Raw genomic sequence first — 70903 nt, 5'->3', positions numbered from 1 at the left:
ATAAATTAAAACAAACTGGAAGGATTTAATTTTATTACCAAAATGACAGAATTCACTAATCTCATATCTCAACAACAGGATATTTTTCTTGATTCCATTTGATATTGCTTCATTACTGTTGGAGAATATTTTTTATGTACATTTTGTGTAAAACAGGAAGGGTGTCGCGCCAGTAAATCCAGTCCTGATGGGTGCGTCAGTTCCAAAATTAGTATATTCAGCAGCAGTCAGGAGGAACGGAACTCGCACACCACTGTAGCCGATGCAAAAAGTCGATTTTATTGCATTTCAAAAAAGTGCTACCCAAAAAAGTGCGCACTTTTTTGGGTAGCACTTTTTTGAAATGCAATAAAATCGACTTTTTGCATCGGCTACAGTGGTGTGCGAGTTCCGTTCCTCCTGACTGCTGCTTTATGTACATTTTGTGGCATTAACTGTTCTAGCTGTTCAAAGCTGACATTCTTTATGTCAAAGCACTAGTGTTTTGCTTCCACAAACTAAGCGTACAACTGTAGATATGATCAATATGTGTGTGCCCAGGTCAAAGTGAAACAAAAATGCGGAAGATATTGACAAAAATATGAATACAGCTCAATAAATGCTGATTTTCTCTTGAGGTTATCAAGTATACAAAAATGCCTGTTATTGAAAACATAAACCTATTTGTAAAATGTTGTACATATATGATTTATAGAGTGGGCTTCAGTGCAGTCCATTTGAACCATCTAATTTGTGAGTGGGAGCCCAAAAGAAAAAGGCCTGTGGCCTTGTTGGCCAACACAAAAAAGCACAAACTCACATGAGGGGGAGTGTTAGGGGCAGAGCACAGAGGGCTTGTAGGCAGGAGGGGGGGTTTGGGGGTGGGGGGGTGTAGTTTAAGAAATGAGTCCGAGAACTTGGCACACAGTTTGTCATGCTAACCATGTTGTGGCTATTGAATTCGTGCACAGGGAGCAGAGGGTTCACAGGACCCCTGCCTTTCTCATGCAAAGTTGGCCGGTCACAGCAGGCCCCCGCTAAAATACACGTATATCATCAGCTCGCTCCCTCAAATACATGCATGCTTATAAATGACCTGTTTTCTCAGTGGTGATGGGCCTCTCACACGCCTCATAGAGCTAGGCTGGTGTGTCTGTGGTATTGAAATAGAGAAGTGAAACTATGTGTGAAAAACTAGATCATTATATTTTACTGTGTATAGCCAAAGCAACAAATGCCAATGCATCAGCTCACAAAAAAACTTTGATTCGCCTTTTCATGGTCAAGTTCTTTTACAATTTATCCTTTGTTTATGTATTGCATAGATATTGCGTAAATATTTGTGTGTGTTTGTATTTCTAATGGCTGAATAAGGACTTTTAAAAACACAATTGAATATATATTTAGGATATCTCGTTGAACACAAAAAAGGATTATTAAAGGATTTTTCTTTGTCTCATATACAATCATAACATAAAAAATACAATATGTAGTACAACAAGTAAAGCAATTTCAGTGTGTAATATATATGTGTAGCAAAAATACAACTCTAACCGTTAATGTCGCATTCTGCATCTATTCACCAGAGACACTTTTCAAGTGGATTGCCACCCACAGCATGGCAAAATACAGTACAATTTTAGTGAGAAATGTAGTTTTACACTGTAATTAAGTGACTGAAAATGTCTGTATTTTTGCGCTTGAAAGGATACTTCCACGGGACCAGGCCAGATGGTATTACCTGTGGTTAATTTACAATAAAAGAGGGCCATTTCATAAGAATATGGAGCAACCATACCTAAAGGCTCTGCTTGATTGGTGCAAGGGGATGCAGGAAGCATTTGAATAGGCCTGAGGTATACTGAGCAGAGGGTTTGATTGGCGTAAGAGGATGAGCTACATTTAAACCAGAGGGAATGACTGCATTTTACTGGATCACTGGGACAAAGGGTATAATTCAGATTGTTCAATTGCCGTGGTTTAATTGGAACAGCTTAGTGGAGGCAGTGTTTGTAAAACGAAGGCTATGTTTGATTTGGTCGGCTCAAAAGAGACTGTGTTTTATTAGAGTGGGGAGATACAGGATGTGTTTCATTGGATCATATGAAAGGATGCTGTGTTGGATTGGAGCAGACGAACAGAAGCTTTGTTTGATTGGATCAGCCCGAAGGAAGTTGCACACGATTGGAAGCAAACAGCAGAGGTTGTCTTTGACTGGGGGGGACAGCTCAGCCGGAACAGCCTCTCTAATGGAGCCAGTTCAGTAATGCAGTGACCCCAGTCCTTTTACAGCACTGCCAGTCGATAAGTGGCAATATGCTGTATCTTATAAAATGAACAAGAAAGGCAGAGCGGTGCCAGGTATGAAAGAGGGGGAGAAGGAAAGAGAGAGAGAGAGAGAGAGAGAGAGAGAGAGAGAGAGAGAGAGCTGGGGATGGCATGGTGTCCAAGTGATTGAAAATGTCACTTTAATAAATGAAAGCCTTTTTCTCAAGAAAAAAAAACACATTGTTGTCTTGTGTGCATTATTCTTTTATTTTTCCGGTGGTTTGAGTTTTGCCAACCTTTTTACTTGCCAGTTATGCCAGCTTTACAAGGCTATTTATGTTCCCCATAATGTCTTTCAGGGCATTTTAATGTGGCAAAAATTTATGATGGACTAGTAGGTGCTTGTGAAGCTAGAGCCTACCCTAAATAACTCAGTAATGTCATAGAGGTGATAGCAGTTTACTCTCACTGCTAAGCCATCTCTAGCAAAGGTTGTAAGTTGTGAACAGTGATTACGTTTACTAAAAGAGACCTATAAATACCCATTTCGTTATCATCCCTAATGCATTTCCTGAATAATCCCATGACAAAGCGCAGAACTATAACTTTGGAACAACGTAGACATGCCTTCTTCTTGTGGGGCAATTCAAATCAGGATCCATTTTGTGGGTGCTTTTATTCTCCTGTCCATCGACTGTAACCCGCCTCACCTTTCCCACACAACCAGCGGATGGGAGAGCTGGGAGAATGATGCAAATGTATGTGTGAATAGCCGTTGTTTATTGGTTTCCAGGACCGGGTAGTAAATTATTCATGCTTCATTTGAATACATGCAAATGAGCTATTATTTTGCTGGCACATTTCCAGGTACCTATGGCAACCGTACCTCGGAGAGGCGCTCAGTGGCCTCAAGCCTCTGACCGTTCCTCCTCGTCTCCAAAAGCGAAGGCTGCATCACCTCCTGGCACTTTTGTGTCGATTGTACTGGGTCTTAAGGTGGCTCCCGGCCATGGGGCTGGCAGAGAAGCGGAAAGAGCACTGTCAAAGTCAAGGGTAGACACTGGGATACAGGAGGTGTTCTCTGCTTTCTGGCATTCCCACCCACTCCCGGCTCCCACTGAGGAGGGATATGGAGCAGAATTATTATGCTATCCTCAATAAAAATCTCACCAGAAATATTGCAGTGATCGAAATATGAGTTTCAAATAAATAAATAAATTAATTTCAAATAAATAGACAGTTGTACACACACACACACACACACACACACACACACACACACACACATGTACAAACACAGTCATAAAAACACAGTCATAAAATCAAAAGTAAAAGAGGAAGCATTGTATGAAAAACAATAACTAGTGCAGATAGAAAACTGTGTTGTCTAGACATTGAATTTGGCATTTGTATTTAACAATAGGCCTATTTACTGCTCACATCATCATTAGGCTATTTATTGCCACTGCATCTAGTCTTGGTTTAGGCTACACAGCCTAGCCTACTATAGCCTACACCATTATTAGGCTAGGCTACTATGATGAAAAATAAAATAAAAGTACGATAATAGCTTTAGGAGTGTTGGAAGGCAGAGTGCAAATGTAGTGTTGAAAAGACCACGGGGGCCACTTTGTCAAGGTCAAGTTCGGGGCAAGACGTGATTAGAACCTATCATGGCAACTGTACAATCCTGCCATCTAGTGACGATTGTTTTGATAAATCTACAGGCTATGCCTCACTTTCAGCCCATAGCCCACTGAATGTCTGTTTCTTTCCTTTTTGTTTGTTTGTTTCTTTCTCTCTTTGTCTAATTGGTTTGTTTTGTTTTCAGTTCCATTATTAAACCATGTTTCATGGATAGCTTACAAATGAGCAAATGCATTTTTCTTTAGGCTACTGTCTCACTCAACATTCATTTAGGCTAGGTTTTGGCTCCATCTTCTGGTTATGTTCTTTTGTGCTCTGTTTAATGTTAGTGCTCTGTGTTAAAGTCAAACATATTTGCCAATTTGATGATAATGGTATAGCCTACATTAATTCTTTGAATACAACTTTTAAAAAATAATGTCATTAAAGGTTGTAACACTAACATTGATTACCAAAAACGACGTCTAAGAAAACGTAGCCCTAGAAAACACAGACTGATCCGGCCTGTGTGGGATAGGCTATGCTGCACATTTAGTTTCTGCTGTAGCCTACAGACTGGGGGGGGGGGGGGGGATCCCATTTTCCGAAAACAATATTCGCTTCACGGCCTAATCATCTAGCCTACATTTACAACTTATCAAAGATCAAGAACCGTCTCTGCTTAGGCCTACATGGACTACAACTCCCGAAATGGCTTTCGAACAAATCTCGTTCTCGATGTAGTACTGGACATCACGCGAGAATTAAGTAAGGTTCTTGTTTTTATTGACATCAAAATGGCGACTGGTGGCGAATCCCCGGAACCGTGGTATCTCGCACTTCTCGGTTTTGCGGAGCATTTCCGTACATCGAGTCCACCAAAAATAAGACTTTGTGTACACTGTCTACAAGCTGTTTTCCAATTTAAACCCACTCCAAGGATTGAAGCAAGAACACATCTTCAGCTCGGTTCCGTTCTCTACCATCATACGAAGAACACTGAGCTTGCTCGGAGTCACCTGGAGAAAGCGGTAGCTATTTGGCTTATGGAAAAAGTTAGCTAAGGGGTACATAGAGTGTAGCTAACTTGGCCAGAAAAGAATTTAATTGACAGAGTTACTTTTGAAACAGTAATTATTCGAGTTTAATTCTGGTAGAGTTACCTTTGGAGTAGGATAGAGCATGCCTACGCGCTAGTGTCGCTAGCTTGCAGCTAGATGGCTATCGTTGATTCAATTAGCGATTGATTTTATCGTTACCCATGCAAAGTTAATAACATCTAGAGGTTTGGTGGTATCAGTAGTGAGATATGCACATGCATGTCCATCGATAGTCACCCGCGCAAGTAATGCAAAAAAAATGTACTGTTTAAATTAGCCCACGACGATGGAGTTTGATGAAATGCAAAACTGGTCATGTTTGTCGGCTAATGAGGCTAACAACGCAAGTCTGACTTTCCCTTTTCCTTTTCTCCACAGTGGTACATATCACAACCAGTATCCTTTTCCTGATTTTTGCTATTTTATTCTAACTACTTGAAACTTGCATCTTCCTGAAAAACGGGTTAGTCTAGCTGCCATAGCATTGACGAGTTAATAGATAGAGATAGATATAGATAGTTTCTCCATCTTGTAAGAAATGTTTTATAGATATTCAATGTAATGTTATACTAAACAAAGGAACTACACATCATTCATAACAATTAAAAACAATAATTTTGAAATGTACAGCCAGGGAAATGATCTTTCCCTAGCAATGCATAGGGAACTGACCAAACTGAAGGAGTATGTGCCAGTGGAGGCAATGCAGTGAAATGCTATGGTATACATGTCCATAGAGATGATCCACAGTGATAGGGTGCTAAATACAGTGCATAATATTAGATATACAAAATGATGCAGAAGATTGCAGATGGCAATACATAACAACTAAACCATATAACTTGTTGATATTCATATGAACAAATACTTAAAATAAGTGGTGCATTTTGTTTTTAGTCAATTGTTACAAATGTTAATTTTGGTTAATATCCCTGTCTTTTTTCATAGATTTTATAAATGTTGTACTCCATATGGTAGATTTCCCTAACAGTTTTCTAGGTTGCACAATTTGAAGATGTCAAATTTGAAGCAGCAAGTCTTCTCTCAGAACTGTACTGCCAACAGGTAACACATTTTATGATTGATTGACAATTCTAGACTCTAGACATTTTCAGTCTTTGCGGAATATATTATTAATGATCATTTATAATGGGTTTCATACTTTTATTGATTGCACAATATCTGAATGAACTCTATGTGAATGTAGAGGCTCATTCAAAAAGATTTCGATGTGAAAGTCTTGCATAATGGTCTGTTGTTTGATCTTTTCAGAATCTGGTGGATTCTGCAAAGCCCCTCCTGCGAAAAGCCATCCAGATCTCACAGCAGACCCCATACTGGCACTGCCGTTTGCTGTTTCAACTGGCTGTGAGTGTCCCGCCAATACAGATCCTCATCAGAATGTCAATAGAGGTGTGTAGAATGTGCACGTTGTAATCACATTATTTTCTTTCCCTCCAGCAACTCCACACACTAGAGAAAGACCTTGTTTCAGCATGCGACCTGCTGGGCGTTGGGGCAGAATATGCACGAGTGGTTGGATCAGAATACACCAGGTAGGAAAGGATGTGTTAAGACTATATAGGCCCATGCTAGACGTTAGATATTTGAGATTTCGTACCAACATAGTTTTCCACTTAAAATGATTTATTTGCCTTTTGCTTTTGACAGAGCCCTCTTTCTGCTGAGCAAAGGAATGGTAAGTGGATGATTATTTTGCCCCCAAGTGAAATTTGTGTGTCTGTGCGTGCGCGCGCATGCCTACCTGCACACGTGTGTGTGTGTGTGTGTGTGTGTGTGTGTGTGTGTGTGTCTGTGCGTACATTTTTTGTCACATGTTCATTTGCCAGTCCTAGGTTACTGTGTGTTTGTGTTTGCCTGTCAAAATGATTGCAATTTGCTGAATAAAAGTTGTGTGTGTTGGCCCTAGCTCTTACTGATGGAGCGCAAGCTGCAAGAGGTGCACCCTCTGCTCACTCTGTGTGGGCAGATCGTTGAGAACTGGCAGGGAAACCCCATACAGAAAGAGTCTCTGCGCGTGTTCTTCCTGGTGCTGCAGGTCACACATTACCTAGATGCCGGACAGGTAAGGGTCCAACAGAATGCCTGACCTTTATCTGATTTTGATCTATTCTCTGCACGAGGTAAGCCTGTAATCGGTGACTGACTATGTGCATTTGCAGGTGAAGAGTGTGAAGCCATGTCTGAAACAGCTGCAGCAGTGTATTCAGACCATCTCCACACTTCACGATGATGAGATCCTACCCAGCAACCCTGCTGACCTTTTCCACTGGTTGCCCAAGGAGCACATGTGTGTGCTGGTCTACCTGGTATGCACTACTGAACCTATTCTGCCTGTAGGCCACTGATGTGTGCTCATCAAGAAACAAAAGAGTGTTCTACTAAATCATCAGCAGTCACCTGATTCCTTACGCTTCTACTCAGTTTTTAGATGTTTATCGCAGTTCTCAGAATGTCCACTAGGTGGCACATGGAGAGCAATTTTGATCAGAATCACTGAGAAACTCTGAACGAATCAGTCAGGAGGTCATGCAGATCGCCTGCTACTGGTGTAAATATCACGTTGACCGCATTACTGGATGGAAAATGATCTTCTCACCATCTCTTGTACAGTGTTATTATTTAGTTATTACTCTATTACTATACTCACCTAGCCTAAGAATGTATTATTTATGACCTCTGTTTTCACTTCTCTTCAAAACACTCATTGCTCATTTTTGATTCTACTATCTGTTCATGTTGTGATTTTTTTTTTTACTTTCATATATCTTGCACATAATGTTCAACTACTATCTACCCATGCACAGACCAACTTTTTCTGTTTTCTGGGCTGTCCTGATTTGTGCTGTGGATATTTTCATCGTTATCGGTATGTTCACTGTATTTGAGCACACTCCTAAAAGTACAATCTTTTGTTTTTTAGGTTACCGTCATGCATTCCATGCAGGCTGGGTATCTGGAGAAAGCACAGAAATACACAGACAAAGCCCTCATGCAGCTGGAGAAACTGAAGAGTGAGTATTACTGCAAACTCTGCATTATCCTCTGTCCCCAGACTGCCCCCCTCTGTTTGTGCTATGAACAACTTTTCTTTCTTTTTTTCTTGTCTTTGGCTCTTCCAGTGCTTGACTCCAGTCCCATCCTCTCCTCCTTCCAAGTGATACTCCTGGAGCACATCATCATGTGCCGACTGGTCACTGGACACAAAGCAACGGCACTCCAAGAGGTCTGAACGTTGTCTTTGCACTTGTACTCTGCAATGACAATAAAGTTGAATCTAATCTAATCTGAACTCTAGAGTGCTGGCAGGACACTAGAATATATCTCACATGGCCTCATATTCACATTCGACTGTAATTATGATCAATATGTTTTTGTTCTGTAGATCTCCCAGGTTTGCCAGCTGTGCCAACAGTCCCCACGGTTATTTACCAACCATGCTGCCCAGCTTCACACTCTACTTGTGAGTAATTGTAACTTATTTCAAGAGCACTTTACATTTGGGGAGACCAGTTTGTGATAACATTTTGTTGGGATCTATTGGTATCTATTAGCATTAGAAAGGTGTGGTGGTGGTGGTGGTGGTGGTTGTTGTTAATTCTGTCTTGTTTCTTGCCACTTCAGGGTCTGTACTGCATCTCTGTGAATTGCATGGACAATGCTGAGGCCCAGTTCAGTGCTGCTCTTCGGGTGAGTTTGGGCCACAGCTAGGCACCTGCTCATTTAACCCCATTAATAGTCTTGGAGTTCCACACTGAGTGATTCTAAGCTCGTTTTTTGTGTGTACCCTTTTAGCTCACCACCCACCAGGAGCTGTGGACTTTCATCGTGACTAATTTGGCCAGTGTCTATATCCGGGAGGGGAACAGGCACCAGGAGGTGCATAACCCATTTCAAAGTCTAAACATGGGCTATTAGTATACCGTCTATTTGGACTATTGAGTCCATGCATGTGTTGAAATGTATGAGTTATTTTTAAAGTGTTGTTTTGTATTGTGTTTTATTGCAGCTCTACAGTCTCCTGGAAAGGATCAATCCAGACCACAACTTCCCTGTGAGGTATGGTGATTATTGCAGAAATGCAATGTAATTTTAAAATGGTGAAGCTCGTGTTCATTAACTGTTTGGTGATTAATTTTTCAATTTGACTGGTACAGCACAAACCTAGTTGTTCTAATGGCCAGCCGAGTGAGTTATGGCACTCTCTCGTCTTGAGTGATTGCTAAAGTCCTGACTTTTTGCATTAATAAGATGTCTGGTTATTTTACAGCTCGCACTGTCTTCGAGCTGCCGCCTTTTACATTCGAGGCCTCCTGTCCTTCTTCCAAGGCCGTTACAATGAAGCCAAGTAAGTTTGTATATGCTTTGTGCAAGCTGCTGTGAAAAGCTGTTGTAAATGTCTTACTCGGCATGGCTACCATAGGAGTTCATCATGTCTCAACAGTTTGCTTTGCATGAATACTTGTTAGACAGAGATACTCACATCTGGTTCATTGCTTAGTTTTTTCCCACTTGCTAAACCACATTTTCTGAAACACCATTTTTGCAAGCAACACTGTAACACACGCAAACATAAAATTTACTTTTTACCACCGCAAACAAAATAACTAATTACCACATGTATTAATCATATTTCATATTTCATTTCATATGTATGTTTCTGCACATAATAATTCTTACTTTTGTGGGAGGTTTAAAAAAAAAAAGAAAAAAACATAGAATGACAGTAGATTTGTGATGTATTACATCTCTTATCAGTTGTAAGAGTATATCCAGCAATGGACAGATATAAAATGGACAGAATTTCAAGTTAGAAATTCATTCATTTGTGGGAATTGAATGAAATAACTTTGTACCCTCCTATACATGTAATAAGTGCCTGGATATGTTTATTACGTTATTCTAATAATTAAATCAGTATATCATATTATGTTTGCGGTTGGTAAGAGCTAATACTTTTGTGGGTGTTTACTACCCACATGGATGTAACTATGTAACTTGTCTTTCAAAATCAAATGTTGTTCTCAAATGACACGATAAATATAAAATGTAAAAAGTGAGTATCATAACAACATAAAAAATGCATTTCTACAAAACTAAAAAAAGAGTAGACATGAGGTGCATGAAGTACAGGCCTTTACAATTGTAATCTGTTTTGTTGGTATTGTACCATCTTTTAACGAAATAGAGTTGGCCTACGTAGCTTTTGTATTTTATAAAACCACTGACAAATGATTATCGGGGGAGTGCATTCCAGGAATCCTTGGCTTTCCAATGTTTACACCAGACTTATACTTAATAATGTCATAATGCAACAGTAGAAATGATTGATTTCCTTTTGTGGTTTCAGGCGGTTCCTGCGGGAGACTTTGAAGATGTCAAATGCAGAGGACCTGAACAGATTGACTGCTTGTTCCCTGGTACTGCTGGGCCATATATTTTATGTACTTGGAAACCATCGGGTAAGAACATTTGAGAAGATTTGATATAATACTATCATTTTCTTTGCACATGAAAAGTTTGCTGTGTGGAAAGGAAATGTTAAAGTGACTGCTATTTGTTAATGTGTATGTGTGTGGGTTAACTGTGAACAGGAAAGCAACAATATGGTGGTGCCTGCCATGCAGTTGGCAAGTAAGATCCCAGACATGTCTGTTCAACTGTGGTCTTCAGCGCTCCTCAAAGGTAAGTTGAAGATGCCTACAGCTAACAAAGTGTAAAAGTGTATAAGATCTTGGAGCTGGTCAGTGCATGCTGCGCTCATCTCCAGGGTCCCATGTCTCACTTGGTTCCATGTCTTTGTAGATTTGAACAAGGCTTGTGGAAACACGATAGATGCACACGAGGCTGCTCAGATGCACCAGAACTTCTCACAGCAGCTGCTGCAAGATCACATTGCTGCCTGCAGCCTCCCTGAGCACAACCTCATCAGTGTGAGTGTTTAACCAAACTCTGTATTTCCCTTAAGGCAACACTCTATTTTACGCTGGTCCTTGTTTCATCTACATAATGAAGTACAGTGTAACAACCAGTGTAACAATATGTAATCCATACGAGTATTTTTGTTCACCTAAGCCTATTCAGTGTTAACGCAAAAACTCCAATAATTAATGTAATTTTGCTGTCAATGAAATGTTTGAACTTGTTATCTACCGTAAATAGACAGGTTGTTTTTACTCCAGAGTTATACTTTAATGTCAGGGTATCAAGAGTCCTAAACCTCACCCCATGGCCACTTTTTTTCCTTCCTCAAAGAGAGAGGTCACTTTGGCGAAGTATTGTGACAAGCGCTTCTCATTACACCTGTACTAATGATCTGTAGATACACCAAAGAACATTATGTATGAACAACATAAGAATGTGATATTGGTATGTAGGTTGTTACATTGTACTTCATTATGTTGATCCACTGGAACAAGGACCCCATAAATAAAGTGTTGCCTTACTCGATGCCTAGTCGATCAGCTATACAGTATGAATGCATTGATGCTCTCCTTTTCCTGAGTCCAAGCCCCTGATTGACAGAGAGGTCATTCATCTGATAGGTTGGGCAGTGTCTTGTACTGAGTGTTTGTTATTTTGGGGAGCCTCATGATTTGTTTCCCTTCTGATGAGAGTCAGGCTCACTCTGAGAATCAGGGTTTTTCCTTAGTTGCATGCACGATAAAAATAGGTCTGAAAGTGATGAGGATGTTGGCAGTAGGAACAAGAATTGTTCTGAGTGACAATCTGACCTTAAGTGTCTTTAATTTACTCTGTCTTTGTAACAGTGGACTGATGGACCACCCCCTGTGCAGTTCCAAGCCCAGAATGGACCCACCACCAGCCTTGCCAGCCTGCTGTAGTGAGTGTAAAGGTGATTCTATGGAAGCACCATGAGAAGCTCAACAGCCTCTGTTGGACTTCATCTCCTCTTCCCGTGGACTCTGTTCAGTCTATCCTCCTGTAGGACGTGGCCTCTCCATGGACAGAAAATGAACAGGGCTTCTGTCCTCTTAAATAATTTATTTATTCATTCATTCATGTGTATTTTTATAAGTGTGAATACTCTACATCACCGATTTCTTTCTGTCAGTAACCTATTTTAATGCATGGATACAGTGGCGTTTGGCTCTCACTTCATTTAGAAGGTTTAGTATCTCAATTTTCCACTTTACCACAGATTAACAAATGATCATAATACGACTAGAGCAGATGAAATGACTCTATTGTAATTATTTCTTTTAGGGGATATTGTACCTTGAAGTGAAGTGGCAAGGTTTTCTACATAAGTGGGTGTCAATTATGGGAAGTGGATAGCAATACCGTTGTAGCGCTTTTTGATGCACCTTTAGTTTCTACAGTTTCGGGGCATGTGTACCTGTACACATTGCCTGGCCACTGCAAATTAGATCATCTAATCAGGATTCTTAACCTCCTACCTATTAAAAAGTTTTTTTTTCCTTTTCCCATTCAAACTTTTCAAAATGCCAGCTTAATCTATTACAGAAATGCATGCATTATGCTGTATTCCCCCCCCCCCCCCCCCCCCCCCCCCCCCCCCCCGAATACTGTCCACGGGACATTTGAATTTGTCTACCTCAATTTTTACTCACTCTTTGTTAATACAGTTCTTATGTTTAAAAAAATTGAGGATTACCCCCAGACTGGCTGTGTGACTTCATTAGACACAGTTCGACCCCTTACATGTAATAACTACATTGATTGTTTCAGCCAATATCCATATCATGAGCGATGGGCTTTTCAAAAATGTGACATTTTAAATACTAAAGCAGAATGGGACTTTTGTGTTGTTTCAAAATAAATTTTTAAACACGCCACTTTAAATGATCTTTGTGTGTTTTTGTGCGTTTTCCCTTTTTTTTCTTTCTGGAACTGAAGAGACCTGAAATGGTGTATTGCACAATTGAGGACAGTGATGCTATGTGTACATAGTATCATACGACTTTAGGCAGGCTTAGGTTTAAGTGCTTAATTTTAATTGCCTCCATGTAGGAGGTTACATTTTCATCAGAGTGTTGTGCTGAACAGGATCACACAAAATAACATCAATGGACTGATTCTCATGAAAATGAGTGGATAAGTCCAGCATGGGCCAAAGAAGGAGGGCATTTTGAATATAATGTCAAGGAACAGAACCGGCTTTTTTCCCACTTTCTTTAATATTGTGACATTGGAGGTAATTTGCTCTTCAAGTGCAAGTACTTATAGTAAATAGTTTGACCGTTTTTTGCTTAAATGGAGGACATCAGAATTCCTTGGGCCAGCTCAGGAACGTCAGTAGGCCTATGCAATTGTTCCCTTTACCAACCGAAAAATAAATAAATAACCATTATCTGATTATTACATTAATTAATGCACCTTATCTGCAGTGGAATACAATAACTGTATTTGGAAGATTATATTTGTGTAAACTAGGGAAAGGTTTTAGAACTTTTGAGAAAGGGGCAATTAAGCTGCACTGACAATTTCATGTGATTGGAAGTGGACTAGCATTGGGACCATGGTCAGAGAGTATATTGGAAATGACATTTCACCTGCTATGCTCATTTTATGGTAAAAGTAGTGAAATAGTGGATGGGTCAAGCATAGAGGTAGACCGACCAGTTCTATCTGCATATGTTAATGGCCTGGACTGGATAGGGAAGCTGCAGATGAGCATCCTCCTCATAATGGTCAATCACAGCACAGGCTTTAAAGTTTCTATTTGTATATCCATCTGTTGGTGAGATACCCTAATGGCAAGGTCACAAACTCATCTTTTTCATCTCAGAATTGATTATCACTGTCCCAACCGGCCGCCCGGTGTGGCTAAACGCGCATGCTTAGTGCTGTGACGCCGTGTCTCCATGTGTAAACGGCTCATTATTTGGCAACCAGAGAAGCAACGGGCAGGGCTGAAAGGGGATCCCCGGGATTTTTTTTACACCGAACTAAGGGGTAAATAGTTATTTGGAACGCGTGGGAAAGTCTCGAGGGAAGCTACGGCATCATCACTCCTTCTCCGTAAGTTCAGCTGTATAAAATGCTGAAGTGAAAACAATTTGGGTATCAATTAAATGACCTCGAAGATTATAAGTTTTCCTAGTCCTCAGCCTAACGTTACTTGGCAAGCTAGCTAGCAACACCTAGCTAGCCAGCTAACGGGCTAGCTACATAGCTAACACATCGATGGAAATGCTAGGTAGCCAATGGTTTGTCTGGCACACTGGTGTAATTAGCCATACACCTAACGTTAGCTATTGATGGCTAAGAACAACCCGACGTTTCTTTCCTAAGAGTCTTCAAAAACGTAATAGTCTGCACTACTTTACAAGTCAGTTTGGTTTATAAACACCCTGAGCTTGTGGAAATTTGTCAAGTTTATTTAAAGTGACTTGAGTCTCTTGTAAGCTATCGAGTTTACGTTACCCAATTAGCCATGAATCCCACGATTGTTTGTTACAGAGTGTCTGTCCGTCTGTCTGTCTGGCAAGCCGACCGATTGTCCGAAGACGGGACTTCTGGTTAACGTTGGCTAGCTGGCTAAGAATTCTGCTAATAAGTTAACTGTTTCAATACTTTAGGCATCATATGTCTAAACATTCAGTCAAGTGAAAACTTGAATGATTACTACGACTAAACAAGTTGTGCAGGTAAATGATTAAAGTTTATGACTATCCGACAGATCATGAACAGAGGTTGTGATGGCTAAATAAAAGTAGCCAACTGGCTTTCTAACGTTAGCCAAGGCAGCTAATGTTAGCGCTTTTGGTTGTTGACTATCATCCGCTAACTTACCAATCTTGATCTTGTTGTGGTATTAAAGTTGCTATTAAATGACGGTTCGCTTTTCAGATTGACAGTGTTTGGTTATTGACCAAAGTTACATGCCTGATAAGTTAGCCGGGTAGCTATCTAGATGCCGCTAGCTAATGTTATCCCTACTTTCTATGGGGAAGTGTTTGAGTGTCAGTCACTGCCACCAATCAAAACTCTCTTTACCTTTATTTTTAATAGCGATGTGTCGGTTTATGTTTTATGTTGCTATTGTTGTATGTATATAAATGTATTTATCTATTTCCGTGATATATATTGGTCCTCTTAGAATGTGTTGTTAAATGAAGGTGAAGTTGTTGATTCCTTGCTAGAGAGTCTTAGCTGCTAACTGTGTCCTCGTTATTGATTATCATAATAAGTTGTTTTATTTACTCTGCATGTCTGTATCGGTGCGTACTGTCTTCTTATACGTAGAGTAGCTTAAGTGAAAGCGTTAGTTTATCTCAAGCTTACCCTGTGTTTGCTCTGTGCTGTGCAACGACATTTTTTACTTTTTGTACTGTATGAGGTACTTTGCCGGGTCAACACACTGTATTACGATGCGTATATCGTTCTTCTTGTTTACGTGCCGAGCATTTGGAAGGGGCATTACAATTGTGGCCAACCCAGTTCCCTGTGTCCATTTTCTGTACCAAGTGCCCGTTGCCGGTAGATATCAATGTGAAGAATTGATCTAGTCTCTGAAGTAATGTGAGCTTTATAAGAGCTATTGTGTGTTAATCATCCAGGAGAGTGACTTGGCACTCCCCAGTGATTGAAGGGGATGCCTCGGTTTGAATGTCATGGAGAAATGCATCTGGAGTGGTCACCCTGTGAGAGCCATTTAAGAGTAATGCAGTCAGACAAGCATAACTCTGCTTACTTCGGCCCAGGCCCAGTTCCCATGTTCCGTAGTCTGGCTCGATTACTCCAGCCTCTACAGGGCACCGTAGCCATTATCAAGACAGTACTTTAATTTAAAGCCATATCCACTTTCAGATAGTCTGACATGAAATGCTGACCCTGATGAAAGTCTGGCTATCCCCTTCAATATTGTACTCTGTTCTTCAATGTCGTACTGCCTTTGAGTATCAGTATAGCTGGCATCTTGCAGCACGGTGTCTCAAGGAATGTGGAAGGAGAAGGTTGTTGTAATATTTGATTATCACAGGCTACATTAGTGATCTAGTGTTTGGCTATAGTCTATTATTTTTGGATTGATCATGTCGTAGTGCAACAGGAATAGAGGAAGTAAATGCAGCGCTTTACATAAGGATGGCTTGATTGTGAGGAGGTGAGTCTACGCCTATGTGTGGTGTGAGTGAGTAGGTTGAGTGATAAACAGGAAATGCAGACAACCGACACGGAGGCATGGCTAGCCAGTCGGATGCTTTAGTCAAGTCTCTCAGCCCAACTTCCTGACTTCAAACAGAGACATCAGGCAGAGTCTCTGCCAAGATCTCTGTCGATCATAGCGGTAAAACTGCTCTATGTGCCCTAGGCCAAAGGCCTACTCGATAGAGACAGTGAGGACAGCTTTAGGATGACCTTCACAACTAGCCAAATGCTCTGGAAGGCTTCGTGAAAAGACCTTTGCCCCATTGGCTCAGCATGCCAAGGGCCAAAACCTTGTAACTGACTGGTCAGACGAATAGAGGCCCTCATCTCAGGAAATGATGGCAGCCAAATGTCTTAAAAATAGGTCAGCACTGCTCGGTCAGAGGGAGTTGTTTAGAAATGCACAGTAAAACGCCATTGGGTTAAGATCCACTGGCATTCGATTTTAAGAAAGCCGGTGAATGAATCGAAAACAAAGGCATGTTTTTCTAGTGTGTCTCTCAACAATAGTTTGTCACTCTCTGTTTTGGAGGGATAGCGCTGACATGACAACTCTGGAACTCTCAGTGCTACTGCAACATGAATGCAACATCAAGGCATTCATCCAGGGGGGACCACATGAACAACCTGTGTCAGGGAGCGACGTCACCCTTGCAGGAGCTTGGTCATGATTTGTGTTCATATGTGACCCAATAATGGCAGGTGTTCATATAGGTTGAGGAGAGGTCACCAGGTTAGTTTGTTAGTAGTGGTGCGCTTTCTGAGACTGTTGATGTTTATGTCCATGGCAAATGAGCCAGGAAGTTGCTTGGTGCTTTGGTGAGCGTTTTGATGTTCTTGATGGGTCTTGTTTAGAATGCAAAGATTAGTGCTATCCGCTTGTTAGTATGGTTGCATATGTTTAGGATGATGGACTTGGTGGAAAAAATGATCAGATGTCGGTGAAGAAACGTGCTAAACCAGTTTACATTCAGCCTTTCCTTGCCCTCTTCGGCCCCTGCAGGCAAACAGGGTTGAGTGCTTGTCTGGATCTGGAGTCAGCCACTCATTAGCCCCAGAGCATCTGCCACAGCTACTAATTAATGGAAAAGCCATCGAGCGCTTAGTCAGTCTACATTTTGATAGTATTACAAACATCCTCTTATTGAGGATTTCGGACAATCCAAACTCGATGTCTTGGCTAAATCAGGGACCCCAATAAACGGCCCTGCGCTCACATCTCCAATGTTGTTGTTGTTTTTCTTTAATGTGCGATTTGTCATTCGGCTAAGGGTTCATGTAGATTAGACCGAATGTGGCGATCTAGTCAGAGATAGGAATTGGGCACGTGCAGTCCTGTTATGAGGTGTGTATGTGTGTCTGTGTGTGCATGTAGAGGTGGGGGAGGGGTGTCTTTGCTGTAAGTGTTTGCTTCTTCGTGTGTGTGTGTGTGTGTGTGTGGGAGAGAGAGAGAGAGAGAGAGAGAGAGAGAAAGAGCATTCTTTTATGCTCACGTGTGGCAGATTGGCTCCACTTCCTGGCCTCGTGCTCGCTGTCATGTTTGTTGCTAGGGAGGCCAGGCTACCAGGTGGAGCCCCCAGCAGCCGCAGGGTTAAAGACGTCCATTTTGTTAGGTAACACCCTAATGGCCAGATCGGTGGCGTCAAAATGGCAGGGGCTTAACCCTTGATATGCAATGCTGCACCATTAGGGGCACTCATCCTCTAGTCAGCCAGGGGCAGCTGTGAGGGGGAACAAAGGAGCGAGATGGGTATTTAGTACAGTAGGTCTGGTAGCAGGGGGCCACGGCCCTTGTAAGGATCTCTGTGCTTTAACCTGTTCCCTGTGTGTGTGTGTGTGTGTGTGTGTGTGTGTGTGTGGCGCGTTACGTTGCGTAATCAAAAGTAGACGCTCAGGTAAAGATGAGGCGCTGTCACAAGGACGGGAGTTCTCTCCGATCAAAGAGTACTATGGGTCAGCGTCATCTTCAGGAAGATTCCCAACTGGAATTCTTTTGAGGCTGTTCTTCGTGTTATCCGTCTGACTTGGAAGGAGGGGGGAAAAGTACAGCGTGTATCATGAATGGGCCTCATCTCTGTAGCGCTGCTTTCCAAGTGACACATAATGAATAGTTCCTGCAAGCTCGATGTCCATTCCCCTGAGGAAGCTGTTGCATCAGAGCCGAGGGCCTCGGGAGGGGAAAAAGAGCTCCTTCACATCCAGTGCGGTCCCTGTCTTCAGCACACGTACAGTCAGTTGCTACCATAGACTGTTAAAAAAAGGGCCATGTGTATATAATAAGCTTCTCTTCATGTTATTTGGTCTCATTCATGTGTATATTAAAAAATACATGGCCACTGAATGAACAAATTAGTGTGTTCGCACGTTTGACTGTTTGAGACCAGGGATAAGTCAGTCCTTAGATATCCTCAGCAGGAAGCTTGTTGTCAGTTCTCTATTCAAGGGACATCAGTACACAGGGACACTGTTTTCCACCGACAGAGAACCGGTTCCGTTCCAGCTCGCGAACATTTGAACTGTTTGTGAGCATTTCAGCCAAACAAAAAACAGTTTGGAACTTGCCGTCTTGTGGTTGGTTTTTCCTCTGAACTAGAATGGGCATGTCATTCTACTGTTCAGAGGGGCGAAGACCGTCCATATCAACTGTTGCTATAAGGAAACTATACGTTTTATGGGACAACTGTTCATAGCATTCTCCCATGTATGCATATAATTAACTTTTGTTTTACATGCAACACCCACTGTTGCTATGACTGATGATGCACCCTTGGTTTGGTTCAAAACTGATGGAAACGTAGGCTGGTTCACTCGATAGCACCAAGGCTCAAATAATTCTGAACGGAACCGGTTCAAGAACTCGTTCTCTTTCGGTCGAAAAATTCCCTCTCTTAGGTCATGTGGGTCAAACTGGGTCAAAAGTAAAATATTCCTTGAAATGTCCATAATGTATGACCAATCCACATAGAATATGTAATATCTGTGTAATTAGGCAAACAGTTGTGGTCAAAGGGCACACTTTTGATGTAACATATAAGTTTGGCCAAGCTCTTTGAAAAGGGACATAAGAGATGAAGTCTGAGTGAAGCCTGCTCCTACCACACAATATCACAAAGAGTTAGGAACCATATGTCTCTATTGATTTATTTAGATTTTATACATAGTTATTTTTATTTGGTAATGAGGGTCAGCAACATATTACAAATCTTCCCCCCTTCCTCTTGAGAGACGCAATGCAAGACCAGGAAGTACTCGCTTTATTTGAAATGATGGAATGTTTGCTTAAGTGTCAAGAGGATTGTTATGTGCAGAGAGTTATTTGTAAAGAGGCTTACAGGAGGTAAAATGGAGCATACTGGTGCATGTTTGTTAAAAGTCCATAAAGATTCCTCATGTTTGTAGCCTAGTTGATATTGATGGTCTGCATAGTTGTAGTGAGACAGCTCCCCAGATCCACTTTACAACTCATCTGATTGGGCAAAACAGGCCTGTGGGTAGTGACCCGTCGTGTTTGCTCTCGTCACCCCCACCTGTGAAAGAGCACCTGTGTTGAGATGGGCACTGACCACAGCTTGCAGAAATTCTGTCGTTTGTATGCAAATATGTAATGCTGCTGTGATCCAAGCCCCGCTATGCAAAGTGTAATGAAAGTCCGTACAGTAGAGAGGCAGTTGAAAACTCGCCTCTAGAAGGGCCGTGTGAGCTCTGGTCTTAAAGAAGAGCCGGAGGGCACCAATGGGCTGTTTTTCCAGAGCTTGACATCTGATTACTTCCATTTATGGACATATGACACCGGCTTCCACCAAGACTGAGTGATGCCTGCACCTCTAATGAGTTCTCTACTCATCATCCTGCTCTTAGAAGCTGCTGAGACCCTATCCCCTTGGTCCCCCTCTGCAATCCTGTCTTGTTAGGCGTTGATCCTATTTCAGTAATCTGCCCAGTTCTGATACGCATTTGTGATGGGCATTTGAGAGTTGGATGTCCAGGCTCTCCATAGAGATTTAGAAGTAAAGCCTGGCCACTCGTGACTCGACTCATCTCGACTCTTGTTCTTTCTCTTGTTTCCTGGTGGTTCCTGTGCCACCTCTTGTAAATATGTTTACGTTAAGCTGTTCAACACCGCTTCCATAGCTCATGCCATGCATTTCCTTTTTCTTTTTTGTTGCTTAGCAGCAGGATATACAGACCATCCTTCTCCCTAGAGGACACCACAGTGATTGCCTTCTACCACTAACAGCCCTCTCTGCTCTATTGCAGCAAGAGACACCCCCCCCCCCCCCCCCCCCCATTTAGACTGTAAGCAACTGGACAGAGCAGTATCATATGGACAGAGAGCCCAGGCTAGCTACCATGTCTCTACCTCTCTATATCCCACATAGTAGCCACAGTCACCAGGATCTCCCCACCTTCTGAGTGCTTCTGCTTTCAGCACAGACTTTGGTCTTTTAGCCGCTCATAGAAAGTTCTAGCAGCAGGTTTATTGTCAATGCTGCTGTCACATATGCTATTCCTAGAAAGGGTTTTTTTGGGAAAAGTGTGTCACTAAGTCACCATCACGTTGGATATCATCAGCAAGAATAGACACATGATCTAGACAATAGGAGTTGCTGGATTAGAGGAGGGGAGATCAGTATGTTTCTCAGCCCTTCTACAGCTTTTCAAGCAAAAGAATTAAGCCTGAACAAAGGACAGCCCAGTGTACATTTAGTAGCATTTAGAGCAGCTCAGCTGCTCTCCTCTGATTTATAGACCTCTTATTGCAGACTTGTCTACTCTTGAACACGTCTCTGAAGATTAAAATGTCATGTTAAAGAAGTGGTTTATTTGAAAGTAGGAAAATACGTCTGATGTGATCTCACTTGGATCAGTTCCATAGTGCCACTCTTCAGCAACTGTGTGCATATGTCAAGTCCTTTTGTCCTCCTGTCAGTTTGCCTAAAGTTCACATTGTTGGATTCACCCGCAACTTGAATTGTTTGCTGTCTTTAAGTATGACAATGACCAGAGAGAAAATGGCGTCGGGGGAACAAATTACAAGCTCTCTGAGGCTCGATGTAGGCTTAACACAGACGTGTGTGTGTGTGTGTGTGTGTGTGTGTGTGTGTGTGTGTGTGTGTGTGTGCGCGTGCGTGCGCGTGTCTGTCTGTGCGCCCCCGTGTGTGTACGTGTGCACTGCAGTGGCCTCTACGTTTCCTGTTGTTGCTTCGGAGTGGCCGACGTCGGCCATCTCAGGCTGACTTTTGTTTTGGAATGCTAAGGCCCCACCTCCCTAGCAGACACAGACCTGTGTGTGTGTGGGGGGGGGGGGAGAGTGTGTGTGTGTGTGTGTGTGTGTGTGTGTGTGTGTGTGTGTGTGTGTGTGCGCGCATGGTCGTGTGCAAGCATATGTGTGTGGGGGCACTCATGCGTTTGCTGCCAGCCCCGTCTCTCCAGGGGTTAAAAACCTGCCTGAGCTTCTCTCGCCCACAGACCAGTTCAAACCGGTTCTCAGGGAAGTGCTTTGTGTGTCCCATGGAATCTTGGGAAGGGTCATGTGGATCCCTGATGATGTCACGGGAGATGAGAAAGTCCTTGAGTCAGCTTTCTTTATCAGACGGAAGATGTAGTGTGTGTGTGTGTGTGTGTGTTGTGTGATGTGTGACATGGCTGCGAACCTATGTAGAATAAGAGGCGATTGACATGATAAAAAGTGTAAATGTTAGTGTGACAACTGAGGGGGGAGGGGCGGAGGGATTAAGAGCGTTGAATCATAGGGCGTCTGCCCAAAAAGCTGCGGAGCACTCTACAGTTGGTTAAACTGCCATGACCGAGGAGTTAACTCTGTAGGCTTAAATGGGCCTAAAACATGCTCCGCTCGTGCCCCACGTGAGCTCGGCCCATGGAGCTCATATCTGCCTGTCAAGATTATGTATTCCACGCATGAAACGTTAGCCTAATCATTTGATTGCATGAAATTCCAAGGACATGAGAATGATAAATGACTTGAAGCAGGCACTGTTTTAGAAGTCCCGTTTCCTTCTTCAGTGCCTGTTAAAGACTTCTAATGCATTGTTTTATTATCTCTCTCTCTATATATATATTGTTTTATGTAACATCTAGCTGTAAGCAGTGTGTGAAAATGACCCTTGAGTGTGCATTGCTTTGTAGCAGGAGGTGTAGAGTGCTGACAGGCTTGATGTGAGGAGTGTGACCTGGATGCTGTTGGAGGGTTCATGTGGAAGTACAGAAGTGCAGCCTTTAAGACGTTGTGGGAGGCGTAGCGTTGTCATGCAGGCCCCATTCTGTCCATCAGAAGGAAAAGCCAGTACTGAGATGACAAAAGCAACATCAGACACACAGGTTGTTCCAGAAAGGACTTTTTTTTCTCTCTCTCTCCCAGCGCTAAAACAGGCTGAGGCTGTATTATTTAAATTATTTAAACCGTTATACTTTACACTGTGGCAAATGATTGAATTATATTTTGAATGGCATTACTTGAATATCAAAACCCTTTCATCCAAATCTAGCTCTCAACCTCTTCGATGAGCCTGTGCAATGAGGAGGAGAATTGGCCAAAAAGCGTGACTGACATCCCCCTGCATCCAGGCAAGGCTGAACTCTGTGTGTGGAAATATATCCAGCAAGGCTAGGTCATTCATATTCAGCATGTGGATTTTCTTGCATCTGGAAAGGGCTTAGTCACTCTGGGGTGTAAATTCAAGACTCAGTACTTTCATTATCAGCGTGGAAAATTGGGATTTGGGAGATCACAAGCACAGAGAACAGAAAGACAACAAACCCACTGATTCGTAAAATACTCAATGCATGAAACAAGCCAGATGTTAAAAACTATCCCATAGACATACAGTATGTGATAAAAAGTCAAGCAAATTAGAGAAGAAGACACAATAATAAGTCCTGATTAGAGCGCAATAAAATGAGTCACTTACACCAGTAGGATGTTGGCAGTGCCCCACTGGATAATTTCACCCACCCACACCGATTATTGCTTTAACTGCTTGTAAACAACGAGACTCTGTAACACTGAGATGTCTTATAGGTGCATATGGCTTTCCAAAGCTGCAGAAAGAAACCAAAACCATCGGCAGATGATATCAGTGGACTTTGTTCGATATGTACATTCGTGTGTGTGTGTGTGTGTGAGACACGTGCCTGTGCATGGAAAGCTCATCTCGTGTGCCCTGCGTGTGTCTGTATCTAGGCGAGAAGATGTCAGCGGAGGAGGTGGTGCGACAGACGCGCAGCCAGAAGCGAGCGCTGGAGAAGGATGCCCCGCCCTCGGAGGCCGAGCTCAAGCGACTCAAGCTGGAGCACCCGGAGCTGGCGGCCGGCGGCGGCGACGACGGCCTGCGGCTCGGCAGTAACGCGGCGCTGCCCAACGCCGCCAAGGTCAGCAGCCTGCTGAAGTCCGGCGAGGTCAAGGCCACCATCAAGGTGGAGCTACAGACCGGTGACGAGCCAGTGGACATGAGCACAACCAAGAGGTGAGTCCAGATCCCACCACCCATGCACTTCTCCAGATCCCACCACCCATGCACCTCTAGGCATAGAAAGCAGTGTTAGACTCGTCCTCAAACACACACTTTTCCTGCACTTTTACTGCTATCTGAGAGGGCTACCGATGTGTAAGCACCTAAATGACGTAATCCAACCATTCAGAGCTTCCTGCACAATGTGCCGCATAATTGTGCAGCTTGTTCAGTAAAACTTCCTCAATTTTACCTGCAGCAAGTCTCCACTCACGGAAGTTTGCTTTTATCCCGTAAGCTCAGGACTTGCTACATCCGCAGTAATCCGCTTTCATTTGAATCGGAAACACTTTTGTTGTATTTGCGCCTCTCATCTACAGTACACTGCTCCGGTGTTTTCAAGCTCCTGAAGCAGAATGATTTAAAATGCTGTCAGCCCTGCACTCATGAGGAAAACTAGGGCCTTTATACCTTCTGCTGAGGACTTTACAAGGTTTTAGTCATAATGTTAGACTACTGTTACAAAACTGAATTCCGATGGATGTCTGATGGAGACGAGCCTATGAATACAATAAAGAGGCAAGGAAAGTTTCTACTGAAAAACAAGCTGAAATCTGCCAAGACACGTAGACATCTTGAAGCGTATTAAAAGTTTATCATGGATTCTACCAAAGAACCCTCTTCTCCTAAGTTGCACTACATAAGTGAGACGTTTACCTTTTGATGTAATTTACAGTTAAGTTCCTGTACCTCCCCAGCCTGGCACTAGACCCACAATGTAGATAACCAACAAGATAATCTGTAGTGTGAGCCTTTTGATCTCTGACTATTAGAGCTTCTGTACAGCTCCTCTTTCGAGACACTGCTATTAATAAATCCAGTGTCGTTTGTGCTAAGGAGGGTGCTTTTGTTGCAGCTATTTTTGGCCCTGTGGTAACGGCATGTGCAGATGTTCAGTGTTGTCGCGAGCGACTCTTGAGGGCCCTGACAGCAGAGCGTTGTGTTGGGGACTCGGTGTGCGCTCCGTCTTCAGGACGCCGCCGCTCTGGCCTGGTGCTCCACTTTCAGCCCTGCAGACTCGTAGGCCTCAGCAGCAACAGTGGCAGCAGCAGCAACAACAACAGCAACAGCTGTCTGCTCCATTTTCTGCTGCTGCACCTGAGCTACGCCTCACTTCACAAAATGAAGACTGGTCGTCACAAACTGGTTCCAACCGGCCGTTGCCATGGTTTCCATGAGAGGGATCAGTTAAAGAGGGGGAGAGGGGAAAAAAGGGAGGGAGAGGGCCATGTGATCGTGGAGGGAAATAGTTGGGTCATGTGATCTCTTTTTGTTGTGAGTAATGCACACAGGAAGTGATAGCAGGCCTGTGAAGATGAAACAAAAGTTCACGCTCGACCCCCCTGCTATGTTGCCTTGTCCCGTTGCCCCACCCCCACCCAGGCACCATATACTCACTCACTCACTCACTCACTCACTCACTCACTCACACACTCACACACTCGAGCAGCCACCGTCAAACCGCTGCTACACTTTTTGTGAATTGCGTAATGTTGTTTTATTGATTTGACTCATTCTGCCACTGGTATGGCGGATGGCTTCTGCTGTGGTCTTGTGCGCAGATGTGTGATGGCCATGTGTACGCTAACACTTGTTCAGTGTGCCGTTCCAAGTGTGTGTGTGTGTGTGTGTGTGAGTGTTGCGCTCTGCTGGGTTCTGGAATGGAGCCATGCGCCGTGCCGAGTTTGTCATGGCGGTAGTCTCGTCCGAGACGCTCCCAGAGATGGTGTGTGCGTCCCTCTTGATGGGCATGTGCTCTGCCTCACAGCCAGAGCCGAGGACATTGTCTTTGTGTGTCTGTGTTCTGTGGTTTGGCATTAGGCCATTCACACCCACCGACCCCCACCGATCCCTCCCTCCTCTAGCAGGCCTTGGAGGCCGCTGTCTCTGGGCGGAGACTTTGCTGCGGCCAGCGAACAACTGTCCTGATGAGAGTCAACAACCCCCCCCCACACACACACACACACACACACACACACACACACACACACACACACACCCCCCCCCCCCCCCCCCCTCCACGCACACACCACAAACCGCTTCCCATCAGATACGGCAAAGCCTGATGTGAGGCGGGTGGGATTGGGGGAGGGGTGGCGTTATCTCCTCCATCATCCATGCAGGCCCTGCCAGTCCTTTTGTCCCTCCAGAGACGTGCGCAGGGCTGCGGCAGGCACACACTCCAGTGTGGGGGAACTTTGGCCCACACAGCAACTTGTTTTTGTAAAGGTAAATAATAAATGCCGTGGCCGTAGCACAGGTTTGCATTTGATGATTGTACTGGGGGCAAGCTAACGCTGTTGTTGGCCTATGATTGGTATTGATTTTTTTTTTCAGAGCTGTAGTATAGTTCTGGAAAGTGTTTTTCTTGTCATTTTTGCCACCTGCCGTTTTGTTGAGCTGACCATTCTCATGTCCTTCTGGAGGCTCTACAACAGGCACCTTCTACCTAGAGAACAACAGGCACCTTCTACTTTTGATTATTATTATTTTTGTTTTATTTTTATAATATGCATGAGCTGTGTTCACACTGGGAGACAATTTGGGAGAATAATTTTAGTTTTAGTGGTATGAATCCACAGTTGTGGAGGGACCTAAGAAAGTTCTAATATTGCTGGCGGAGTTGTTTACAGTAAGCTGTATATTTTTGCATCTTTGTCATTAATGTGGTGGTGACAACGTGGCCCTCGGCTTGGACTCTGTCCCCATCGTGGTGCAGTAATGATCAATGCCGCAGTGGTTTGAACTCTCTGTGTGTGTGTGTGTGTGTGTGTGTGTGTGTGTGTTTGTGTGTGTCTGTGTATCCTCCGCCTTCTCAGTGAGATTAAGAAAGAGCGGCCGCCAACGCCAGATGACGTCATTGTGCTGTCGGACAACGAGCCCTCCAGTCCCATGATGAATGGCCTGAGCCACAGCGTGAGGAAGGCCGACACGGACATGCTCATGGTAAGCGCCGCCAGGCCAGGCCACGCCAGCGGACAGCCGCCGGCCTGTTTGCCCGAGGGCAGCTGTGCGGCCGACAGCGCTGTAACGTCGGAGCTGACGGTGCCGAACCCAGACCCAGTCAATGCTCTACAGTTAAAAACACAGCCCTCTGCTTGTTGGTAACAGTTTCCTGTGTTTGTGTGGGTGTGAGCGTTTGCGGAGGTGATAAGTTGACTTTTAATAGAAAAACAGACCTTTTAGTCGGTAATCAGATATAGCCACGTGTATGCGTCTTTCACCTGTGTATGTGTGAGCACATGTACTTACGTGTGTGTGTGTGTGTGTGTGTGTGTGCGCAGAAGAGCAGTCCAGAGGAGCGGGAATGTATCATTAAGCATCTGAAGGAAGAGCTGCGTCTGCAGGAGGCCAAGCTGGTGCTGCTCAAGAAGCTCCGGCAGAGCCAGATCCAGAAGGAGAGCACTGTGCAAAAGGTACCGCATCTACACACACACACTTCTACACACTCCACACGTGTAAACACACACACTTATACACACTCCACCCATGTACACACACACACACACACTTATACACACTCCACACGTGTAAACACACACACACTTATACACACTCCACCCATGTACACACACACACACATACACACACACACACACTTATACACACTCCACACGTGTAACACACACACACACACACACACACACACACACACACACACACACACGTTTCCTCGCTCCACACGTTTAAACACACACCCACTCAGTCCTAAACATATGTATAAGCCTCTGTCCATCCTCCACACACGATTCCTCACATCTCACCTCATCTTCTTTATGCCCCCCCACCCCCCCCCCCCCCCCCCCCCCACCCCAATCCCCCATTTCCTGTTTCTCTCCATCAGCCCATAAACTCTGTGGCAACTCCACCTCCACTGGTCAGAGGCAGTATCCCCTCCAGTAAAGGCCAGCTCCAAGTAAGCACTCCGCCTCCGCACAAAGTATGTGAATAAGAAACGTTCCCTTCGTTTTAAAGAACTAGGCCTTACTACTTAACATACATCTATACATTATTACCTCTAGTCTTTACAGAGAGTAGGGAGGGTGATTTATATCTTGCATAAATGATAGATAGAGACTTTATTGTCCTATAAGGATATTCTTCACATGGCTTCACATTACACTCTCAGTAGCCATTTATTTCATACTGTTGCGAGTGCTGATGTAGTACTGTGCGATACTACGATATATATCGTTGTACGACAGAAAAATGTCTATCGTACGATACAGTCCTCTACCGTTTATATCGTAATTTTAACGTGTGTGGCTGTGACTGCTCAGACAATTCAACTGCAGGTGCGTTGCCGCTTCTCGCAGCGGGCAACGTAAACTTAATTTACTGACTCGGGATGGGTGGCCAGGCAAATGGACGCAGGCAGCTAATAGTAAACAAATTAAACGTTTTTGACGTTGGCATAAAGACTAGTGTTGCACGGTGCACCGATACAACAAAAGTATTGCAATACCCTGAAATTAAAAATGTCACAACACCTAATGTTAGCCTACTTTACAATACGTTTAAGAATGACTGTGTTCTTCTGAAGAAGCGGTGCGCGCAAGGCAGGTCTCCCCTAAAAGCTAGCCTGTGGCTGTGCGTCTTTCCCCCCCTCACACACACTGGTATGCGCAGCAGTGCTATTGACAGCGATACATTGCTGCTAGTTTAAGTGATGCTATTGTAACACACAAGTAAAGGCTAATATCAAGTTGATTTGCTCACTTGCATCTCTCAAATGTGTGTTGCTAACCAATCTAGGCTATGGCATTTAGATAATTTAGGCTTACTACTGGGTTTAACGTCATTATTTTCTCTCACGTATTTCTTAAAGCGACAGGCACTTAATTACACCTACTGTACACAACCACAACTGTTAAAAAAATGTTTTTTAGAAATTATAAGAAAAATTTGCATTCATGTGTGGATGTAAATATATAATTTTAAGTAGAAATTCTATATCGGGATATATATCGTTATCGTGGTATAGAATTGCCTATATCGGGATATAACTTTTTGTTCATATCGCACAGCACTATGCTGATGTTGTTTGGTAGTGGATCTCTAAAGGCAACCCTTGCTGCCCACAGGCAAACTCAGGCCGCAGCTCGGGCACGGTCATCCCCCCGCCTCTGGTGCGCGGAGGTCAGCAGCTCAACTCCAAAATGGGCTCCCAGAACGCTCAGATAGTCATGCCGCCCCTGGTCCGAGGCGCTCAGGTAACGCCGCAGTCCTCCCGTGCATGTACAACACTCTGTCTGAACTTTATCCTGATTCGGGGCTTCTGGTAGACGTGGGTATGTTTTCAATTATTGACCAGGCACATGAGTAGTTTGCCTGAAGCGCTAACAACTTACCACTGATGGGGTCATTTTGCCATATAAGGAGGTTGACTGAACAGGACGTCAAGCCTGTGCACATAGACAAAACAGTCGTGAATTAGAGACTGGCACCATGCCGCAGTTTGGACTCAATCAAGCTGTGTATTATTAGAGTGAACGGTTGAGTGACAATGTTGTGACTGAAAGTGAGGCTATGTTCTTTTATGGTTCTGCATCTCACCATTCCTGTCGTCTTCTCTCTCTCTCTGTGTGTGTGTATATGTGTGTGTGTGTGTGTGTGTGTGTGTGTGTGCGTGTGCGCAGCCCATCTCGGTGACTCCCCAGCAGATCCAGAGTCTGCGGCAGCAGCACCAGGCCCACTCGGGCTCGGGTCCCCCTCCGCTGCTGCTGGCCCCGCGGGCCTCCATGCCCAACCTGCAGGCGCAGGGCCAGAGGATCATCCAGCAGGGCCTGATCCGCGTGGCCAACGTCGCCAACACCAACGTGCTGGTCAATATCTCACAGGTGCGCCCCTCCTACCTGACACAGACAGGTGTAGCGAATGCTGGACAGCTTTTGGTGTACTACAGAAGCATAATATAATCTGTCACATGACCGCAGACAAGAAGACTAAACAGACAGTTTGTAAAGGCCACCATGAGTAATCAATCTGTTGGCAAACAAGTAATATTAAATGTAATATACTGAAAAAAAATATTATATTAAAATGATATAATATTATATATTTATGTACAGCAGTTTGTCATATAATGGCATTTTCATCTTCCATTTGATCTGTAATTGGATATCAAAAAGCAGTTCAAGTAATGTCTTACCCGGAGCCTGTGGTGTTAACTGCTCTCCTCCTACCGCCCACTCTCAGGCTTCTCCCACCAACCTGAAGGGCTCAACGCTGACCTCCCAGTCCAACAGCTCGGCGGTGAACGTGAACGACTCGCCGGCCAGCCGGCAGGCGGCGGCCAAGCTGGCCCTGCGCAAGCAGCTGGAGAAGACCCTCCTGGAGATCCCGCCGCCCAAGCCGCCCGCGCCCCAGCTCAACTTCCTGCCCTCGGCCGCCAACAACGAGTTCATCTACCTGGTGGGGCTGGAGGAGGTGGTGCAGAACCTGCTCGACACGCTGGGAAGAGGTGGGCAAGGAAACGCCCGCTACACACCTGTCATCTTACGACACACACACACACACACACACAAGCACACACAAGCACGCCATAGGCATTTCTTTACTTGCCTACACCTGTTGGTGTAATCGTTGGCGGTTTCTGAGGAAGCACAATAGATGAGGGCTCAGGGGAATTAGGCCAAGAGATTAACTAGTGTTGTGTACAGGGCTAAAGGTTCATGGGGCTAATTGCCACACAGTCACCCTTGCTTTGTTGTCACAGTTTCTTAGCCTGACTTGTTTGTTTGTTTGTTTGTTTTTTAGGAAAGGCCCAAGGACTGGTCCCTGCGGCCCCCAAGGAGCCGTTCACCTGCACCCAGTGCCAGACCGACTTCACCTCTCGCTGGAGGCAGGACAAGGGCGGCGTCATCATGTGCGAGCACTGCATGTCGTCCAACCAGAAGAAGGCCCTGAAGGCCGAGCACACCAGCCGGCTGAAGGCGGCCTTCGTCAAGGCCCTGCAGCAGGAGCAGGAGATCGAGCAGCGCATCATGCTGCAGGCCGCCTCCTTGCCCCACTCCTCCAAGCCCTCCTCCTCCTCCTCCTCCTCCGGCGGCGGCACCTCCTCCTCGCTGTCGTCCTCGGTGGTGAAGGCCGAGCAGCACCTGCTGGTGTCTCCGCAGTACAAGCAGGCGCGCTCTCTGGCTCACCAGGCGCAGGCTAACCGCAGCACACCGGTCAACCGCCACCACTCCACCATCAAGCAGGTACCATTACGGGGCTTCTGCTGACCTGTTTCAGCTTCTAGTGCACTTAGTCATTTTTATAGTATCATTTTCACTGGACTTAGACCAGTAGGTTACGGAAAGAATCTCACAATGGTCCTGGTGATGTTTCTCAAGGTCACCGAGCCCCCATGTTCATGCCCCCGGGGTGTAGCACTGTAGCTGCCTGGTAGCTCTAGCTGTTGGTTGCAGCAGCTCGAGCTAGATAGGACCGATTGTTTTTTGGGGGGGTTTCCCATACCGACAGTACTCGGTGACCAGAATTCTCCATGAATATTTTTACACAAACAGTACTTGTTTGAGAAAGCCAAAGCCTTTTGTAAAGCCTATTTTGGGTTTAGAAGACATGGTGGCTTTTGAACGTCCCTCTTTTTATTTCCTTATTAGTTTGCAGCTCTTAATTTCCTGCTCTCCTCCGTTGTCTTGTTTGCTGCCGGTGCAGAGTCCAGGCCATCTGTCTCGTTCGGGCCAGTCTGTAGGGGGCCGGACCGTGAGCCACACCTTCTCCCAGGCGCAGCTGCAGAACGCCGTGACGGCCGCCGCTCTGGTCAGCAGGCCAGGTAAGCATGCCATGCGTCCAGGGGCAAAGGGCAGCAGTGGCGGCGGAGGCAGCAACCGCAGCAGCAGCGGCAGCAGCAGCAGTAGTCCCGCTGCCAACGCCTGGAAGAAGCAGAACGCCCTCAGCGCAGGTAGATGAGCCCGTCTGACTGGAGCCCACTGAGTGCCCAGCAAACATGTGTTTGGCCCCCCAAGTCCATCCCCCACTTCTCTCTCTCTCTCTCTCTCTCTCTCTCTCTCTCTCTCTCTCTCTCTCTCTCTCTCTCTCTCTCTCTCTCTCTCTCTCTCTCTCTCTCTCTCTCTCTCTCTTTCTTTTTCTGTCTCTGTTTCTCTCTCTCTCTTTATTTTTCTGTGTCTCCCTCTCTTTTTCTCTCTCCCTTTCTTTTTCTGTGTCTCTTTTTCTCTCTCTCTCCCCCTCTCTCATAATAATATTGACATTTGCAATAAATCCAGACATAATGCTTATAGATAGTAAGTAAGAAAGTATCATTCTTTGTGTATGTATTCCTTAATCATAGGAATGTATGCAGTTAGTGGGAGAATCTCTCTTTGGGTCTGGTATTGATTTTATTGTTTTGTTTTTTGTTTTCTGCACAATGTTGTATTCACACATCATTGTCATGAAGGACTGAATCCTATTAACGGCCAAGCCCAATACAATTTACGGTCGTTATGTTGTTTACGTCAACACAGCGAAACCTGGTTATTAATATCGTTGTATATAATGAATACTGGTATCCTTATCCCGGTTTCCAATGCAATAGCGCTTGTTTGCATTAGACACCAGGATTATATATTTAATGCAACAGTATCCCGGTTTCTATCAAAGTACTCCAGATAGCGTAACTGGATTTCTCAAAAAAGAGTTTATTCGGGGTTCTGAAATCTGGATGTGATTACACTCGCAAACACAAAATCGGGGATGCTTCACAGTCCCCCATCATGACCGGCATGATGAAGTGCATGTAAACAGTCATAGTAAAAATATGAACAGATTGGGGAACAGTCTGTCCTGAAATGTGCAGTTTCATCGTTTACGATTAAGAACAGTGCAATTTCAAACCCTTATACCTCAGGTACATGTGAAAGGGACGCTTCGAGATGCAGCTGTTCCACTTTTGGGCGTTTTCCTTTACCCTCACCTAACTGACACCTGTGATTCCTCTGGTTTCAGCCGTCACCATGGCCTACGTGAACCCGAGCCTGACGGTGCACAAGAGCACCTCTGCCGTGGAGCGCCAGCGCGAGTATCTGCTGGACATGATCCCCTCCCGCTCCATCTCTCAGACAGCTAACACATGGAAATAACCCCCTGGGCCCCCCCTCGCCCTCCCTCCCCCTCTGTTGGACATGAGAATTTATAGTAGTTATAATTGTAATGATTTATCAACATAAGAGTGGACATTTGGTGGATTACCTCGTTACGAGGTAACCAGCTATTGACCAATTATAATAAACAAACAAACAAACAAACAAAAAAAAAAGCTCTTTCCCACACCTGATCTTCTATTATTTCCTCTGAGCTAGTGGTACTTGTGAGGTAAACATACCCTGTATGTGTGTGTTGGGGTTGGATAAGTAGCCTCTGAGGAAAAAGGAAAAACTTAAGGCCTCCAAAACGGACGTGGGAAGGAGATGAAACGTGGACCTCTTGGGCACCCGTAGGCAGGAACCCGTCTGCACTATGCGCCGGCAGCTCAGGGCAGTTGCAGCAGGTGACCCGAGTCACGCCAAAGATGGACCCACACAGGCCCGACTACTGGCTTTCGCCACTCTGCTGCTCGCTGGTCTCCAGTGGGCGAGGCGGCAGGAAAACGCACCCACAACGGCAGGGAGTGTCTTTGGGCTTCGTGGACCATCCACCTAATCGTACTAGACTTTTTTGCTTTAGCTTCGCAAAACTAAGAGACTTCTACTTATATATGTATGAAGACACAGTCTGCCTCTTGCCTGAATCACCAACCAGCAATGTGGAGGATCAGGTTTGTGTCATTTTTGTATTGCTGATTTTTCTTTCTTTCTTTTTTTCCTCCCCCTCCCTGCAGTATACTGTAAGCAGAGACCCCCCCCGCCCCCCCCCCCCCCCCCACCCCCCTCTATCCCCCATTCTAATGAAACTGGACTTTCGTTAAGGTCTAAGTTGTAAGGTCTGGTTATACAGTTTAGGTGGTTTTACATCTGATTGTTAAGTGTTTATTTTTTAAACACCTTTTTGAAAAAAAAAACAAGCTAAGCGTTAAGGAAGGTAGTGAGCAGTCATGGACCACTTCTTGGAGAAGTGATTTTTATAGTTGGTATAACCCTCCGTGATGAAAACAGTGGAGCTACTGCTGTACTTAAAGTGGATTTGGGGATGTTGATCATGGTAGCATGTTTCTCCTCTGAGAAGGGGCCAGGGCCTCCTCTTCATATATTATACTTTTAGTCCTAGGTTGTGGTGTTTTTTCCCTTTAGGTAAGTGCTGTACATGGGAATATTATTAAGAAGGTCACTTTAGATGAAGGATATTCCAATGCATAATTGTTTTGTTTTTAAAATCTCCAGTTCCTTTATTTAGGTATTCTCATCATCCCCAATGGCTCCTCGCTTTGTCCAATGCTTTAAAGTACTGGAAATAATTTTCTCATGGAATAATCCATAATTTATTTGTGCTCAGTTTAGCTGGGGTGGTGGAATGAACTTGGAGTAGAAGATATTTGTAATGACCGACTTGGCTCTGTTGCTTGCACCAAGAGTAACGTTTGTAATCACACCTGGTGGAGAAAGCCAGAAATGGGGGTGTTAGTGTAGGGGGTTTCCCTTTTAGGTTTTATTGCAGAAGTCCTATAAAACCTCGTATATCGCCCTTGAATCTAGACTTGAAATATATAAATACAAAATAGGTCACAAAATTGGAAAACAGATGTCTAATCTCATTCCGGTGCTTACAAATTGCCATAACCATGTTGGGTTTACAGCAGTGTGTATTTCAAAACACCGTTTTGCCCCCTTGACTACTAGGTTTTGGTACTTCTGAATCTCATCATCACCGACATTTAACTAACTTGGCATATCTAAACAGCTGTGTTTTTCGGCGATTCCAGCCTCTCCACCCATCCAACTAATCTATTCCCACACTTTATAAATCCATGAAAAGTCATTCATTTCCCTGTGTTGGAAGTCCTCTGGTCAGAACCCTTTGGACATCTGTGGAGACTTAGTGTCTTTGGGCTACTGGTTCTGTGGCTGCTCCTGTCTGCAGCGTTGCCCAATGCTGAGTGATTAACTAACACCATTCCGTCTTTAGGGGTGCTGGCCTGTTACCGCCTTGCATACCCACCATGAATTGTACAAGAAGTGTAACTTTTGTTGTATTTTTTTTCTGCTCAATTGTTAATGAAAATAAACTAATTTTAACCCCTTTTACATTTTTGTGTGAATATCTAGGATTGAATGGGTTTTCATGCCTCTGCTGTAATAAATGAAATTATAAAATTTGGAACCGAATGTGTATTTCTTTGAGGAAAAATAGGAAAATATAGAAAAATAACTAAATCAGCCTATTAGTGATCAACTGTCAGGGCAGTTGAAGAATATTATGCCTACTGTGTTGTTTAGATTGAACTGTAGATGGAGCCGTTGGCTCTGTAAGAACCTTTGTTTGGAGATTGTGACTTGATCTTGTCCGATCCTAGCTGGATTGACTTTCAAATTTAATGGCCAGAATGAACTGAATTTGCTTGGTAGACACTTGTTTCCAAGTGCAACCAATGCGCAAATTCTTTCCGTAAACTTTTTTACAGTTAAATCGACAAGATGTTAAACAATATACTATAAAAATGCAAAATATGTTAAGCAGTTTACATATAAAAGACCATTTAAAACAAAAATGGGTTCAGTTGGTTTTAATTACCCCGTTCCCTTGATACCATTGCCTCTTGACTGTTGAAGCCAAGACTGCTCGGAAACCTGTTTGATTGATGGGCGCGTTGAAGGGCTGAACTGCAATAGAAGCGACACGATGACGCGCACCGACTCCTCCACCGGAACATCATCTGGGTAGACCAAGGCCTTGCGCTGGATCATTGGCAGTGCTGCGACGTTGGAGTCGTCGAAAGGCATACATCCAGTGACCATGACATACAAGATCACTCCCAAACTCCAGACATCATACTTCCTGGGGTCGTAAGGCACACCAAGGAGCACCTCTGGTGGAGCGTAGGCTGCAGAGCCACAGTAAGTCTGGCTCAGATCGGGGAAGCCAGCCGCAAATCTCCCAAATCCAAAATCCGTCAACCTCACTTGATTGTCCACAGTAAGAAGGATGTTCTCGCATTTGAGATCCCGGTGTACGATTCCACTGTTGTGCAAGTAACTCACTGCGTTGACTATCTGGGAGAACATGGCCTTGGCTACATCTGTCGGTACACCGTTGCCCTCTTGAACCTTTTGCAGAAGGTCTGTAGCCGCCGCCTCCATGACGATATATAATCGCCCATTGCAAACTTCGATGAATTCATAGACACGAACAATGTTCTCGTGCCTCACAGTTCGCAGCAGTGCCAGCTCTCTTGGAAGAAACTTGTGGACGAAATCGTGCGGGGCTTTCTTGCGGTCTACAACTTTTATGGCCACCTGAGACTTGTGCTTTTGGGAATGAGCCAGTTTAACTTTGGAGTAACTTCCCTCACCTAACACGGCCTCCATCTTATAGCCCATACCCCTCAATACCTTTTCCGTGTACATTTTGATGGGGGTTTTTTTCAACGTTAAAGACTCAGGTTAGGTTATTCCAGGTTAAACGGGGTCCGATCCATCACAAGGCTACTCCCAGGGGCGGGTGCAAAACCCCGCTCCCTACCTCGACCTCGTTGTTCTGCCGGTTGGAGTAACGGATGCTTCCTTGGGACCGCTCAGGTGATGAAATTGGCCTAATGACCTTGATGAGAATAGTTGTGCAATATATCATTAGTGTGCTTTGTGACGTCATGAGAATATGACAACATCATCGGGCCTCTAGAGCTAATGCGTAATGTAGCTTCATTAGGTTACACGTGTAGCTTCCCTGTTTGGCCTGTATGGCTAATGAAATATATTGTATTGTACCACATGGGTAATTATTTAATTTATGATGGTAAATAATTACCCCTGTGACTACGGGCCTGTTATTGCATATCAGAATGAATGGCATCCTAGATTTCTGATGTCTTCCCATCCTTCAGTAGCCAATAGGTCCAATAAACCTATTTGCAATCTTAATGCAAGAAATATTGTTATGAATGCCTTTCATCATGAAGCATTGCAGGCAATATTCTTATAATATAGAAAAAAAATAAACAGATAGTAGAATGAAAATACTTTCTTGGTTGGCCTAATCATTTAAGAAAAATATGAAGAGGTGTATTTCATGCTAAGATAAGGCTACATTGATAAAGGTTTTTTTATTATTATTTACTTATAACATAATGTAGATTGCTTTATCATATCTGCTGAACACCAGTTGAGTTGGAGGCTCTGACAGGAGCAGAATAACATCTGCCATCATTAATGATGCAGTGGCATGGTATGACCTGATGGGGACAGACTTTACTTGTCAGAGGGACTTGCTGTGTCCGTCCTTTCACTTTCTGTCACTATTGCAAAATGCCAATTATTCCCAGTGCTCTTGCAGAACCCAGGGAGGCATTGATTTGATGTGTATAGCGATAATAATGTAGAATAAGTAGTGATATGATAGTGTAGAAGGGCTTGACAATGATAATTTGTCTATTGGAAATAACCAAGAGCCTTGTGTTAGTGTTTACTGAAGGCCTGCCATTTATCAGTTAACTGATTATATGTTTGTGACCAATTTAGTTAATTTAATGTAATGATTATTTTTTTTAATCAATAATGACCATACTGTAGATATACAGTACAGCTGATATGCTACATTGCGAATCATTTGTTCACATTTCACATTTTCATTTCTTGCCAGTGAAAAAATGTTTTCATCATCGTAAAAGCTCATAATCATCAGTTTTTGTTTTTAATTGATTTATCTATGTTCATCTGCCACAGTATAGCTGCTGCTCTCTCTCTCTCTCTCTCTCTCTCTCTCTTTCTCTCTCTCTCTCTCTCTTATGTCTCTCTCTCCCTGTCTTCTCCAGTCTCACCACACTCCTTTGTTGTTGAGGACGCTGCCTCTGGTGGGGGATGCTCTCTCTTGTCGACTGAGCTGCTAGTACAGTGAGCTCAGCCAATCGGGTGATTCCCGCCATGTTGCCCTGTGCCTTAATTGGCTAGTGCTGCCAGTTATAGCAGCTGATACGAACACGGAGCTTTATGAGTCAACCAGGCAGCACTGGGGAGAAAGATAGAAAGAGAGAGAGAGAGCCAAGGAGCTGAACTGAAGACAGGCTCAGGGAGAGGGAGATAGTGAGAGAGAGAGAAAGGGAGAGAGAGAGAGAGAGAGAGCTGACAGAGTGATTTTAGGTTGCCTGTGTTGGTTGAATTTGACCATCTGCCTTTGCCCATCACAGACCGACAAGATGAATCACAGCTCCAATGAACCAGAAGCGGAGACCACTGAGCCGCTGCGTTTCCTCAGGTAAGACAGAGCGAATGGAAGCCCGGCACACACACGGTTCACATGCACACATCGCAGAGATGGAAGCAATGGGCTATACAGTATATGCGGTGATCAATGTGGGGACTGATCTCACTTGTCTTCTGATTGGAGTGACAGATCTTGCATAGCAACAACCTGTTAGGATAAAGCTGAAGTGCGTGCAAAGTTTGAGCATCCTTAATTGTCACTGAATGCCTTCAAGGGGTTGGTGGATAAATGCAAGGTCTTTCACCCATTTACACTGTGTGTTTATAAATCTACTGTACCTTGCTTCCCTTGCAGCCCTTCACTATGTGGTTCAGTGGCGATGTGTTATCTCCTCTTTGATTTTCCTTCAGGCAGAGCGTTATTAGCACAGCTGGAATGACAGATTGTTGGTTAATGGCTAATGGCAGTGGCCGTAATTGAAAGGTTTACACTATGCAAAGGAAGCCATAAATATTTTCAAGCCATCAGGAGCTGTGCCAGATAAGGTTGGTGACATAGTTCACTCTTCAACTGAGGCCACTGACCTGCGTATGGTCACTTGATTTGGCGTTTGGCAGGTGTGGGAGAGGAAGCTTTGTGTTGTGCCTGTCATTGGCAGAAAATAGTCAAATTTGTCTCCTTTCCAGTGATCAGAATTTACAGCTATTACTTTTTTTCAGTGGAAGTGTGCGACTCTTGTAGAGGGTGTTCCCCACCCTTGCTCGCATGCACTGTGCATACAGATGACTGTACTGTGAATTATGTCATAAATGCTGGATTCAAATGGCAAGGAAGATGGAGACTTTCTTTCCATTGAAATATGTCATTATGTAACATAGGAGGGATATCTTCCCAAAACTTTTCCAGGCAGAAGGCAATGTAAATAGCCTATGGGAACCTGTGGAGTTCGGCCAACAGGGTGTAAACGACTATACATGGTGGTTATGGTTATGATTATGGGAAATGGCAGACGCTTTTGTCCAAACTCCAAAGCAACATTAAATTTAACAGTAAACAATTTAAAAAGTTGGTCAGACTACATTAGGGAGAATAGCAATAAACAACAATGTCAATTCAATTAATAGCCAAATGAAAATAAACAATGAAATAAAGGAGAATAGCAAATAAGCAAATAATGTCCATTCAACCAATCATCTAATAGCAACAACATGGAATGGTAAGACTACGTTAAGGGGAATAATAATAATAAACAACAAACAACAATGTCAATTCAATCAAATGACCAAATAAAAATAAACAATACTATAATATACAATGAATACGCATGTTACAAGGAAGCACCCACCCATCCCACCCCCGCCGCCTTCTTTTTCTGTTAAGTCGGTCAACCTCAACCAGAATTTTAAATAAAACACTTTTCACAGCTGTAACGGCAGCTTGTGCAGTAGGTTGCAGTTCCAATCTCTGCCCGCAGAATTAGGTTAACCACACTTTAACGAAGCTAGTAAAATACACTTGCTGCATGCTGTTCATCATTAGGCTGCTTTTGGTCCAGTAGTCTCTGCTTTATATGCATTTTGCACTTAATTACTTTCTTACAAAAAAAAGGATTTCACTGTGCATTTGCAAACAATTATTTTTTTGGCAGATTATCCTTTTGCCACACGTCCTTGTAAAATGATGGCTATAGGGAACACAGTTTCCAAATGGCTGAAACACACACATCACACCAGGGCGCCTGTGATAAGTGAATCCAGCCACTGCCAAAGCCACATTTTCCCATCGCACATCACACAGACAGCCTTGTCAGGAGGCTCCTCACCTTTGAAGACTTTGAAGCATCACTGTATGGGAGACACTTTGTGCTTAGCTGAAGGCTGAGTGATCTGATTGTTATTCCTGTGGCTTATAACTCTCTCCAAGCCTTCAGCAGCTGTATGGGAGAAACCTGATTTCCCCGTCGTGCCTGCCTGCCTGCCTGCTGCTGGAAGGATTTTATTTATAGCCTGGGCTTCCAAATGTAATAACAGTGGCCCAGGCGGAGGAGGAGAGGAAATTGATGGATGATTTGTTACCCAACACTGTATTGCATTTAATGGTTGCAGCCATTAAAGAAAGATTAGTTATGAGACTCGAGCTAAGCTGCTTTGATGAAGGGGAGGCTTCCGCAGTGGTGTGGAAGTAGGAGATGCAGCCACTGGGCCTGGAGTAGGGGAGGAGCATTTGCAGTAGGAAGTCCATACTGATTCCTTGTTGACGTGCCGGTTCAGTTTGGACACAGGTTAAACTCTGCCGCGGAGGTGACGGAAATGGGAGGCCAGTCATGTTGTGCAGTCATGTGTAATGGTAATGGAGGAAGGGTAATTGCATTAGGCATTTCCAGATCACTTAGTCGTACAGACCAGACTATTTAGGGGCAAGATGATGCATGGAAATCCCCCTCGTGTCTCATCGTAAAGAAGTGGCACGTGATGGTCCATTCAGTGATTTTTGCAATGATGGGATGTACAAGGCATAGTGTTTCACTTGACTTCATCTCCGCGCTGTGAGAATTATCACTGCATTGCCTATGGCCTAGCAAGTTAGCAACGTCTGAGTAGTCAGTACATACATGTCAAACTCATGTCCTAAGGTCTGAGTGATCTCTCGTGCCTCATATACTGTGTGTCAATGTTAGACAAAATAATTGTTTTTCAGTATAGGCCTGAAAACATTTTACTTACAAGACAAATAACATACACTTAAGAGCAAATACTCCTCTATTTATTTGCTTGCCTCGGCTTGGTCTTTTGTCTGTAGAGGGTGGTGAGAGTCACGTACACATCTCAGTGGCTGTGCTGGCTAATATGGCAACCTGATTCACCTTGCTCTGTGAGCTCATGGCTCATATTTCAGCTGGTGCCATCGTCACAGTTAATTGGAGGAAATCAGTGCTCATGCCTGAAATGAAGGGGCGAACTGATTCATGGTTTGATTCATGGTTTGAGGCATGCACATTGATTTCTTCTATAGTTGTGATGTAGCGTAGTGTATTTCAAAGAAAGAAGCTCTGTTGGCCCCTGTTCCAGCACGTCAACATTGCAGTGCAACGCTGTATGGTGACCCTGTAATTACTCACCCCCGCTAGTCACCAGGTGTAACAGCTCACAACTTGGAGGCGTTAAATTTGCACCTCTACTGATCAACCCCCCACCCACACACACACACACTTACACACACATACATATGCATAAACACCGCACACACCACACACGCACACCACACACACGCTGCCACACATGCACACCATACACACACACACGCACGCACGCACACACACACACACACACACACACACACACACACAGGTCTGTGTGCAACCATTCCACTTGGTAAATCTGACACAAGTCACAGTGCCAGTGACTTGAACCCCTTCTGAGTTCAACAGCGATGCTATCGTCCTCCAACGTTATATGTGAGAAACAGTTCTGTAGCCTTCCTGCAAAGGAGGATGACAGGAAGTGCTGGGAAAAGGAGTTAGACTAAGGACGCTGTCACTGCAGCCAGATGGTAGCCCTACCTGAGGGACAGGGCAGGCTGCTGCCATACTGTTGCAAGTCACCAGGATTACTAATTAGTAACCAAGCACGTGCTCGTGGATATGAACTCAGTGATAACATCCCTATACATTATTTACTGACTGCTATCGCTAGCCATACGCACCGAGCAGCCAGCTTGCAGTGATAGGATAGCACAAATATTGTCATTGATTACCGCCATCATTGATTGGCTCAAGTTAATCAATCACGTGCAAACTATTGTAAGCTCAGGAGGCTTCTGGACAAAGCAGTTGCATCACTATCTGTGTGTAGTGTCACGCCAAGGGAGTAGCAGAATACTTTAGCCCGGGCTCTTCCCGTAGGAGATCCACTGCACTGTGCACAGGATAATAGCAGTTCTGGATTCATGCGCATTGCCACCTCTCTTCCTTGGGCAAGACTGTAATGAGCCACTGACTGACCAAAGCCCTGTTGTGCACCCTCTGTTCTAAGCCGACAGCAGCACACTGCAGTGAACACGAGAGCCTTCTTGATATGACTGGGATCCAGGCAGCTGGGTATATCAGTGGAGGCCAGAGCTCCCATCAGTGGACCCCTGGCGCTGAGATCCATACTGGCATATTGGCAGTCCTACAGAATAACTAGCTGGAGACCAACCAGAGACATTGAAGGACTGAACACATCTGGCATCGGCAGTGGAAAATGGGTGTAGAAAATGTGAGCATGAAAGGGTGGCGCTGAAGACCTTAGCCAGCAAAAACTTTTAATGACCGGCTGAAATCGATGAGTGATGCTACAATGAAATCGATCAGTGTTTTTACAATAACTCTGGCATAGGGAACCTCATATAAGGCTGACAGATTTGCACAGGTATGATATTGTTCAGCTCTCCACACAGTAGAACAGCAGCTGGTGGATATCTGTGTTCACTCTTATAACAAATGTGTTGTCCCTATCTGAACATGGAGATGTGTTAAAAACAATCAGTTTTAAAAGTGTATAGAATACACAGTCTAGCATTTACCTTTATCAAAAGGAAGTAAAAGCTGAAAGAGGCATTATATTTCCTTATCCATCATTTTATCTAAAAAATATATAGTGAATTAAGGTTGAAATTGATTCGCTCTGCACTTCGATAGCCTCTGCCACTGAATAAGTGACTAAATGCATAAATTGCAGTTGTTAAAATCCATGGTTCCATGAGTCCAATCAGATCTGAACACCAAGTCATTAAGTCTGGCATAAGCTTTAAGATTTAAGAATGATTTCAACTGGTTTATGGACCTTCTTCACCATCATTACCATCTCTCCATGAACCACTCAGTAATGTAGTCTGTTTTATAGCCATTGCAATGTGTGTGCTGTGTGGATGGTGTGCATTTATAGGAAATTCTTGGAAACGGAATATTGTAGTAATCCATTATTCAATATACTCTTTCTCCTTTATCTTTTTTTCTCAAGCCCTTTGCCAAGTGTGAATGCATGTTCATGGATGCACACATGCACATGTACACACACACACACACACACACACACACACACACACACACACACACACATACACTGTGTTGCGGGGGAGCAGGTGGATTGACAGTTCCTCCACTCTCCCAAATCTCTCTAATGAGCCCCGACTCCAGCCATACCCTGGATAATGAAGTGTGTGCATCAGGGAGAGCCTGCTCCAGGAGTGAGAGCTGTCGTGTTGGGGGGGAAGGGGTTGTTCATCAAGGAAGTGCCTCTTCCTCAGCACTAAGTGCTCCGACCGTTTCTGTACATAAAATGTGATTGAGGCGTCTTTAGGAAAATACCATTTTAATTGTATTTTTTTTGTATTGTCATGGGATGGTCTTGTTCTTCTCATTGAAAGCACAATACATTTGTTCAAGATTCTATGGCATACTAAGGAGCTTTGCTACTGTAGATCAAAATGTTTTCCACCCACGAGTTCCTATTAATTTGAAGATTCCTCAAAAGTCAAACAGAAGAGGGAGATCTTTGTCCTCCCTCCCACCGTGCACATCTGAATATCAAATGTACATTTGGGCGCGCGGGGCACCACAGTAGCTAAATATAGGCAATTGTGAATCGCTTGTGTGTTGCATTTGTGTGGTATGTGCCGGCGGGGGAGCCTGACAGGTTGTCAGTGGCGGGGAGAGATGGTGTTGATCTCTGCTGCTCCTGGCGTGCAACACCAGCTGATGTTTCATGTGATTGCCCCGAGGCATTGCCCAGCCATAAGTCCTCATCAAAAGAGGTCACCAGAGATTTCCATTCAACCCCTCACTGTTCCACAGCCAGGCGAACCCACAGTCTTTTGGATGTCTGCTGAGCATCACCACAGATATATCCAAGAGCATGTGTTTTTTTAACCATTGTGGTATTCGTGAAGGCATGTTGCATTACAGGGCACACACGGTGAAGCAGAGAGCAAGCACAGTGAGTGAATTGTCCCCCAAATGTTAACAGTGAATTGTGTCCATTAGATCACAGTCAGAAAAATGAATTCAATCAGGCACAAGAGGAGTTGACTGGAGAGGAAGTCTCTGTGGAAAGGTGTTGAGGGAGGGAGGGGGTTGATGGGAGCCTTTTTTGAAGAAGGGAAAAAAAAACAATTCACTGCTATCGCCATGACAACAGCAGGACCAAATTCCAGCAGGGTGAGGAGAAGCTTGTTGGGGCGGCCTAAAGGTTATTTTGGGATTTTGGGGGTGGTGAAATCCTGTTGACATACTCTCAAAACCAAGACATTTAGTATTTTTGGTGTCAATTCATTCTCTTGTAGCCTGTGCTCATTTTAGGCAGTCTTATCAGCTCTGAGCTCACCAGTAATGCTGAATTAGATTTAAATGACAACCATAAGATATCAAGAGCCAATCCATGTCAGGTCCTCGTGAGCTAGTATCCGGAGGATTGACTTAGACTATTTCTGGACTTAACTGTATTTTCAGCTTGAATCCCATACAGTACGTAGAATCCTTTATCCGTCATACTCAGCACTAAGATGTCAAAATTCACATTCAGCTCAGGCATGTTTTACAGTCGCTTTAGTTGTCACATATCCTAAAGCTGATTGAGATTGGCTACCTGATGAAGTATGGCAGGAGAGACAGAAGACTTTGTTCTCCACTTCATGGGTCTCGCTGGTATCAGACAGGCAGAATGTTAACATGGCTGTATCTCCCATCGCTGATTCTGGTGCCTCTGAAGAGACCAGGGCTAATGGCTGTAAAGACAGCTAAAGTGAGATGCTTTCTGAAATGACACACTAATGTCTGACATGAAGCAATTGATAATGGAAAACGCGTTGGCTTTTTCAGAACTGTGCATTTTCAAGTCTTGAAATATGGTCAATAGTTGCCATAGAAACAATTGGACTTTTACCACTGTAGCTGGGAACAGAAAGGTGTGTGTGTGTGTGTGTGTGTGTGTGTGTGTGTGTATGTGTGTATGTGTGTGTTTGTGTGGAAAGTTTAGGAGGTATATGTTGTGTTTTACAGTATATTAACTTAGACAAGCAGTGTCTGTTAAAAGTATTTCAGCTGACACAGTGGAGATCCAGTCTGGCTGCCTCATTCTGCTGTTTGATGGTGTCCCAGGGGACACCCTAATTGGGCCCATTGTTTCAGTCTGTTGCGCTTTCATCATCAGATCAGTCTTGCCACTACTCAAGGTGAGTGTGTGGCTGTGTATGAACCTTGATTACATAAAGGCTGCTGCTGCTGCCGCTGCTTCACACAAATAAGTTGTTTGTGCTGCCAAGCTACGAAAGCGGCACCAATCTTTCCGATATTATTTTCCACACAAGTGATTCCAGGCAAATGAGGAGCTGGATAGCAGCTTCATCCAGAGCTGTATGTGCGGTAAACAAGGAAATCAACACCTGATTTCAGACACGGGGCATGAAAAACAAATGACAGTAGGTGCAAGAAACACAGATGTGTGGCTATGAAGTTTCCATTTTGATCCATACTATATATCACTAACCTCAGATCAAGACCAAAGTTGCTTATTCAACCAATAATACCAATATACCAATATACCAATAATAAATCATCTATCCAGTAAGAATAAGAAATTGTTGAATAAAGACCTAATACATGTACAGTATGGTACGGTGTACGGTAATAATAATGATGCTTAATATTGAGCACTATACATAAACATCTTGGTTATGTATTAATGGTTAGATATGAAATATTTATAAATCCTTGTTAGTGGACTCATACTTTGAGAGATTGTGTATGTCACTTTTTTTCAGAATAGTGTCAATCCACTTTTCGGTCTGCTTTAAAAAAAAAAAAGAAATATCTAGAAAAAGTCTCACCATTCAGCCATGGGAACTGTCAATTTCCTTTTCTCTCAATCATCTTCAACTTTCAGTCGGCTGCTTGACAGGCTGTCAGAAAATCAAAGACTCGCCCACTGAGGAAGTGCATTGATTTTTGAAGTTGATAATGCGAGGCAGACAATGGCTGGGTTAAGACGAAGAAAGCCACATGTCACTCTGATCGGGGGGCCGCTCAAAAACATTGGAGGGCACAAAAAACCACATCACTTTTCGCTCCTTTATAATTTCAGTGAGAAAGCAGAAATGTCACTGAAATGCTTCCAACACAGAAATGGGTCTCCAGCGACATCAGCTGAACTTTCACTAGTTGTTTCCGACATGGGTGACAGGCATTTTTTCATTTCAGACAGGATGGGTGCCAGTAGCCGGATAATGGGGCCTCCTGATGTTCCCGCTTCTCTGCCGAGAAAGAGCCAACATGTACACGCTGTCTGTGCCTCCCTGACAGAGTGCATTAGCACATCTACTGCTGGGGCAAAACGAATGTATGTCTCAAATACATTAGCCACAGTAATACCGCTTTGAATTGCGACAAATCAGTTTGTGTTGTCGTCCTCATATCCTTTCCAGCGATGTCAGCAGCTAACAGCTCGGTAGAAGTGGCCTCATTTGTGTCCACTCTGCTCCGGCCCTTCTGATCTCACGGTCACCCAGCCTGGGCCCTGGGGAGGTTGTTATTATTGGGGCCCATGCCGTAAATCGCCCACTTTTCTCCCTCAAGCCCCAATAAGCCAGGCAGCACAGCTGCCATAAGCTGATCCATCAACATCACATATATGGGCTTATTATACACATGCACACATACACACACACACACACACACACACACACACACACACACACACACATACACACACACACACACACACACATACACACACAGACACACACAAACACACACACACACACACACACACACACATACACACACAGACACACACACATACTATGCTGGGTCAGATCCCATGCTCAAAGAATTGGTGTATGACATGATATGTAATATAAAAAGGAAATAAATCATAAAATTGATTTAATACTATACATTATAAGAATATGGGCATAGGACACCAAAGGGATGCTACAGCATCACAGTTGCATCCAGAAAGCAACACATGTGTGGACCCTTCCGTGATATTATGCCAAGAATGTTTCAACTGCGCTGTCAATTAATGGAGAATGAATGACACCCTTAATGTATTCTATCGCCCTGGAAGGAATTCAGCTGTGCGCGCCGCACCCTACTAAGTATGCATGTCCTCTCCCTCTCCTGTTTGGTTCCGGAAACTGAAAATCCCAGCACAGCATCCGTCCCCTGCTGGGTCCTCTCCCCTCATATGTGTGTGTGTGTGGGGGATGTTTGAATGTCTCCCTGCTTTATAGAGGAATTAAGGCATGTGGGGTGCGCCGTGTACCCCCTCTGGAGCGCCCTGAGCCCCCCCATCCTCACGCTTCCATCATGCTCTCTCCTGCAGGGGGATTTACACACTCTGTAGGCACCACCAGCCGCCATTGCAGCAGGTTCCTGTGATGGCCAGCTGTTAACAGTGATCTCATGCGCCATACGTTGTGCGTACGTTGTGCGTAATGGTTTATAGAAATACTGCTGCACTAATAAACACGTTCTCTTTTCCGGCCTAAACCCGACTTACCGAAGTAGTTATTGCCTCTGTGTACAAATATATGCAAATATAGCTGCGCCAACACCAGCATCAGCTTGCTCTCTCTCGCGCGCTCTCCCCATCTACTGCCTGGGCCTTATCTCCTCTCATGCATCCTCATTAGCGTCCTCCTCCTCCCCATCATCTAACGTGCTTGCAATCATATTTGCAATCATGACTTTGTTAAACAGTTTGTTTTCCATCAGGGTTTAAATAAACTGTTGGGTTTCAAATGCCTGTGTCGTAGTGTGTCACCAATAATAGACATTTAAAATGCAGATTTGGTTGGAGCATTCACAATTACATTCGCATTCTGAATGATTGCCTTCGAAGGTGCGAGTGTGATTGCGGTTTGCGAAGAATAAGAAGCTGCTTCACCAGAATTGTACGGTCAGTACCGACTCGGTCCTGTCTGACTCTCTGTCTTTCTTGCCCTCCCACTCCCACTCCCACCCCCATGCAGCCTTGTCTCATCGACTCCATCCTCCACCTCCCCACTGCCTGCTGCCTGCAGCGCTGCTGCGCTCTCCACAGTTTTTTTGCATGGCGTGTCGAAAGGGTGCCTTGCTCTCATTAGCACGTCCATACGCTGACCCCAACCCCCACTCTCCCCAGGCCAACCACCATCACATCCACATCCACAGCGGAGGAGGCACAGCGGTCAAACCCGCCTGCAGCTGTCAAAGGTCGGACACAGCTCCCGGCGCCTCCCGACATCCAGGGTGTCCGCGTGGAGGCACGGCCTCCCCCACTGATGCTCCCCTTAATTATTAACGGGCTGAGTGGAGGAGGCAGCTCTGCACCTGGCCCGACTGGTCGCTCCCCCTCTCCCACACAAACAACGGTCAGTTCCTGTTGGATGATGCAGAGGCTTCTCAAGAGAGCCATTTGTGTTTGCAGATAATGGGGGTGTGGAAGAGCGAGCCAGAATCGTTACCCAGTCTGGCCATTTCGAAGTGCATTAGTGGTGCGGTCGGAAAGTTGCTTCGTGAGCGGACGGCTTTATGAGTCTCTCGTGAGAATACAGCAAAGAAAGTTTCCAGGGTCTTTCGTTTCAACTTTATTCAATTTGGGGAACACACAGGCATAAGTAGGAGACTTGGTAAACAAATGTATCTCTCGCAAATGGGTGCTTCGGGCAAAATAAGTTTGCTTCTTGTTCCATAGAGAGGCAAAACACGTCTCAGCGGAGGGCAAACTGTGGCATTAATCCGAGCTGAAATTCACTCATCAAAAAACCTGCACGAAGAGTGTTGTTTATTCTAAGTGAGCAGTTTCTCTGCTTTCTTATTTCCATAGTTGCACACAGTGGAACTGACTCATACCCTTTATGGGGCTCACAAATAAACAGATTTTAGTCAGCCTGCTTAATCATCCAGCTGTCTAAGCTCCGCTACAGTTAATTCAATTTACACATTAATGATTAGTAAATAACAAAATCTATTGGACAAGCCAGAGATAATATATAAGGAAATGTTTGTTGGACTGATGCAGAAATGCTGATTACATTTCTGATCTCACCAGATTCTTCAAATTCTATGAAAACCACCACTCCGTTCCACGTCTTCCAGCAAATGACTTCCAGCTTCAGAGGTTATAGTGCCAATACTGTGATGGAGTCACGTCCAGGATATTGATTAGCTTTAGTTTTTCAATATGCCGTACAAGTCATTAACTTTCTGAGTGACCTTAGACGGGTGGCCTGGTCTTCCTCCAGCTGGCTGAAAGAGTGCTAGCCTGGGCCATGGCTCTTCAGCACTCGCCATCCCCGGTGTGCGGCGCCCATCATTCACAAAAAGCAGGTGATGAAGCAGGAGTTCAGTCTTCCTGACGGCAAGAGAGAGAGAGAGAGAGGGAATAGAGGCAGCCAAAGCAATTGCCTCATCTGCCTGAGGCATGATGGATCATAGAGGAGCCAGACATTGATGTTGCGCAGCCTTCGCCACAGTGGACGGATGGACACAGTATAGGAAAATGTGACTTATGTAATAGTCCATGCACATCAGATGGAGGGACCAGGCACAAGGTTTACCGCTCAGCTCATTGGCATCAAGCCAGCTGGTGGTCTGAAGACAGAGAGAACTAGAACCCTTGGTTGCTCTCAACAGCATAGGCCAGTGACCATTATAAGCCTCCATCATTAGCAGGGAGATGTGAAGCCTGAGCGTGCTGAAGTGCTGAGCATGGTGAGCTTAAAGAACAGAAAGCACAAGCTAAATGTGGTCCTTGTGATGTTTAATAATAGGGGTGGTTAGAATGAAGAAAAGAGAGTCAAAGCATAACTCTTATTTCAGTCAAGCAGCTAATGACGTTCAAGGTTATTACTTCTTTGACTACTTGACAGGTGAGAGGATTTCATGCAGTATAAAGACTAAAAACATGAACTCTATTCATAGACAGCATGGTTAAGTGTCTGAAAACAGTGAGTGTAGGAGGGTGAAAATTGAACAAGGGCCAAGAGAAGATCACAGAGTCTGTGGAAAATATGCATGTGACCTTTGTATAGAGCAGAAAATAATGCTATGGGGAGGAAATCTGCTATTTTTAATTTCCCCGCTGAAAAAAAACCAGCCTGACCAGCTTAAGATGGTTTGCTGGTTGACCAGCTTGTTTGACCACCCTATGATGGTTGACCTACTAGACCAGCAACACTCTTGCGAAAACATACTTTCAGATGACTTTGACTTTGCTTGTCATATCATCTCCATCTGGTCATGACCATCTTACACCAACAATGTCAAGCTTGGCAGGCTTTTAACCAGCATGATTGACCATCTTACACCAGCTGTATCCCACATGACAGGCTGGTAATACCAGCATGATCAGCTTCCTCAGATGGTCACAACAGCATGTCCACGGGGTGGCCCAACCAGCTACACCGGCAAAGACCAGCAAGAGCTGGAGGAAAACCAGCAAAGGCCAACTAAACCAGCACCAGCATAAATAGTTTTATCCATTTCTTTGCTAGAGGCAACAATATCCTAGGCAATCATTGCCACATAATGTGCTATGATAATGGTATTTCCATGCTGTGGTTGCTGGCAAGATAAGAGTGGAATGGCAGGAGAGGATCTATACTACAGAAATCTCAATAAGCTAGCAACTAAACTAGGTTCCCATGGGCACACACTGACTGAGGAGGCTAGAATGTCAATTATAATACCACTTACAAGTACAACTAAAAGTACAACACACACGCACAAATCTCTGCATCAGCCTCCCCTGTTGTCCCTGAAGCCCCTATTAACTTTCCCCTGATGACCCACATTTAGAAACCCCCGTTAACTTTGTACCACAGATCCTGTCCTAGATAAAAACTCTGCAGGTCCAAAATGCGTCCTTACGTGAGTGTTGCCTCACAACTTCTCATCCTTGTGGCTTGCAATGCTAGCGGATGGTGGCTAGAGACACAGATGTTATTGGACATTCCAGCTGATATTTGAAAATCATTTACAGCGATGTGTTCAATCTGGCTTGACCTCTCAGCTGAACGACTACATGATGAGTGTCTGCATCAGGAGACTGTGGGACTCATCTCGATGTCAAGCTGTGGCCGCAGCGGATCTTGGGTCTGCGGCGTTATCAGCTCGCCCGACAGATGAGCGCTCAAGCGAGGAGAGTGGCGAACGCATCAGCTATGGCGAGGTCTCACCAGGCCCGCATTCAACAAGCACTCTGGAAAGGGGGATTTGGTCATCAGGGAGGAGGGCAGAAGAAGTGGGCCTCCATTTGATGCACTCAGTTACATATATCAGCTGACCTGAAAACACCCTTCTGTGTTGCTGTCTAAGGCGGAGACATATTTCCAGGTCAAGATTTGCCTTTGTGGGGCGCAGGTGCAATTTTTAATAGACAATTTCAGTGTACCTTCAAATTCAATAAGCTTTTGAATTAAATGTACTGTGATCATGGCATGAACATGATAATGCTCAGAAATGCATCTGAGGCAAATATAAGGTCTGGTTTGTATTATGTGTACACAATTTTGATTGTGTGTTATTAACGCGAGTCTGTGAAAATGCACTAAGCCAGGAACAATTTAGATAAGTGCTTAGCCTGCTGACCAACTTCTCTTGTGCTTTCTGCATATAAATGGTTGTAGTCTGCGCCCAACTGATGTAGTTGCTGACAGCGCAACAGGCAAGTACTGATGTAGAATTCAGTGCAAAATTACTTAATCCTAATTCATTAAGTCCACCGCATGGACTACCCCCAAAAATGTAGCATGTTCTATCCAGGCCATTGTAAACCATTTTTATTGAACAGGCCATCCCAGATTGCTATCTAAAAACTAGAGGTAGAATGAATTGTTCAGTTGATGAGAAGAAATTACCTACCAGAAATGTAATTCCAAGTTAATAAGCTTACTGGATGTGAGTCACATCTACATGGACACATCAGCAAATTGTCCGGTAATTACTGTAGCTCCGGGCTTAATGATAGATTTTGTTGAGTCCATGGTTTTGTTTGGATATATTCTGCATTGTTAGCCGTTTTATTGTCACAGACATAGACAATGGGGTTTGCCAACACTGGCATTAAAGGAGGGCACTAGATAAATATATAGCACATAATAATGTAATAGGAAACAAAATGTTCTGTCCTGATGTAATAGCGATTTCTGTTCATTTTGTAACCCACTGTTAGTCTCTTTTATGGAGTTACAGTGTTTTGACCTGTGTTCAACCAGCCAGCCAGCAGACATAATTGGGCCTGAAGGATGTGTTCCCGTTACACTCTGTCCCTCTTTACCTCTGTTCTCCACCCTTTTCCCCCTCTTTTTCATTTTCTTCTTCTCTCTATCTCTCTGTCTGCTGCCTCCTTTACTTTTCACCCTCTCACCTCTGCAAACTAGTTGTGTCTGTCATGTGGTGTATACTTAGGCTATAGCATATGCACGTTCACCTCGCCTCACTGAGCTCTTTTCCTTTCTGTTCCAACTTTCCTTCCATCTCTTCGTATATTTCTTCATTTATTTATGAAATAACTATGGACCTATCTCTCTCTCTCTCTCTCTCTCTCTCTCTTTCTCACACACTCTCTCTCTCTCTCCTCCGGTGAGCATGTACCTGTTCACCTCCTCTCTCCCTTCTTCATTGGCAGCTCTAGAACTGACTCTCCGTTACCATGGTTTCCTGCACTTGCAGTCTCTCTCACGGCACACAATTCACTTTTACTTTTCCACCGTGCGGAGACCTGCTTCTGATTACTGGCCTCAGTTGTAATTGGAATTGCAGCAGATGGACATGAAACACTTTCTAACGAGTGTTCTCCAACCACCATTTCTATCATACATTTTGTGACTCTGTACTATTGCCATTCTATACACATTCGCAGTTATTATTCTCTCTCTCTCTCTGTCCTGTCATCCATAAACTTGATAGATCATTCTTTTGGGACTCTTCTGGTTTGTTGAAGCAATCTTCATGAAGCTAGACCAGACTAATCATTTTGTTCCAAAATACCATGTGCCAATATCTCCATAACTGTTAAGGCCACTGGCAGAAGGTTGACATTTCCCTTTTATCTCAAGGTCCCTGTTTTGCTGGGAAAGTTGATTATTTTTCTTTGCTCGACAGAGATTAAAATATCAGGGCTTTTTCTGACCTGTGCTGAATTTTTCGGCTGGGAATGCAATTACAATAATTTCCAAATGTTAGAATAATACAAGGAAAAGGTTAAATCGTTCAAATCTTCAGTGTATATGGTGTGTGTTCACTACATGTGCAGTATATTGAAGGACATTTCGAGCATTTCAAGCAACATAGTGCTACAGTTTGTATCTGAAACCTAATTCAGTATTCAAAAATATAAGGAGCTCTCAGTGAATAATGAAAAAGAAAACACATGATGTAACACAGTAGTCTCTGCCAATTGTGAAGTTGGGCTGTTTTCCTCGTTAAACTCACAATGTGACAAGAACCACAGGCTCCTGTTCTCCATACCAGCTTTTCTTTTTACACAAATGGCAAATTCCAAATATTTAAATGTTTTTTTCTTCTTTTTTGTTTATGTTACACTCCATATTCATACAGTTTCCACAGTTACACACTTTCTTCACACTGAGAATAGATTTACAGAGGCCCTTTCTTACTGATTCTTATATGGAAACTGTGTTCTGTTCCACAAAACAAATCACCTCTGTCTCTAAATTGCAAGATGTTCCAAATGAGGTTCTATTCAACCTGATCTTGAAATAGTTTATGTGCAGAGCCTGGGTGTCATCTTCATGTTTCTATGGTAATGGGCAGCAATCCCAGCACAGTCTGGCATTGAGTGATTTGGCAGGAGAAAGCCTGGAGATGCGCAGACAAGTCCAGATTCTCAGACGCATAGAACTGGCACAGGACGTTCCTCTGACAGGACAAGACACTCACTCTCACACACACACACACAAACACACACACACATGCACACACACACAAAAAAAAATGATGTGCTGTTGTGAAATATTTCTGGCACGGAAAGCGAGGGGCCTGTGTTTATCTGTGCGGTCAGATGAAGACAGTCCGATGACCCACAGCACTGAATCAGCAACCTTGACCCGAGGTTCCAGGAACACCATCTCTAGGGCCATTGAAACTTAACAAGCCATGATTAGCCAGAGCTGCTGTTTAGTTCATCAGTAGTTTTCCTCCCCTCATCCCTGGGTGTGCTCCAGTGATTGAACCGTAAATCCCTCTCTCTCTCTCTCTCTCTCTCTCTCTCTCTCTCTCTTTGAGACACTGGAAGGCCATTTGACTGGCATTGAATGCACTCTCGTCTGTCGAGTTGGAGTGTGTTTTGGATTCACCTGCGGGCGGTTGAATTGTGACCGGACTGCCTGTTGTCGCCAGAAGAAGAGCTTGGACGCCCACTCTCTCGCTCTGTGGCTTCAGGAGATCTGGCTCCGCGCCAAATATCACACCCGGCAGCAGTGTTCCATTTTCCATTCTTTTGTCTACTTTTGTCGACGTTCTTTTGGTATAGCTACATTCTATTGTGCAAAGTCTATTTCTCTGTATATGTTTGAACAGCAGCAGTAGCTCATCAATTGACATATGGGTATTACATAATGGATGCGAAAAGCTGACAAATGCAGAAGTATAACGAGGCCAAACTGTTTTATGGATGAACTTGCTGAGATTAAACCTGTGCTGTCTGTTTCAACTTTTAAAGATCTTCTCTGGCAGTCTCACTCCTAGTTTAGGGTTGCACTGGGCTGGCTAAATCAAGGATGAGTGGGAGTGCTCCAATCCATGTGTTCTTCCTGTTGAGCTGATATACTCCAGTGCTCGTGCATCACTTCCTGCCCCCTTCACTGCCTGCCTGTTGATCACACCTCAGCATGAGATCATGATCTTGTCACACATGTCCCCGAATACCCTCACAGAACCTCATGAGACCTCAATCTAGCTGTCTTCCAGACTGTTGCTTGGGGATTCAAATATGTCCGTTTGTTTTTACTGTACTAGCTTCTGCCAAACAGTTTATTCAAAATGACTTACGGGTCAATAGCAGGATGTATTCATCCGTCATCACACACCAGGAAAATGGGATCGTTAATCCGAGCATTTATTTACACCTTGTGTTATTCATCAAAACTACCCGATTAAAAGTGTATAGTATTACAGAGTATTGGATGTTGGTTTTAGGACAACATACAAATAGTTTCCCATATTGGGTCTTGTCTCCGTAAGCACTTGGTGGACATGAGCCATTTGTTTCTGCAAAACACTTCTAGAATGTTTTCTCACGGCCCTGTCCAAAAGGAGGATTATGCTGGATCTCTCAGCTGTTGAGAATACCTGAATAGTCGTAATATCTTCTACGGTCTAGAGGACATCAGCAATGTGTTTTTGATATCCATTTCCCTCCGTCTCCTATTCTAATGGCCTGCACATCACCATATTCACTGCTTCGCTGATTAGTCTAGTCTAGAACTTTAAGTATATTCTCTCTCCTGTATCTGTTAACTTTGACCGTGAACAGAGAGAGCTAACACGGGCCGGAGCCGTAATAATAGGGGAAATGCTGTGATTTAGCTGTCCATGGCAAGACATGGATAATTGCGGTGACTATACTTAAAAAGGAGGTTGCCATGGGGACTCCGATTTAGGTGCTGATCATTTAAAGGACACATAGGCCCTGTTCCTTGAGGCTCAAGTGCTGACGCAACACTGTAATCAAACGTTCCCAGCAAGAGATGGGTGAATTAAAAGTGAAATTTAGAAGAGAAGTGGCCCCTATACTTTGTCAGAGTTACTTTGCCCCGGCTCGCCAGTCGCCACAGCCCTTTTCTCTCCATGGAGCAGGATTGATTTTAGTGCTGAAATAAGGACTGCAGCCGCGACTGAGTGCTCGCGCTCCTTCTCTTGAGGAGTGCCGGGACCTTAATGAGTCGGCTGTTGTTTGCCTCACATGCTGACGGAGGTCAAGGAGGCCGGGTGGCGGGCGGGCGGGAGTGCGGTGCGGTGCGTCCTCTTTTCGCTGGCAGCCGCGGCCCTGCTGGCTGGCGCGCGGAGGTAAACAGGCTCATTAGGCGCTGTGTGATTGCGGAGCTGTCGGCGTGGTGAGCGGCCCGCGGGGAGCCCCGCACCGCATGGGGAAATTAATGGGCTCAGGGGGGTGGGCAGGGAGGGGGGGGGGGGGGGGTTGAGGGCCTCTCAGGCTTGTTATTGTTGCTCATTTCATCTCTCTTCCTCCCCCCTCTCTCCCTCTCTCTCTTTCTCTCTCTCTCTCTCTCTCTGTCTCTCTCACACACACACACACACTTACACACTCACACACTCACACACTTTCTCTCTTCCCTCACTCATGCTGTCTCCCGTTTGTACCCAGAGCACCAGTGTGCTCCTCCTCTCCATAAAGTTGTGAGAGAGGCGGCTCCCGTCTGCAGTACGAGACTTTCCGGGACCCAGGAGGCCTTGCTCCTGCTTGTGCTGATCGGCTTCAAAGATCTTGGCTGCCACTCAGACAAGGCCAAGGAGCAGTAGGGGACTGGGGGAAAACTTGGGCGTGTTTTTTTTTGGCAGCAGTCAGATGTATTGTGCTGAGGCAAGGAGTTGCACTGCAACCTGCTGGTGGCACTGTTTAATTACCAACGCAGCACTTCCATTTACATTTACATTAAATGTACATTTAAGTGCCGTGTTGTTAATTATTCATTTAGCTGACGCTTTATTCAAATGATATATGCCAATTATATCACCACTGAGGGCCACTGAGGGCCACTGTCCTCAGAGAAACTTGACCACTACACTACCACCGTCCACTGCCCACTTCAGCACAATACCAAGGTTTCAGATAAACCATTTAAAGCATCAGCATTATTTTTTATCATACTGTTGCCGGTAGACCAGTTAGTGGTCATATGGGGACATTTTTTCAGCTCCACGGGTTGGACTTGACGAAAGAGCCAAAACACCGTTGCATGGCCTGAGCTGAACTTTACAAATATCATGTTGTCAGCGTAAGCCGGTAAATATCCCCCCTGTGAACTCTGTGTGACGGCCGGGCTGCTCTATTGGAGACTGCAAATGCCAAAAGGTCTTCTTGATGCGGTGAGCAAGCCCAACCGTCCAAAAGGAACATCGGGATGAAGAGATATAGGATGACCTTTAACATCCAAGCGGGCAGAGGGAAATTACGGCAGTGTGCTGTAAATCCCATCTCCTATTCTGCTGACTGGCTTGCGAGGGATCACAATGTCCTCATTACTGTGGTTTGTGGTGAATGTGGAGGATTATTTGACACTGATATTATTATTAGTATTTTACTTCATTCATCCTCTTATGCAAAATGTCAGTATAATTCAAAATGACTGTAGATGTTGTAATTGTAGAGGAGAGGACTCCTTGTGGCTTTGCTTTAAACTCTAGAAGCTGGCTGTTATCTAAGCTCTGACAGTCACCAGGTTACATCAGGCAGTGTCTGCCTTAATCTCGTCTTCTTTATCCAACCACTGTTAATTGTATGATGGGAGATTGGGGGTGTATTGTATCTCTGTTGCGTGTAGTTTTTTTTAATGAATCATTCATGCTCTCTCATTAGTCACTCTTGTAATATGCCTTAGCTCATACTGTTTGGTGTGGCATATAAATGCAATGCGGAATAACAATATGAATACGATTTGGCACACGCTAATATAGGAAGCATCCAAGTGAAGACAGATTTGCAGTGACAAACAAGACTCTCGGTGTCTGTTTGGTTTTAAGTCAAATATTGTGCAGTGCAAGTCAGCGTCCGTTCACGGCTCATTTATCTTCTGACAGCAGTAATGCACATATGATCCACAAGGGGTCCCCAGTGTAGTAAACTCCGGCATCTCTGGGCAGCTCCGTCCACCCCAGACTCTCTTTGATGGGTGTTTATGCTGGAGTCATTGGATTTCATGGTCTCCGGGGGAGCGCTTGACTCAGAGCCGACAGGTCGAGGGGCTGTTGCCCCCGCCTTTAAAACGCGGCCCCGCTCCCGCTCCCACAGAGAGAGAGAGAGGGAGAGAGAGCGGGCCGTCTCAGGCGAGCCGTCTCAGCGGGCCGTCTCCCTGGTCTGACAGCTACTTAAGATGAAGGGAATGAGAAACAGCTCCTGACACCAACATGTTCAGATGATAAAGTACATGCCCGATAGTGTGTGGTCACACAAATATAGACCGCTGGAGGTAATCTAAGCCTCTGATTCTCCTTTAACAAGCTTTTGCATCTGATGTTACACAGTGAAATCAGTGCAGCTGGAACAATGGTCTTGACGCATGGAGTCATGGACCTGTTTAGTTTTTTAATAAACACGGTCTGTCACTAAAGACCTACAGTAATTAACAGATGGCTTTAATCTGAGCTGGTATTTGCCATGGTGTTGTATATGCAATGAATATGAAGTAATTCATTGTCCCCTCTCTCTCTCTCTCTCTCTCTCTCTCTTTCTCTCGCTCTCAGTAAGGTGGAGGCATCAGCCATTGAGACAGAGTTGCTGCGGGACTACCGGTTTGGGCAGCAGCAGCTGATCGAGATCTGGGGTTATGCCTGCGCCATTGCCGTAACCAAGGTCTGTCACGCTTCCCCTGCGCCCCCCTAGCTCCATCATCACCCCGACCATCATCCCCGCCAACACATCTGCACATCTCATAGCCGAGCACACACACAAGCCCTGCTTCTCTCTGAGGCTCGTAGAAACACTGAAACCTTGTTCCCTGTTTTTGTTGGTCTGAGGGTGCTGGCCTCAGCAGATCCCGAGACTCGTGCCTCAATAAACGTACAATATATCCAGACATCCACACAGACTATTCAATAGGGAGCCACCCAGGGGAGGGAGGGGGGAAAACAGGGGGGGTTGTCTCGACCCCCCCCCCCCCCCCCCCCCACCCCCACCCCTCCATTCCCTCTTCCCTCAGTGTCTAACCAGTTGTGTGGGTTGTGGACGGTGGATTCCTGCTGGCTGTGGTCACGGGTTCCATGTGGATTACATCAGACTTGGAGAGACCCCTAGAGGGCTTTCAGGCTGACCTACCTGGGCGCCGTCGGAACATGAGCCGCCGGCGGGAGTGTGCCGGAGCGTGACTGATGCTCACCCGACAGACAGCCATGTGAGAGGACCCTTCCTGTCGGAGGCCCACCTCCCCATCCACCCCCCCACCCCTCTCTCCCTTCTGATTATCGTGACCAGAACCACCAGCGCTATTTATCACGGGGGGACTTCCAGTTTCAGTGGCCTGAACAACCGCTGCCGAAGAACCAGTGGCTAGAAAAAGACATAACAGTCACTAGGCAGAGACTGAAATTACATCATTGGTGTTTCAGGGAAGTGGCTGTCGTAGTGTTTTATCAGCGGAAGCCTCTGTGCCTCAGTGGGCTACTGTAGCAGTTAGATTAATGGGCAAGGGCTTTTAGCACCTCTGCTAATAAGAGGGTATCTTATTTTTATGTGGTGTCTCAGAGAAAAGGTTTCCTTGCCCTCCGGGCTACAGCATGTCTTCATCCCGGGTTTTAGGCCTATGTTTTTTTTCCGTCTGTCCTCAACATGCCCCTGTTTTCTGTCTAGATTTCCCATAATTTTCTGTCTACTTCTCTCCTTTCTCATCTCTCTCTCTCTCTCACGCTCGTCTCTCTCTCTTCCTCACTGTCTCTCTCTTCCTCTCTCTCTCTCAAAGGATTTCTCTTCCTCGCTATGTGTGTGGGCAAGCATATGTCTGCACATGATTGAGGAGATGGAGTTGTGTTGCTAATTAGTGCGGTTGTCAGATGATGATGTCAGGACAGGAGATGCTGCTCCAGAGATTTGATCCCAATCAGCTTTGTGAGCCACAGCCCCGGGAGCCGAGGGGGAGCAAGCACGAAGCCCTGGCTCGACCTGGCAAAACAACATTCCACCGGTGAAGGAGAGGAGAACAGCAGCTTGCCTGTAAAACTGCAGGACAATACTCGGGTTGCCTGGACCACGACTAGCACCGTTTCTGAGAGACCGGAGCTCATTTTCTCCACTCCGCTTCTCGCCGTTAGCAGAGCTCGACTGCCGTCATTAATTACGGACGGTTTGCGCTATAATTGCCACAGGGAGGTTCCCGGGGAGTCGGTCAGAATGTGTCACCGTGAATGCTTCCCATTAAGACACCACTACATCACCAGACGAAAATTAGAACTCTAAAGACCCAGAAAGTGGAGACTCCCCGCAGCCTGAATGTACGACGTGTCAGGTTTATCCGGGTTATTGGCCGTTAAAAAAGGGCTTATTCCATCCAACTAGAAAGTGTCTGACAACACTCTTGCAGTATGATTACAGAAGGGAATTTCTCACCTCTTTATGAGAACTCCACTCAGTTGAGCCCGGTGGCCTGTTCAGTTCTCCCCCAATGTGCAAGATAATTTGTACTGACTGCTTTGTAATTTACGGTAATTAGGCTACTACTCGAAATATCCATGCACATGTTGCCATTTGTGTTGAATACCTTGGCAACACCAACAGTGAGCTGAACTATTTTAACGGGCACTTGAAATACGGCTGGTAAAACTGCCATATTAAATACATTGTCATCGGCTCGCGCGTGCCATACCTGATATATTTTAGGAATGCAGCCGAGGGGGAGGCGGGATGGGTGTGCGAGGGTGTCATCAGAGGAACGCTGAGATGCCAACGCCAGGAGGGAAAATCCGAATGTCACTGGCCACACAGCTCAGCGCAGGACACCGGTGGAAAATGTGTTATTTAAAGGCCGCATCCTGTGGTGTTGTCTCTGGTATTTTTCCACTCCTGTAAGAGTTATTTTAAAAAGTTTGGGCCGAGGGTGCCATGTCTCCCAGTGTGTCCCTGACTCGTTTTGGAGGGAGGGCTTGACAGTGATGGAGGGTTCACCCGGAGGGATGGGACTTCAGCATGGCAGACGAGCTGAGGTCACTGTCTAACTGTCTCCATGTCTTAAGTCCCTTTCCCACATGAGCGAGACATCCGGATGTCAAACGGATATCAAACGGGTGGCTGTATGTGGGAACGCAAAACTCGGGTATTTTCTTACCCGGAACTCACCCTACTAGCCCCCTACTACTACTTCTAGATGTTACCCGGGTGCGCTTAGGTGGGAACGCAGCCGGCACAGTTCTGGGTAAAGATGGGGGGCGTACCGATGACGTTTAGAAATGCGCCCTTGCAGCCTGCTTGTGCAGCACGAGCACGAGGCAGAAAGTACAAATTGCCATGGTAACGATAAACATTGCCCTACGAGTATGAACTACTATGAACACAGACGAGAACACCGGAGTACTGAAAACAGTGACATTTTGTTGTGTACCTACAATAAAAACTTAAACTGCAATCACGTTGTTGTGTTTGTTGCGGGACAGGCAGGATTATCCTTGCAAACGTGAATAGCTTGAAGTGTTGTCGATTAGCTTGCAACTAGCTGTTTATTACAGTGGTTAGCTAATAGTTAATAGCTCCTGTAACTGCTAATAGTTAACGTCGCTGTTATTAAGCATTGTTGCTTTTTGTAGGAGTTGGGAAAGAAGCCTCAGACCTCTGTGTGCTGTTTATATATTTTCCAGGTGTGTCATTATTTTCTATTCATTTGTTGTGTTGGATGAGGGTTGAAGTAGAGCTTTGTTTACTGTGGTCCTGGAGTTAGCTATTTTTCCCTCTATGCTAGCTCCCGCTGACTAGCGAGCTAACTACTGTTGTTTCATGATGTTTTGGATCTGATGTAAGTTCGCATCATCCAGGCAACACAGCACAACAACGCATTTATTTAGCGTCATCTCCCTCCCCCTGCAAGTGCTGACATTGCCCCACCCCTCGCGGCTCCTACTCGGGTCTAGTGTGAACACAATTACCCGTATCTCACTCGGACATAAAGTGCATGTGGGAAACGTCAGTGTCGTGCCTCTACCCGGGTAAATATGTCCGGGTAATTTCTAGAAGTTATGTGGGAAAGGGACTTTAATGTCTGTCTGTTTCTCTCTCTGGTCTCTTTCAGGCTTTCTCTCTCACTCTGTTCTATTCATGCCTCTATCTGTCTGTCTCTCAGTCTGATGCCCCCCTCCCCTCTAGTCTAAATACCCTTGCTTGACTCCCTTGTTCACTTCTTGCTCTTTTGCCTATCTTGTCTGACTGTCTTTCACCCCGTTGCACCATCCGACTATCAGACTGACTTCCTGTTCTCCTGTCCATCCACGTCCCTCTCTCTCTCCCCTTTGCCTCTCATCTGTCTAGGCTTTTCCTCTGAAGTCTCTCAACAAGAAGCAGCCCACAGTCCTGGTTGTTTGTGGCCCTGAGCAGAACGGCTCGGTCGGTCTTGTGTGCGCCCGACACCTGCGTATATTCGTAAGTACTGCAGCAACAAACGTTCTCTCTAGGAATCACAGGGGTAACAGCAGCGACCTCAGGGTCAACTTAAAAGCGCCCTTCTGAAATATCAAGTATCGCACGCTCAGTGAGTCTCCTCCTTTGGGGACTCTTTGTAACTGTGTTATAGAGAGGCTAACCTTGACTCGGCGCTTTTCAGGGGTGAAGTGCTCTTTCTCTGAAGAGAAAAAACACCTTCACAGTTGCATGAGCATTTCCTTGGAACCAAATGTTCCTACAACTTCGCCACATGTGTCCAAAATGCCAGATTTATGGAGCATCAATAGCCAACTATTAAAAGCATATTGATGAAATCTGTTAAAGTCATAGAGGCACTCTCTGAAGGGCTCAAGGCTAGGCTTAGGGTCAATGGAGGGGTTCCACATTACACTGTCGGATTCATGGAATGCATTAAACATTTTCACATACTGTGGCTCTCTTTGATCTAAAGGAAAGACAAATCAAATGTTGACCACTGCTATTCTCTTTTCATTTTAGTAGTCCTTGAAGGGTGATTGCATAATGTAATGTCCTGATCGTTAAATTGAATCTTGTATAGTAATGTTTCTTTCCGGAATTCATATTTCCATAATTTCCACGAAAGCGATACTGACATTAAATCTACGTGATCATTTCATCTGCTGCACCCCACCTTCACTGACTGTTTATGTTTGTATGAAATTAAACTGAGCGTAGATGAGCATTTCCCCCAAGCTCTTCCACCAGGCCTCTTAAATTGTTAATTCCAACTGTCCATGTCATTATGAGAGCCTTTTTAATATGCATCAGTGGCCTCTGCAAATCTTCTCTTTTACTCCTCTGAGAAAAATAAGGAAGTAAGGTCAGAATATCTTAGCTACCTTAGGACGGCAGGAGGAATAGATAGCAAACTTATTCAGTCTTTCAGCCTCTGAGCGCCATTACCTTAGCTCCCCTTTTGCCTGCTGAAAAGCCCCAGTCATCAAGCCTCTCCTCCCCTTCACCCCCTCTAACAGGAGTACGAGCCAACAATCTACTACCCAAAGCGTTCCTCACACAGCGTGCACCAGGATTTCACCGTTCAGTGTGAAAAGATGGACATCCCCTTTCTGTCCTACCTGCCCACTGAGGTGAGACACGTGGACATGCCAGTGCTGCTGTTACGTAGCTGTTACGTAAGCCTGGAATGTATACTGATACATCTTGTTCCAATTTGCAGGTCCAGTTGATAAATGATGCCTACAACTTGGTAATTGATGCAACCCTGGGTCCAGACAGTGACTCCAAAGATATCAAGGAACCTTACTCCAGTATCCTGGTGACCTTGAAACAGGTCAAAATACCGATAGCCAGTGTTGACGTGCCCTTAGGTATCTCATCAGATTTGTTTACCGGCTCATATTATATTCTCATAATGGAATTACAGTTCACATCAGTATTGAGTTTTTGTTCAGTTAAAGTTCACATGAAAGTGATCTAAGGTATCTCTGCATGTACGCTGTTTTTGTGTATGCCTTTGAATGAGTATGGTGATTAAAAGTGCGTTTACCCTACAGGTTGGGATGCGGATGAGGCAGATATGGATGGAATCAGCCCCGAAGTGCTTATATCTCTCATGGCTCCCAAAAAGTGTGCCACTAATTTCTCTGGGAAGCATTTTCTGGCAGGACGCTTCCTTCCTTATGACATACAGAAAAAATATGAACTCAATCTTCCAGAATTCCCAGAGACAGAGTGTCTTATAGAACTGTAATACATGCACATAAATATGAATATTTTCGATACACAATTAAGGATCGTATATACTTGTTTTGTATTTTATAGATTCTGCATTGGTTCTCTAAAGAGCAGTCTTTGCCCAAGTGAGAATGTGAATTTGTTTTGGCCACTTGCTCCAGAAGTAATGTTTTAGAATGTTTTAGAAATCAAAAACTGTGGTTAGTCTGAGTTGTGCAATGTTTCTTGGAAAACTGTTGCAGGGTTGTTCCCCTGTTTCCCTTTTCTTCGCCTTCAAAAACAAAACAGTCCACTGTTTTTTTTTCTCCTGATGAAAACTGCCTTTCCCTAGAAACCAGCTTTTCAAACATCAGCTACTAGCATTTCACAACACTTTCAGTGACTACTGTACCTCCTGCTGAAGCTGTCTGATCTTAAACTAAGTTTGCTGTTGTCCATATGTTCACAAAATTAGTGACTTTTTTTCCCCGGAAAACTGCTCTTCCTCATTTCAGTAGTTCTTCATCTAATTCAGATGTTAAAAAATACCGTGGTGGAATGTACAAATGTAGTCTGGTTATTTTACTAGGAGGACAATTTTACACAGCTGCAATGCCTTCACTCAGGCCAGCTCAAAGGTGGAAGGTATACTCAGTCAAAAGCCTCACTGGAGACGTGCCATTGGTATGTTCCAGGGTGGAGCTCAACAACAAATTACTTTCTCTTGCAAGCCTTTTGGATGTGATTCTTCTTTGTTGTATTTAGCTCCTCCTGTTTAGCCACAGACAGTCAGACTTGGGTTGAGAGACAGCGGTGGTGTGTTCACTGTTGCCTAATGTCCAATGCTTCAAAACACTATACTATTTGTTTCCCTCCTGATCCATGAAAATGCATGATGCCATAGAATGAAACATCTTGCAGTTTCATAGTATAACGTACACCTTATATTGGGTTGGATTTTGTTTTGGTTGAAAAGCTATATTCCTCAACTCTTTTTTTTACTGTCATGTATTTATTTATTTATTTACAAAATGCTGGTGAGAATATTTTCAGTATGTGAATGGCACCCCTTTGATATCTTACTGTCTATGGATAGATGAATGTTACTTTTTTCCTTTTAAAGACTACTGTATCTCTTTAGTTCAATGGCTGTTTTGCTCATGAACAGTTCATATTTCCCAATCAAATAAAGTTTCTCACTTTAAATTAAGAAATGGTTTTGATTTGTCCTGATTTCCCAAATGGTGGAAGTCCATGTCTCAAAGCACTTTCTCAGTTATCAACTGTGAAATTACCAATTTCAATGTCCCGGCTCCTCTAACATCCTCTGCATTTTGACCATAACAGCAAACCACTGGAAAGCGCTGGCAAACGACTAAGGGCAAACTAAATGAGTCGGTCCCCAGACATGTAATAAGTCTGGTCCTGGATTGAACTGAATTTGGCTTTCAATTGTGTATTTCCATTCAAAACACACTTCGGTCACGGGCTCTGCTCAGCAAGTCTGGGAAAAAGGCTGTATAAGGTATTGGTAATTGGTCACATACTAGCGCTCAATAACGACATTCAGTCCATGGCCCACTTACTGTCAGCATAATGATTAGAATCCAACTTCTTTAAATGCTTCGCCAGGCCGCCATTGTAGTTTCCTTTTAGGTTGGGAGGGGCATTCTCTCACTTCATTTCATCCAGGAAAAACTTCTCATCTCTTCTTCTGACCTTCTGACAAACTCATTTAGGTCACCTGGAATTGGAAGAAGTTTGGATTCCTCAATGCAGTTAAGATTGCAGAAGCTGCTGAGCTGCCTGAATTGAAACCTACAGGCGCAAATCTATCTCATGTATTTATTGAATGTTGACGTCCCCCAGTGTCTGAACATTCTATTTTGGATTATCCAAAGGCAGATTTCAATAAAGCATAGAGAGCAGCTGAATGCTTACTGTTTACAGGAAATCATTACGGTTTTATGAAAACCATTTCTGTCATTAAGGTTACTAATGAAGCGTGTGTAGACGATAACTGGTCATGCTGTTTCACAAGCGAACTTGGCTGTTTTGCTCAGTGGCATGCCACATGACGCCACTTCCCTCTGTTGCAATGGAGCATCATATATAATCAACATTCATGCAGCTGGAGAGCAGAACCATCAGTGGACCATATGTATCGTCTTGCGATCCATAAATACAGACCGTAATACACTCTTAATCATGCAGGGGGTATTCTGCAGCTCAAATAGTAGAAAACAATGAAGTGAACTTTTGGGATGAATAAAAGGCTAATCACATTGATCTACTGTATAATAGCTGAGCATCCAACATCCAAAAGATGATTTTAGGACCTCATAAAACTGGTGGCTTTTCTTTTTTTTCTTTTTTTTCCCTTCTTGTTACAGCCGCAGAGTGAACTTTGCCACACCTGTTAAGAAACTGAAGAAGCATGAAAACAGAGTCAGCGGTCAAAAGCCACCAGACCACAGGAGGACAGTAAAATGCACAAAGCCTTATCCCTACTAAAATACAAACAAGGCTTTATTTTTAGGCACTGAGCATCCAGCTCCTCATAATAGTCTCTTTAGTGGGGTGAGGGGGTGGGCTGGGGGATAGGGGTTGATAAACGGGACACAGATGTTAAAGTGTATTGGCCAATGGTAAGGAGAAGTGGGCTGGATTGGAGCACACTCCACAGGTCCGGCCATTTAAAACTACTCTGAGAAACATTTAATACTCATAAGACAGTACTTAAAGGCAAAGCAGCAAGGACACTTCTTTATGAACTTATTTGTCAAAGTCTTTACTTTCTCTCAACCAGAATTCACAAGAGTCACTTTTGAGTAGAAAAAAGATATTCAAGCAAATTCTCAGGAGAGCGGCACCATGTGGGACTTAAAGATGGTGACCTTTCTTCTGCCCTTTCTTTTTGCTACCTGCTTTGCACAAGGTAAGTGGATAACATGTTTTTTTTGTCAAACTGAAATCTGCTAATTGTTTGTGGTATGGTACTAGCTGACTCTAGAGATGTAACCCAACTGATGTTTTTCCATCTGAAGTATTTCAATTTCAGCCATGCAGGTGACTCCATCCCTTTGGCTGAACATGTTCTTATCATCCACAGTAAAGAATTATCAAAAATGACAACATACCGTAACATTGATATTTTCATTATTAGGCAAAGAATAGTTTCACTTGATCACATTCAAATAATCATGTGATTTGCTGCATTGTGGGTTTAATTATTTTAAAAGCGAATCTCGTGTCAAGATTTTAAAAACCTCTCTCTATATATATATATTTTTTTTTAAATCTAAACGTGGATTCCAAAAGTAGAGGGATGATTGGCATTGAATGCTGGACTAAGATATGCAGCATTGTTATGACTAAATGTAACCATGTGATTTTACATAATAATAAAAGTTTATGAATGGGGAAAGGATTGTCCATCTTGTTGACCTAGGCTATGGGCATCTGTTGACAAACACTTTAGTGCCTGGGTTAATTCAGGCTATAAATTAATAATAAATTGCCCTTTATTGGATGGTCTATATATTGGAGAATAATTTCATATTTTAGTAGTATGTGGAAAAAAGATTTTGATATTAATTTTCTCTCCAGTCTCTCCAGTCTCATCATCAAGTGTGTCTCACTCTCTCTCTCTGCCATCTAATGCCCCCATGGTCTCTCGCTGTTCCCTCAAGAATTTATTACTTGTCTACCCATTTGAGGAGACAGCTGTTCCCCGATGTGCTACACCAGTGAAACAGAGAATTGTGTCTGACAAGGCCCAAGTTAAGTCAAAGGATATAGATGGCTTTCTTAAAAAGCCAGATGCCCCATGTCATTTTGGTAATGACTGGCAGACTGGTGCGCCCAGTGCCAGCCTTGCCAACGCAAATGAGGAAGCCATTCAGGCCTGCCAAAGTAAATGCCGTCCCTTCTCTCTAATCTCCCCCAGTTCCACAGGCTAATTCTCCAGATGCTTATCTTTAGAGGAGTTCAGCTGGAGAATGTTGTCCCGGGGGGAGTAGAAGTTTATCTCAGGATGGCCTAATGAAAATGGAAGAGAAAATGGGATCAAAGTTAATGGGAAAAACAAACGTGGTGGTAATGGTATCATGGCCCTTCAAGGTACACCCCGTTCTGTTGCGATTCCTGAATGGGATAAACACTCGAGCGTTCAAGCGCAACTGGACATTTTGGGGTTCTCTGGAGAGACTCAGAAAGGTTAAATGGGGCAGTCACTCAAAAAAAAATCCTCTTGCATCCAAATTTCAATTAAATTCCAAACACATTAAGACATGAAGAACTTCTATGTTGATTAGAGTCACTCTTTGGTAGCAGTGACGAAAGGTCTAGTTAGGAAAATGGGGCACATGTGGGTCTGAGTCAGATGGGGAGGCTGTGGAATGTTCGGTCGGTGGCGAATCCAGCCTTGGATACAATCAGAGAGAGAGAGGGGAGCATCTACCAGACCCGCCTGTTAAAGCACACCTCTGTCAGGGGAAGTGCCAAGCACAGAAAACAGCTTCCACATGTCTGGGAAAGGGTGGCACACACACACACACACACGCACACACACACACACACACACACACACGCACACACACACACACACACACACACACACATACACACACGCCACATGCACACACACACACACACACACACACACACACACACACACACACACACACACACACACACACACACACACACACACACACACACACACACAGGTCTGAGTATTCATTAACCCATAATTGGGGTGGAAATTAGCTTAACTATAAGTGAGTAACAAAGAAAAAGAATAGCTGCTAGAACTCCCAGTAAGCCCAGGATCAATGAGAGCTATTTGAACAGATTCCTTGCTTCTGTTTTAGCGCTCAGTTTTTCACACTTTTGTCCTGTGCCACGTCATTCCTGCAGAAACACTGTAACACTCAATGAACTTCAAGTTTATTCAAGTTACATAATGCATAGATGTTTTCCCCTTGTAAGTGTCTGGAATATTTAAAACAACTCCCAGACCTGTTGAAAAGCCCATGTCACTGCCAACTAAAATCTGGCCAGGATATTTGTCCAATCTGACAGCTCTCTGTTATTGGAAGCCTCCATTTTTCCTGCCTTTTATAAGCTTCTGGCACAGACAGCATATGCACACTCTGTCTCATGAACGCTCTAATGCAAAAAGGAATGCCTTCCAAAAGGCTCACATTATAACTAGAATGCATAGATTATTGGTTCCTCAAATATGTCTTGTTAGCAAGCCTGTTTAAAGCAGGAAGCGTATAAAATCAAACTTACCAAAATAAAAATGCATTAGAGGAAACACCTTGATGCCCTCCCAAAGGAAGAGAAAAGTGTGAGATATTATACTGGCAAATGCTTGACATGGAAATGGCAGTAAACACTGATCGTGGCCTCTTGTCAGAGCCTATGTTCCACCCTGATTCACTGAGGGCCAGCTTATCATTCCTGAGCAGGGGAAACGAGCAGGCAGTTTTTAGAGGCGCACATACTTTCAATTCTCACTAACTTATTGTTTCCACCGCATTCGATATTTTTGACTCGCGCACATGTTGTAGTGTCTTGTTACAACCTGAATTCCTCTGCTCTGAGGTGAGGCGGACAAGGATACATCCATGTTTGTGGGCTTGCTTGATCCATGCCAAGTAGAGACAATGATCAACTATATTTAGTCATGTTTCTCCTAATCAAGACATGGATAGGTGTCAAGTACCCATTCTGCTAAGAATATAGTTCCAAATGTGTGCTCTGACAGTTTGCACGTTGTCAGTCCAACAGTTTGAACATGGGGACTTCCTCTTTGATGACTGTAGGACACATCTTTTTCCGATGTTCCAAAGCCAACATTTTGCTATTAAATTTCACTAATCTCCTGGTAGCTCTTTTAAAAAGTCCAGGACATAGGGTACTATTTTATTTTATTACACATGTTCAATATGTTGTCTTAGACTTAGAACTAAAATTTGAACCATTAATTCACACAATTTGATGTTGATTATTCAGGGTTTTTCATCCTCGTAAGGTCAGGTAACCTGCAGCCTTGAGTGAGAATGTCCTGGTGGCTTTTCATCAAAAAGAAGACTGAGATTCAAAATGAGATATTCTGGCGAGTCTTTTTTCTAAGATCTTAAAATGGCTACATGCTGTCAATCTTTTTGTACGATCAGGCAATGTAGTCCACCTCCAATTGTCCATTCCATGCAGAACTTTATGAACCCTATCACAAATAATTAATGTACATTATCGCATGTTTGTTTTTGACAGAATGCTCAAAGTATTTACAACACTAATCTCTGTAGTCTATAATCTTCAGAGTCAAGCACAAATACATAACTGTCAACACCACATAATTAAACGAAATGAAATATGTACGTAGCTGGAATAATGCCCAAACTGTGCAAAACTCTTTATAATAGCATGTGAGAGTAGCAGCAATTTCTTCTGCAGAAGTGAATCAAACAGAGAAGAAAGAACCATCTCAACTCACTGTGGCCTTCAAAGAAATCCATGGAAAATGTTGGATTAATCTATCACACAGACTGTACATAAATCATTCCTTAGAGGAGAGATGAAAGATGTTGACCTTTGATCCTTGGGTGTTTGAAGTTTAAAATCTGCCGTCAAAGAACATTATTACTGAAGGAAAAAAAGCTGTTCTGAGAGGGTTTGTTGTATACAGGAACATGGCTTCGTGGACAGACAGCGAAATGAATCTGTCAAACCAACTATGTCTGTTTTTATTTCGATGTCTAGAGTGTCTCATTTTTACTTACTACCTGGCAACTTTCCAGTCTGGCAAGTTCAGCCCCCGACAGCGTGAATATTGTCCCTGATTGACAATTAACATTAAACTAGCTACCAGCTGAGGTGGAGAGGAATC

General features: G+C 44.3%; 4 protein-coding genes across 10 annotated transcripts; 3 read left to right on the top strand and 1 right to left on the bottom strand.

Annotated features, from left to right (window-relative positions):
• The first annotated feature begins 4666 nt into the window (after positions 1-4666).
• On the top strand, positions 4667-12821 carry LOC134102107 (MAU2 chromatid cohesion factor homolog). The gene is made up of 19 exons (XM_062556107.1): positions 4667-4904; positions 5352-5369; positions 5973-6038; positions 6246-6341; positions 6435-6529; positions 6645-6672; positions 6904-7059; positions 7157-7303; positions 7918-8008; positions 8117-8220; positions 8380-8457; positions 8619-8684; positions 8790-8873; positions 9004-9053; positions 9265-9342; positions 10345-10456; positions 10589-10679; positions 10800-10927; positions 11765-12821. Exons 1-19 carry the CDS (start codon positions 4671-4673, stop codon positions 11837-11839), a joined length of 1797 nt encoding a protein of 598 aa, XP_062412091.1. The 5' UTR covers positions 4667-4670; the 3' UTR covers positions 11840-12821.
• Positions 12822-13854: 1033 nt separating this feature from the next.
• Positions 13855-34903, top strand: gatad2ab (GATA zinc finger domain containing 2Ab). Of its 6 annotated transcripts, none has more exons than XM_062555693.1 (13): positions 13855-14000; positions 22278-22469; positions 22637-22715; positions 23332-23614; positions 26479-26605; positions 26944-27075; positions 27504-27575; positions 28744-28872; positions 29299-29499; positions 29858-30122; positions 30419-30861; positions 31322-31439; positions 32612-34903. In XM_062555693.1, exons 2-13 carry the CDS (start codon positions 22326-22328, stop codon positions 32743-32745), a joined length of 2127 nt encoding a protein of 708 aa, XP_062411677.1. In that variant the 5' UTR covers positions 13855-14000; positions 22278-22325; the 3' UTR covers positions 32746-34903. The 6 variants fall into 6 exon arrangements, with proteins under 6 accessions (XP_062411677.1, XP_062411674.1, XP_062411678.1 ...); XM_062555690.1 differs by having other exon boundaries at positions 31322-31568; XM_062555692.1 differs by having other exon boundaries at positions 13871-14000; positions 22281-22469; positions 31322-31568.
• Positions 34904-35305: 402 nt separating this feature from the next.
• tssk6 (testis-specific serine kinase 6) lies at positions 35306-36350 on the bottom strand. The gene has a single exon (XM_062556990.1). The coding sequence runs from the start codon at positions 36160-36162 to the stop codon at positions 35326-35328; it is 837 nt and encodes a 278-aa protein (XP_062412974.1). The 5' UTR covers positions 36163-36350; the 3' UTR covers positions 35306-35325.
• yjefn3 (YjeF N-terminal domain containing 3) lies at positions 35468-65209 on the top strand. 2 transcript variants are annotated; one of them, XM_062556993.1, is made up of 7 exons: positions 35468-36333; positions 37938-38005; positions 58416-58524; positions 62176-62286; positions 63303-63416; positions 63506-63656; positions 63843-65209. In XM_062556993.1, the coding sequence occupies exons 2-7, from the start codon at positions 37947-37949 to the stop codon at positions 64037-64039; spliced, it is 741 nt and encodes a 246-aa protein (XP_062412977.1). In that variant the 5' UTR covers positions 35468-36333; positions 37938-37946; the 3' UTR covers positions 64040-65209. The 2 variants fall into 2 exon arrangements, with proteins under 2 accessions (XP_062412977.1, XP_062412976.1); XM_062556992.1 differs by lacking the exon at positions 35468-36333 and having other exon boundaries at positions 37779-38005.
• Positions 65210-70903: the final 5694 nt, after the last annotated feature.

Source organism: Sardina pilchardus, chromosome 15, assembly GCF_963854185.1.
Source record: "Sardina pilchardus chromosome 15, fSarPil1.1, whole genome shotgun sequence".
Classification (NCBI taxonomy): Eukaryota; Metazoa; Chordata; class Actinopteri; order Clupeiformes; family Clupeidae; genus Sardina; species Sardina pilchardus.
This window is presented reverse-complemented; position numbering and strand designations above follow the sequence as displayed.

What these genes read in the sequence shown, in the direction of transcription:
- LOC134102107 (XM_062556107.1), top strand. Translation starts at nt 4,671, where the DNA reads ATGGCGACTGGTGGCGAATCCCCGGAACCGTGGTATCTCGCACTTCTC. An exon ending in GTTTGCTGTTTCAACTGGCT is followed by an intron (nt 6,342 to 6,434) that starts GTGAGTGTCCCG and finishes CTTTCCCTCCAG; the next exon opens with CAACTCCACACACTAGAGAA. An exon ending in CTGAGCACAACCTCATCAGT is followed by an intron (nt 10,928 to 11,764) that starts GTGAGTGTTTAA and finishes TCTTTGTAACAG; the next exon opens with TGGACTGATGGACCACCCCC.
- gatad2ab (XM_062555690.1), top strand. Translation starts at nt 22,326, where the DNA reads ATGCTGTTGGAGGGTTCATGTGGAAGTACAGAAGTGCAGCCTTTAAGA. An exon ending in CCGACACGGACATGCTCATG is followed by an intron (nt 26,606 to 26,943) that starts GTAAGCGCCGCC and finishes GTGTGTGCGCAG; the next exon opens with AAGAGCAGTCCAGAGGAGCG. An exon ending in ACCACTCCACCATCAAGCAG is followed by an intron (nt 30,862 to 31,321) that starts GTACCATTACGG and finishes CTGCCGGTGCAG; the next exon opens with AGTCCAGGCCATCTGTCTCG.
- tssk6 (XM_062556990.1), bottom strand. Translation starts at nt 36,162, where the DNA reads ATGTACACGGAAAAGGTATTGAGGGGTATGGGCTATAAGATGGAGGCC.
- yjefn3 (XM_062556993.1), top strand. Translation starts at nt 37,947, where the DNA reads ATGAATCACAGCTCCAATGAACCAGAAGCGGAGACCACTGAGCCGCTG. An exon ending in GAGCCGCTGCGTTTCCTCAG is followed by an intron (nt 38,006 to 58,415) that starts GTAAGACAGAGC and finishes TCTCGCTCTCAG; the next exon opens with TAAGGTGGAGGCATCAGCCA. An exon ending in TGTCCTACCTGCCCACTGAG is followed by an intron (nt 63,417 to 63,505) that starts GTGAGACACGTG and finishes TCCAATTTGCAG; the next exon opens with GTCCAGTTGATAAATGATGC.